The 67,526-nt window shown below is 40.2% G+C and overlaps 2 protein-coding genes across 13 annotated transcripts; one reads left to right on the top strand and one right to left on the bottom strand.

The window, feature by feature from the left end:
• Window positions 1-8,558: 8,558 nt before the first annotated feature.
• esm1 (endothelial cell-specific molecule 1) lies at window positions 8,559-10,413 on the bottom strand. Its single transcript, XM_044173832.1, has 3 exons — window positions 9,888-10,413; window positions 9,393-9,536; window positions 8,559-9,201 (listed from the first exon to the last, which is right to left on the bottom strand). Exons 1-3 carry the CDS (start codon window positions 10,192-10,194, stop codon window positions 9,107-9,109), a joined length of 546 nt encoding a protein of 181 aa, XP_044029767.1. The 5' UTR covers window positions 10,195-10,413; the 3' UTR covers window positions 8,559-9,106.
• Window positions 10,414-11,784: 1,371 nt separating this feature from the next.
• Window positions 11,785-56,180, top strand: LOC122865140 (probable E3 ubiquitin-protein ligase HERC1). Of its 12 annotated transcripts, none has more exons than XM_044173143.1 (80): window positions 11,851-11,956; window positions 15,056-16,058; window positions 17,027-17,122; window positions 17,229-17,411; window positions 17,933-18,145; window positions 18,459-18,557; window positions 18,704-18,800; window positions 18,920-19,063; window positions 19,340-19,467; window positions 19,901-20,045; window positions 20,211-20,382; window positions 20,670-20,804; window positions 21,073-21,238; window positions 21,502-21,627; window positions 22,394-22,618; window positions 22,839-22,991; window positions 23,182-23,314; window positions 23,761-23,964; window positions 24,116-24,337; window positions 24,816-24,989; window positions 25,256-25,370; window positions 25,583-25,700; window positions 26,013-26,214; window positions 26,395-26,695; window positions 26,797-26,842; window positions 26,918-26,963; window positions 27,257-27,510; window positions 27,806-28,003; window positions 28,215-28,335; window positions 28,463-28,703; window positions 28,829-28,995; window positions 29,175-29,327; window positions 29,440-29,537; window positions 29,707-29,802; window positions 30,882-31,049; window positions 31,218-31,457; window positions 31,555-31,638; window positions 32,076-32,301; window positions 33,599-33,893; window positions 34,236-35,023; window positions 35,819-36,029; window positions 36,181-36,227; window positions 37,735-37,818; window positions 38,698-38,884; window positions 38,995-39,122; window positions 39,416-39,642; window positions 39,869-40,128; window positions 40,303-40,355; window positions 40,458-40,655; window positions 41,232-41,397; window positions 41,487-41,736; window positions 42,218-42,446; window positions 42,567-42,841; window positions 43,131-43,258; window positions 43,699-43,826; window positions 44,758-44,985; window positions 45,861-45,988; window positions 46,191-46,390; window positions 46,610-46,724; window positions 46,918-47,049; window positions 47,230-47,328; window positions 47,941-48,114; window positions 48,204-48,488; window positions 48,605-48,670; window positions 48,848-48,973; window positions 49,062-49,200; window positions 49,446-49,627; window positions 50,129-50,284; window positions 50,388-50,510; window positions 50,702-50,804; window positions 51,374-51,543; window positions 51,673-51,811; window positions 51,916-52,085; window positions 52,268-52,437; window positions 52,672-52,837; window positions 52,951-53,027; window positions 53,146-53,398; window positions 53,523-53,675; window positions 54,948-55,253; window positions 55,350-56,180. In XM_044173143.1, exons 2-80 carry the CDS (start codon window positions 15,087-15,089, stop codon window positions 55,533-55,535), a joined length of 14,361 nt encoding a protein of 4,786 aa, XP_044029078.1. In that variant the 5' UTR covers window positions 11,851-11,956; window positions 15,056-15,086; the 3' UTR covers window positions 55,536-56,180. The 12 variants fall into 12 exon arrangements, with proteins under 12 accessions (XP_044029081.1, XP_044029078.1, XP_044029079.1 ...); XM_044173144.1 differs by having other exon boundaries at window positions 36,199-36,227; XM_044173145.1 differs by having other exon boundaries at window positions 36,202-36,227.
• The last annotated feature ends 11,346 nt before the right edge of the window (window positions 56,181-67,526 follow it).

Below are 67,526 nucleotides of genomic sequence, written 5' to 3' on the forward strand. Positions count from 1 at the left end.
CCTTCAGCATGTTTTATTATATTTGCAGGACGTGGAATGCAGAACATGAAACACTGTGACCTTGTGAAGTATGAAGTCGCCATCTGTAAACAAACTGGAGCTGCATCTACGTCCATGAGATACTCTGGGGGACCGTATCTAATAGGACATAACTCATAAGATTAAAATCGTGAATCTTCACAGAGGAAGCCTCTGGGAATTAAAATGTTCTCAATGGGACTGCTGTTCTCATGGCCTTGCAGTCAGAGGTTCCGGACAGTTGGTGACTTCTGGAAATATAATGAAAATCTTTGGATGGCTGCGACAGGCAGAAAAGAGGTGGACTTGGAATCACTAGAACTCGTTTACTTTGATTATAAGATTTTAGGGTTCTAATAAGTATTAATATGTAGTATTCACTTATTCAACCTTACTGCTCTGTACGGCTCTAAGTAAATATTTTATCATATATGTGATAAACAGATGTTGTGGAAATAAAGCAAGATGAAAATAGGAAGAAGTTACACACAATTGAAAACCTAAGGAATCAGATAAAAAATAAATAGGTTAAACACGGTTAAAAGCCAGATAATATAAGTGGCTCTTAATGTGTGAATGACCTCTGTTGGCAAGTGTCTGGTCATGGCAGCAGTTCCTTTTTGCATCATGATACAAAAAGAGCAGAGAGGGGTAATTGACTTCTTGATTTCCACTTTAGTTTTTTGTTGAACAGTTTGTTCAAATGTGTAAAAAATGGAAAGGGTTGTGCTCTTGATTCCAGACCGAAAAGTGTAATCAGCCAAGTAAAACATTCTCATCTTACAGAAAAAAAGGCTTTAATCAATATTTTTGACAATGTATCACATGACTACTTGTATGTAAATAAGAAGTCGCTCATAGTGACGAATACTTATCACCTGACTCTGTCTGCCCCTGCAGAGCTTTATAGCTTCTTTCAGCTCATTGTTTTGGTTTTCGGGCCTGCAACTTTACTGTTTTGGTTCACTAAAAGCTCTAAAAACCCACTGTACACTACCTGCTCAGCACCAAACAGCACAGATAGCAGCTAAAGAGACAGATATTTCCCTCAGGAGTTGGTAGAGAGCAAAACAGAGCTAAAAGATAAGTGAATATTGGACTTACAATCATCAGGTGGACACAAACACAACTCCAAATGAATGATAATGTTTCTCCGTATATGCTGGATGTGTAAATAGGCAACTTGCTAACAAGTTCACCATATCAACTTAAATTAGGTGATAATATGTCAACGTATTGTTTTCATCTTATTTCCGATGCCCAAAGTGGCCAAAATTAGTTACTGCAGGTTTAATATCCAAAAGGTGACTGTGAAAAAACTTTTTAGTCATAAGACCATCACCAGCACAACTCATAGTGGTGAAGACAACCTTAAGTTGGAGGCACTCTGGTGATCTAGGGGGCCCATCTCTCTCTTCCCTCATTTCCTGTCAGCTCTCTGCTGTCAACTTTCTAATCTCTAAAAGCATATAATGCAAAAAAAGAAATACAAAACATTGTAAAAGCTAATTTAAGCCAGTTTTAGGTAAGAAGAGAGAGGTCATCATCATCCATGAGTAAGATTGTTAATGGTAATGAGTCTGTGTGAGGGATTACGCACTGTTGTTGTTTAATACACAGGACTGCTTGTTTCATTTTGTCTCCTGATGGGTGCATCTACTTCTCTTGACTTGCTGACAGTTGTTTTGAACAAACACAAACACTCAGACCCAGGCTAAGACATGTCCACACTATGCTATGTGCACACATCTTTCTTTTATTTATTTATCTTGCCCTGGGGCACTTTTCCTTCCTCCTGTTGAATTGAAAAATCCAGTTTACCTTGACGTCCATAAAGCGAAAACATCTCTTAACCTCGACATATGCCAACACAATGGTACACGAATTATCTATAAACAGCTATAGTATATTGGCATAGTAATGATTCTATATTTTCAGTCCTTCAGTTGTTTTATTTTGCTTTTATTTATAGTCTATTCTTTAATACTGCAAGAGCTGGAATTTTCCAACAGGGATTGATGAAGTTGAGAGAAACAGTAGTGTAAGCTTTCCTCCACACCAAAGAGCATATCTATTTCTTTTTTTTAAATGCAATATTGCTCTCTGGTGGTGACTTCTAAAACTTTTGGATTAGGAACTTAAACAAGCTTGTTTATAGCAATTTCTCTTTATCTTTAAAGTTCTGCACACACATAAATACTCATAACTTTCATATTTTATTTAAGGAAATTATTTGTATTATGATGAATTGCACTGTGATAGTAGCTTTTAATTAACATTGTGTCAATGCTGTAAAATTCTTATCAGATTATTATAAAAAGACAGACATACACCCAAATTAAGACAATCAAAGTAAAATCTGATATTGCCGTATTTATCAGAGACAAACTGAATGGCAAATAAATGCAAAATAACTACATGATACAATACCATCAAGGAGCCACCAGAGGTCCATGTGTCACAGCAAAAAGGGCACTCAAAAATTATTTTGCACAATTTCAAAACCCTAGTCTGGACTAAATCACTGTATTACTAATTTCAAAGCTCCAAAAGGACATTTGTTTTATTATTACATGATGTATATATATAATTTATTTAGATTACAAGTGCTAAAAAAAAAACATCCTGAGAAGTGTTACACTTGTGCAACCTTAAAGTACATACCAAATATACAAATTGTATTACAAAGTAAAATTGAAAAACTTCAGTTGATACATATTTATACATTAAACACATTTACACAGTTACCTCAGCAGCTACATCCTAAATGCTATACTTGCCCTCTGAAGTTTCAAACCTACAAAACACGGACAATCACTGCCTCTGCCTCATACCTTCTTCCATAAAACTGCAGAGAATATGCAGATGTCGTCCAGTACTGTAGCATTTTGCTCATGATATACTGAACAAACACAACAATGCCCTACACTGTAATTTACTATAGTGAATTTATGTAGTGATGTAATGAGATTATTGCCTCATTGAGGAGTAAACTATATTGTCAAGTACTGACACTATACATTTTCTGGAAAAGTAAAGTATTTATGCTACTTCTGACGCAGAGAGAAGCAGATAAAAGGACAAAGTCACAGAGCGTATGATGTAATTTTTAAGCCAAACACAATGCTCTGACTAAACAATCATTTAACAGGAAACAAACTTCAAGTAGTACATGAAGAGACTATCTGACAGTTGGATTGATTTTTTGACTGGCTACTAAAACTGACATTATAACGCTCCATAATTCTGATGTGTGATAATAAACCCAGAAATGTTCCTCCTCACGTCACATCGACAAGGGAAAGACAATCCCTCCAGGGGTCAGAAATCTGTCAGGTCACTGAGGTCAAGGCTCCAGACGCTTGTTGTGCCAGTTTACTGCAAGATGTTTCTGAGAACTGTAAAAAGACAGAAAAAAGGCAGGGGAAAACCTGGATTAAAGGAGCCAAAGAATGAATTAATCAGACTAGGTCCCATTTTGAGTCAAGTGACATTCCAGCCTGTAAGTTAAAGTGCTTGTTACTTTCACAAGCCTCAGTTGAGACATCTGCTATCTGTGTAATCAATCTCATCACTTAATTTCCTTGTTCACAGTGTTTACGTGTTGTCTCCAATAAGCCTTGTCATTCTACAGCTACAATAAACAACCTGTTGAGGCAGGGCCAAACTATAAATACCAGAACATCTATTTGCAGTAAATCAGTGTTATTTACTACTCCGTTCACGCACTTTTGTTTCTGCAGAGGCGGCAGTGACGTGTTCAGGGAGTCAGATAAAGGGTATTTCTCACCAACGCTTTCCTGTTATTTTGCAGGGTCCTTTGTTTGGTTGCGAGGCCTCGGTCTGTCGGTTCTCAGGGGAATGAGAGGAACACTCCTGCCCTCGTACACAGGCTGCTCCCATACCTGTCTGTATTGCTGTGTGTGTGTGTATGTGTGTGTGTGTGTGTGTGCGTGTGTGTGTGTGTGTGTGTGTGTGTGTGTGTGTGTGTGTGTGCGTGTGTGTGTGTGTGTGCGTTTGTGTGTGTGTGTCACCTTGTCCTTGGACTGAGGAGATACATCCCTGCAGTGAATTCATGTCTGTTTCAGGGAACTTTATCCTTTATGCCTTTGACGGTTGTGTGATCATACAACACTGTGAAGACCAGGAAAGTAATTTCACTATACATTAATGCTCAGGTTTTAATTTAGAATTATTGTAATTAAACGATAAAGTGAGATGAACAAAACATTAATTCAAAGTTTGATGCTGCAGCCAGAAGGACAGATTTTGTAGTTTTAAAGCAAAAAAATGGACTGTCTAATTTGTAACATTTATATTTTTAATTCTTCTTTCATATATTTTTTACTAAAGGGATGACTTGAAATATAACAAGGATCATAGTTATAGAATAACACTTTGTCACTCATATTTATCTGATTTATAAGCACATTAAAGTTTCAAAATGTGGGACAGCTTGTTTGTTCATTGGTGTTTAGGTGTTGAGCTTTCATTTAAACAATAATTGAAAAGAGTGAATAGGAAGTTCAGTTGTGTGTCACTTGTAAATTACAAGCTTGTCTCTTGAAAAAAATCCTTGCTTTTAAATTCCTGTCCCGGGCAGACACAACAACAACAGGAAGAAGGGCCATTTTCACAGGTGTCAGGAAGCACAGGAAATAAACAGGCTAAATACTGGAAAACATTTTTTTACCAGTAAGAATCAGCGGAGAGGCTAATAACAGATATTTTTAGCTGGGACAGGATTATTTTGCAGTTTGGGCCAAAATGTTTGACATAATTTTGATCTCCATTAGATGTTTGGCACTTTACAGTTTTTCTCAGTCGCTTTGGTACATTTCTCGAATCAAACTCACAATTTGCAAAACAGTAAGTGCATTTCTCAAAACAATTTGTACAAATAGCAAAACACCATGGATAACCTGCAAAAGCCAATCTCTTACTCAAAATCCTTAGTTCATCTCTCAAAAGTAAATATCTGTGTCAATGAACATGTCAGTGACTGCTGCAATGCAGCGTGGAAAGAATCTTTTTGAGTGTCTTATCCAGCCTCTGCAGGCATCTGCTGTGATGTCGTCACATGCTGCATCCATGGCAGCCAGAAGGGTCATTTGTGTATGTGGCTGACGATCGTATACTTTCCATCTCCATGCTGAGAAAAATTCCTCAATGGGGTTAAGGAATGGAGAGTAGGGTGGGAGGAACTCCATCAGCATCCTGTCATGGGCAGCAAACCATTGCCTGATGATGTTGGAACGATGGAAACTGACATTGTCCCAAACGATCACATACTTTGGCAGGTCATCTCCAATCTGACCCCTCTCTTGTTCAGGGATGAGATCCCTGTAGAGAGTGTCTAAAAAGGTGACAAGACGCTCTGTATTGTATGGCCCAATAATGGGAATATGCGTTAGCACACCATTCTCAGAGATTGCACAACCCATGGTTATGATTCCGCCCCGTTGGCCTGGCACATCAACTGTAGCTCTGTGGCCGATGATATTTCGACGGAACAGTGTAGAGCTGCTTCATATTCATTTGGTGTCTTTTCAGCACCCTATCAATGGTTGAGATGCTGACTGTTGTTTTGAAAGATGTTGTTGTCCTGTATAATGGCACTTTTTATCTCCCTTAGTCTTATTGCATTGTTTTCTATTACCATGGTGCAAATGGCCTCCTCCTGTTCACGTGTGAAAAGGGGCCCTCTGCCACCCCTGTGAATTTGTCTTGCAGTGCTATGTGGGAAAAAAATTAGTAAGGAAAGTACAGTGTACAATGCCTATTGTTAGATTACATACCTATTCTGTCGACGAAAAGTCTGAATAATCGAGGACACAATTGTTCTTCCAACATTTGGCTGCACCCTTCGACCAGCCTCGGCCATTGTAAGCCCATGATTGAGAACGTGGTCTACGAGTGTGGCTCTAATCTCATCAGGAACGCGCATATGTCCTCGGCCTCTTCTGCCTCTTCCTCGGTTTTGCCTTCCAACTCCTCCACCACGCAGCCTCACTCCTCTTCTTCGTCTTCTCTCTGGCTGTTGACCCCGTCCAATTCCTTGTCCTTCCATTGTCAAACATTGTAACATTCTGTTGCTCCGGCTATACATATACCTGCTAGTTGATGCTTCATGAGAAGCACCTTTGTTAGAGAAAGTCAAGATTCACCTGGGAGCAATTTACCAATTCAGGACAGATTTAGAAAAAAGTCTAATGGAAATATAGAAAGTATAGAAATATGCTTGACATATTATGATAACTTGTTCAACCATTTTGCATGTAAAGACTTATGCTACGAGCTTGTGCCTAAATGTTGTGGGGGGTGAGACTATTCAACAGAGACCCAATATAATACATTTTGATCAACATGACATAAGCAACTGATAATGTAGGAAACAACAGAGAATTGTACATAATCATTTGCATGGATGTACCAAAGCATTTGCAACTTGTTCAAAGAAATCAGAAACTGCTTTTTTGATGTGCACAAGTGACACAATGATGTGAGAATTGAACAGGTAGTTTTGAGAATTTCAATTCTGATCTGAGATATGTACCAAAGCGACTGAGAAAAACTGTAATACTGCCTGGCGACGTATTAAAAGAGGACTTGAGAGAAAAGGCATCTTCCTCTAATCAAGAGTCACTTAACAAGTTTGATCGTGAATTACCTGAGGTTTCATTCTAACCTTTAAAAAGTAAAAATCACAAAGACAATGAATACTTAATTGAATTATTGCGGTCAGCACATTTACTGCATTTATCACAGACCAATATGTCTGTGAGCACATTTAATTTTTTAAATGTATACCAACTTTGTAGAGTCCATTCACAAAATGTATTGAAGTAGTTGAAAGACTTTTTTGAATGTTTTCCTCCAGGGTGGAAATGATATTATATGCATTTCTCAAGAAAGATCTTAAGCAATATCTCAAAAGTTAAATCTTTACTATTCATGACTTTTTTCCCATGTTAACTAATGTAAATCAATGCAATGGCTGTATTTTAGTACAGCTTTATAGGCAAAGCTAAGTAGAGGCTCTCCCGTCAGTGATAACGTCTTTTGTAAAGCCAGTAAACCCCGTCTTTGCTCTCCAGTTCTTCTTATGCTAGTAGTTGTCAAAGTATTTTTCCATGACTGAGAAATGTTTTCTGCATGGGAAAAAAGAATATTTTGCCATTTGTGGAAGTTGAGAGAGTAGGGCGTTGCACCACTTAAGAGTCAAGGATGCCTGAAAAATTCTCAGCACTATCAACAGTTTCTGCTTCTGAGTTTGGAGATGTCATTTCGCATCATCATGGGAAACAAGACTCTAGACTCAAGAATTCCTTCTATTCAGAAGACATACTTCCATCCTTCTTGCCATTTTTACGCTCTTCAGAGAAGATATTTCCACCTCCCATGAATAAATACCAGGCTTTTCCTCTAATGTCATCCTGAGAATATCAATGTCTCTTCCTCTTTTTTTTTCTTTTTTTTTTTTTTTACAGAAATCCTATTCAGAATTTAATTTGCCTCAGTTACTGGGTCCACCCGATTCCCAGATGTCAAATTCTTCTAGAAATATTGTATAAAGTCCACACACATATTCAAAGTTTACATGTCAGAGATCCTCTTCTGTCTTCAAGACTCTTATTTTGATTTGATTTGATTTATTGATCAACAAAACACACAAATCCCAGCGATGCCCCCAAGATGTTAAAAGACAGAACTTCACATTTGACTCAACAGCTGCCCCAGCCTTCACTTTTTCAATTCACTCACCTGGTGTATGAATTCACTTTTCCAGGACTGATGATATAAAATTATGAATTATATTATTTTGTGCATGCCACTGTAACAGAGATTTGAATCTCCTCTGTAGAGAGAGAATCTGTCTGACAGGCATCTCTGCAGCATTCACACAACTACGCCTTTACAGTAAAGGGGCTTGAGCAAAGTAAAGCATACGAAAGTGAAAAAGATTCTTATAAGATGAAAAATGATCTCTCGGCTTCAATTCCAGCGTTTTGTCTGCTCATCATCTGGATAATACTAAAGAAGGATGCACAGAGAAAAGAACAAAGAGATCCTTGAAGAATGCAAGGACACAACCTCAGATGGATGTAAGTCACTCACTTTTAACATGACAATAAACTGAAGTATACAGCCAAGACATGCTGAAATATATAAATGCATTTGACTTACTTTTTAATCTGCTATGCCCATGAAAACTCATATTCACTTTCCACTTTTTCCACAACTGCTCATATGGTCATTATTTGTCTTTCCCCCTAGGTGAGATGTACATGTCACAGTGTACTTAATTGAATGTCTACTGTGTATTCCACTTATTTGGATGCCATTAACATTTGCCTAAAATAAGACGGTGCCTAAAATATAAGTCTGCAATTGCCTAGTTTGTAATTTCTGATTACTACAGAACAAAAAAACTCAACTTTTTTTGACACTGTTTTTAGATCATGCTATTACTGTATCAAATGATGCATCACTAATTAAGTTAATAGATAAATTAGGCACAGAAAATCAAATGACAGCAGTCAGTGATAGCTTTGGTTTAATCATAAGAGCATTCTTTACATTGGCTGGTGTCATATACATGATATGTTCCATGTCCACTTTTAATATGTACAGTACAAATTAAATATCATGGAAAACTTGAAAATATTTAGTGGACTACAATGAATCAATGAAAAATATTGGTGTATTCAGTTTGAAAATCATTGGAAGGTCCTTTATTGTGACATTAACTCTCATTTTCTCAACAATAATGTATGAAGGCACACTAAATGAGAGCATCAGGTCTACACCTACAGCTACTGGGAACAGACCACAGGATAGTTTCAATTAATTTACTCTAGAAAAAGATAAAGAACAATTACAAGTAAGATAGAGAATTTTAAGAGAATAACATAAGAACTGCTTATTTCATTAGAAAAGATGATGGTAAGGCCCAAACAAACTAAATAAAACTTCCAAATGCTATAAAAAAGTTTTTCATTGTTTAACATAATAAAATATATCTTTCAGTTCATTTATAAGTTAATGCTACATTTACACTGAATAGATTCAGTCTTGTCAGCACTTGTCAGCGAGGGTTGAGCCGCTTTGCAGCGGTGGATCTATCTGTGTGTTGATCTGTGCTCTGGGCAGTACTGACTTCTCCTGAGCCCACCTCTCCCCCTGAAAAAAAGTAAAAGAACAACTCATACAGCTGTGCAATCTCACTCTTTTCAGAACTTTACTGAGATCTAGTCCATTTGGTAAGACATTTGACTGCTACTAGCCCACTGAGAATTTACTAATGATACAAACACTTTTTAAAAAAATCAGTATGAACATTCTGTATTTTAAGAAGTCTCACTATTGTTTACCTGCTTGTGGCTCAGTCTTGAGCTTGCTGGCGATTTTGGCAAAGAATTTGAGGGTGAGACAAGCTCCTGTCTCCCTGTCACAAATGCCACCTTTGCAGTTGCATGTCTTGCGGCACTCAACCCCGTAGGTTCCATACAGACAGTCTGTGAAGAAATAAAACATTATTTTAGAGTAGCAGGGACAAAGGTTAGTGTACCTGACTGAATCTGATATGGGCCCCCATTCTATAGTGTTACAGACTCATATTCACAGTCAACATAATAACAAAAAACTGCAAATGGATAGTTGCAGGAGGATTGATGTTTGAATGTTGAAGCAAGGATGCACAGGTCTGTACACGTGCCTCTTGTGATAATTCAATAAATAGAGCCTAAAAGACTGTAATAACATAATGGGATACTGCATTTGGTGCAGCAGGGCATCACATATTCAAAATGCAGCATACAGGCAGAAATAGCACACTAGACACATTAAAATGTTGAATGTGAATATACCTTTGCAGATCCCATATTCGTCTCCATAATCGTCTTCATCCTTGTAGAACTCGCAGAATAATCCCGGTCCGCATTTCACACCGTGCATCCCCGACACGGTGCGGTAGCAGTGCTCCCCTCTGCCGGCTGCACAGACCTGGCAACAGCCGCAGTCATCCAGGACAGTCCGTGTGCAGCGCTGCGCCCCGCCGCACCGCTCCGCGTTGCATCTGTCGGGGCAGTTCACCGCGTACTTGACATTGGCGCCCCACGCCTCAGCATCTTGCACTATAAGTGAAGACAACACTGTGATGAGGAGAAAAGACATCACTGGATGCAGCAGGGAGAGTCGGAGAGCTCGTGGAAGGCTGCTGTCTTTTTGGGATGAGCGGTCTCGGGGAAGAGGCAGAGAAGCGGACCGCCTCTGGGAGACTTGAGTGGAGTGACCTGTGGTTCATCAGGTTGTATGGTTATCAGCAATGAACAACTTTGTTTTGCACATGACTTGCTCTCGTCAATTTCCTCATTCCGGTGTTGTCGTCCTTTTTTTGCCAGTCAGCCCCCTTTGTAGAAATCCGGCTGGGAAGTGGGATTTACTCTGGACCGCCATCCAGGAATTGAAATTCGTGTGACCTGATGTCATAAGTTATCTTTGGTTTGTTTTTGTGTTAGTGAGTGACGGAACCCCCAAACCTCCCGATTACATCAGGTCTGTCGTGACTGACTCGGTTTTGAAGGATTACATGTTTTTAGTCGCAACATCCTACGACTGTAAATCATATTTAATACAATAGAAGATAAATCAATTTTCGCTCAGTTAAATAATCTTGTAGGCTTACATGAAAATGAATGAGGTAATTCTCTTGAATTAAGGTTGTCTGCGCTAAATATAAAGATTAAAAGTGAAAATGAAATGAATGTTTATTTAACATAACATCTAGCCTCTAGAGTCATATATAAAAAGAAGCAAAAAGAAGAAAAGAACATGTACATTGTCTTGAAAATAGGCCCTTTTATAACTTTAAACTAGTATTTTAACACATTAGTAGTTTTTACTGTAACAGTAAGAAGGAACTGACTAAAAATAAAACATGCCAAATGTAACACGTAACAGCAGTTTAAACCATTTGATTCAGGAGTGTTTTAAAGTTTCTAGTCTGTCTAGTAATTATGTTGATTTTGTTTTTCATATTTCTCCCTTTTTTAAATGTTGTAACTTTTTAAATGAGTAAAGTTGTTTTCGTTTATTTCTCTTTTCAATGAATTGATTGGTAATACAGTAAAAACATATAATGTTATTTGGGGATAAAAGAGACAAGTAATCATTAGATAACAAACATATAACTGAATTACAAATGTGAAGTCCTTTATTAGGGCACTTAATAGCCTATTGCAATTCCATAAAGTTGGGGACTCACAGGAATAATAAGAAAATGGTCTAAATCAAAGCAGAAGAGGCTGAGATATCCTGACTTTTAGTCCCTACTCAATGTCCAAAAACACTGGATCCTACATTTCCCATAATGCAACATCATCAAGGTTATTTTCTCAGACTTGACAAAGCTCCCTCAGAGCCACAGAGGACATTATGCATCTTTGCTCACCGGCTGAGTAGTAAACCTCATGGCAAGTAAACTATGTATAAAATAAGTGGATTGTCCTTTAATTAGCCTTTTATATATATATATATATATATATATATATATATATATATATATATATATATATATATATATATATATATATATATATATATAATTCATGAGGGTGAGGAATCAAATTCGTCTTTTAGGTCCGTCCCTGGTTTATCCACAGGCTTGGATTAGTGTAAAACATCTAACACATACTGGATTGTGTCAGGTAGGCGCCTAGCCTGGATGGGAAAACAGAAGAAAAATAAAAGATAGATTAATAAAAAACATGGTGATGATGATGATGATGATGATGATGGCAGTACACACGCCGATCCACAAGGTGGCGCCACTGGTTGCCATCTGTGTTTGAAAATCAAGCAGACGAAGAAGAAGAGGAAAGCGGAGAAGGTTGATAAGATATTCACGTCCAAGGGAGACCTCACTGGGACGGGACAGGTAACGCAAACCTTTTATCTGCAGAGGTTTTCAGTCAAGGTAACCTACATGTCTGCGGTTTATTTTATTTTCACAATACATAGCTTGACATATTGATACGACGTTAACGAGCCACGGGATTGTTTTGCCGAGAGCTGTCAGCCGACAAGCGGAGGGGCTTGGTCGGTTTTGACAGCCATGGACCAGACTAGCAACTGCACTGCAGCCAGCGTTAGCTCAGCTGTCACCGCAGATGCAGAATAATGTTACCGGTGTTTGTGAATTACACGGTGGAGACTGCGTTTCAAATTCACATATGTCGCTGTTTATGTCGGTGTAGCGAATAGCTCCAATGTAACAGTGAGCTAACTATCGGTAGAGATGAAAAACACATAACGTTAATGCTACAAAATGTTGACAGACGCTTCAAAGTAAGAAGTCAGATAGCAAGGCTGGATAATGTCGTTAAGTTAATTGTGAATTAAATAAATTATCCTGTCGGCTAACGTCATTAGCATGAATGCCCAACTCAATGCCAAACTTCTGACAATATGACATTATTAATGGGCTAACTTAACGGTATGTTTTAGCTCACTGCCTTTTCCCCAGCAGCTTAAGATGATTAAGTTGCTGTCAGATATTCTGTAGTTCATATTGTGGTGAATAAATACCCTTTGATTTCACCCTTCCAATACTGACATTAGCAAGTTTTTTTTTTCATCCATTGTCTAAATACTTAATGTGGTCAGGGTTGTCGTGGCAACAGAGCAGCCCAAACGTCCTTTGGCCCAGCAACTTCCTCCAGCTCCTTCTTTCAAGGGACTATATAACACCTCCAGGCGGTCTTGGGTCAGCTTTAGGGGTTTCCTCCCATCAAGACCCAGAGAGTCACCAAAGGCAGGCGGCCAAGGGGCATCCAGGGGCCAGATCCACCTTGACTGGCTTCAATCAAAGTGAAGCAGGATGGTAGAAGCCCTCCAAAATTGCTGAGCCTCTCACTGTCTTGTAGATTGAGGCCAGCTATTCTGCAGAAACATTTTACGATATATTCTCATTATTCGCATTAAAAAATAGAGCTCATGATCCCAGGCGAGGGCTAGAACTTGTGCTTTTCTCTGTCTTATACCATTGAAAATTTAATATTTTTGGGTTTTGGACTGTTGGTAGGACAAAACAAGTAATATGACAATGTCTAATTTTGCTCTGTGAAATATTTCATATAATATTTTCTTTTCATTTTATACAGAAATGATGAATCGATTAATAGAAAAACTAATTGACAAGATTAATCTATAAGGAAAATAAGCGATAGTTGCAGCCAAGCTTTAAATTTCATAATTTTTTTTTAAATTAAATTGTAAATTATTTCCATGGTCCAATGTGTTACTTCAGCTGATTCCACTAACCAGCCATCAGTATTATGACAACTTTTTGTAAAAAGAAGACTTAACATATGTGACATTCACATGCACATTAACATAGCTCTGTGTACTGTAAACTGTGACCCAGTTTCACAGTCACCTCTCCTTAATATCAGTGACATTTACTTTTCCTCTTATCAGACATGGTGCTGCATGCATTCAAAGTCAGTCACTGATCTTTCTTTTTGATGTATGCTATTGATTTAATCATTCGCCTCTAAGCCTACACATGAGTCTGTTTTATGGCAGGTTGCTGGGATATTTGAGAGAGAGATTTAAGACATTAAAGAGAGAGTCCAACTTAAGAGGTGTCCTGAATGTTTATGTCCCACTTTTCCAGATAGTTTATAATCAGTGATGGTTGCTCCTAACATTGCTGGTGGTTGCTTGCTGGTGGTTGTCTGACCGAAGAGTCCATTACTATATCAATGCTCGCTGTTATTGCTGTTATTTTTGGCCAGTGGAAACCATATAGCCCCACAGGCCTCGGGCAAGGCAAGAGAGATGAGGCAATGTAACTGTTGACTATGGTCAAAATGGCATGCTCATACTTTCACAGCCTCTAACTAGCATTCTCTCACTCATACGGTTCGTGTTTTTGTACAAGTTTTAATTATAGAAGGAGTATCAGCCATGACCCAAGATTATGGAGATTTTTTTTATACAACTCAACAGCTCATTTCACCAGTTAGTTTAGCCTACCCTCATCTTGGTGTGTTGCTTGACAGGAATGAAAAGTCACTTATCTTTGGGTCATTATAGCAGATAATAGAAATGCATGTGTAATGAAGGCATAGTTTTACATTAAGCCTTGATTCCTATAATTATGTCTTGTATTAGCCTAGTGGTTATCAAATCTACTATTTTATACAGTTTAAAATTGGTAAAGTGAATGTGCTTTAACTAATGGTAATCTCATGCAACTGATATTCCCATGAAACCCCCCACTAAGAGATGAATGCTGACTTCTGTATTGTCACTGTCATGTGGACAGAAGAAGAAAGCTGTTCCTGTGAATATGTACTACTCAACAGCAACAACAGACTTGCTCTTTTATTTGTTTAGAAAGCGGACAAAAAATTCAGACAGACAGACTGGGGATTAGGTGGAGCACCAGTGGTCTTTGCATGGGATTGTATTTCAAACCGTCAGGTGACCAACTTGGAGACGCTGACTGTATCAACTGCAGTTTGACTGAGAATATGAATGAATTAGCAGGGGGATCAGGTTATTATCACTCATGTGCCTAATCTTTCAAAGCAGGTTTCATTCTTTGACTGGCCATATGACGCCAATACTTTAAATGATTATAAACCGAATACATCTCTTTGTATTGTGTAGCATAACAGCTTGTGAGACAAAAGTCCCCTCATTAGTGTATGTGTGTTGGTTAGCTGTTATCATAGGGTGAGCTGACCTATTTCAGTAAAACCCACTGGGCCTATGCCACTAGCCTGGATGCACTGTATGTTGGAAAAGTGCCAACACTATGGAGAAACCTGACACCTGAATTTAGAAAAACGCATTAGAACATTGGCTTTCAGCAGCAAATGTTGCCTGCAAATTGATGACAGAAATAAAAAGATGAGCCATTTAATTGTGTTAATCAAGTGTGAGGGAATGATATGTGTAAATTTATAAATCTGCCAAATATACATGCCTCATTAGCTCTTTTCATCATATTCCCCTCTCTTTTCAGGTGTACATCAGAATATAGATAATGCTCAGACATGGTGCCTTGTCAGACCCATGTGTTGCTAAAGTGGCAAGAGCACTTCAATAGCTCCTGGGCAGCAGAAGACGGTGTACAGACGGCCAGAAGGCATGGAGCTGCTGTGCTCTACAATAAGCTCCTTCACAACAAGGAAGTGGTGACTCTGGCCCAACCTGTTCAAGAACTCGTCGGCCCACGGCTGCCAGACTTTGAGTGCGAGTCCAGTGCCTCAGCGGAGAAGGAAGAGTACCTGTCATCCCTGCTTCACAGCCAGAGATGGCTGGCTCGCCGCATGCTGACGCAAACCTCCTACACCTTGGGCCTCCACCACAGGCTGGTAGTTCTTCAACGGATCTACTACGCACTTCACAGCAAATACCATGACAAATTCCGCGTGCAGCTGCCCTCCCAGTCCACAGACAGTGGGACCGAATGTGGGCAACTTGAGCTGGCCTCAGAGCCCTGCCTGCCAGGGGGAGCATCCAAAGTCAAGTCGGGTACAGATGTTCTGATAGAGATGGGTGTGAGGACAGGTTTGAGTCTGCTCTTCTCGTTACTGCAGCAGAATTGGAGATACGCAGCCTCTGTGCATCCAGAATCGGTGCTTTGCAATGACGTGCTCGCCACAGCGTCCTCTGTGCTGGCTTCTCTGCCACCACTGTCTCTGGCTAATGAGAACAAGATCCCGTCAGTCGGGCTGGACTGCCTGGCACAGGTGGCTGACTTCCTGAAGAAGACATCAGTGAGCTGTGGGACTGGTGGGGCAGACCCGACTGGTCGAAGGCTAGCGCTGGAGCTGCTGCTTGGCCTGGCCATGCAGAGAGGCTCGCTAAAGTTTATGCTGGAGTGGGTGGAGGTAGCCTTGGCTGCTTCCATGTCCTCATCCACCTCTACACTGTCTTCCTCCTCCACACTGAGCTTCCAGCAGTCAGCTGGTGTGGGATTTGATGTAATCCATCAAACGCTTCTCCAAATGAGGCAATATTCGGTATGTTACGTGTTCTTCAAATTTGGACCTTTGTTTTTTGTCTGTTGATGCCCTCTAGTCTTTTCTGGTGTGTTTGGAGGAATCTTTCTTTTACTATATGTACAATTATCTCAATTCAGCCATAACTGGTATTATTAACACCACTGTTGTCTATGTTATAGATTGTTGGCAGCATTTATCGAGCTACCTGTTGACTAACTTAAACTGTTGTATGTTACTTTATTGTAAGTAACAAGTCATTTTGCATAAATGTATTTCCAATGGCAGCAGTGGTTAGTTCTTAGTTAGTTTATTGAATTATATGAGGTAACTTATATGTACATTTATGACCATACTGATAAATGAGGCCCATTGTCTGTAAAGCAGGAAAATGGCTCTTCACTGCCACATCCATCCCTGCTGCAGGCTGTCCTTTTTATTTGAACAGTCTCATTTGAAGCTCGGAGTGATGCATTAGTGTGCAGATAAGGATTAAGATTGAGTCAGTCTTCCTGCCCTCTCTAGATATGCGTATTGAGTCATCCTTTAGCAGGCTAATCAGCTTTGCAATATTTCTGGACAACTGTCAACCAGGCCTGGGTATTGCCAGCAACCTCATGATTGATTTTGCCTGTTAACCACATCCTACATATAATTTAGAGCTCTGTAATAGCTAAAGAAAGCCCTTCGGTATCACACAACTTTAAACACAATTAAGATCTGCATCTAAGGACTAGGATCTCAAATGTTTGCCTCTTTGTCTTTCTTGACTTCTCTTTCTGCCTGATCATGCTGTGACATATAACTGTTTTTGGGAAGAGAAGCTTTTGTTCTGATATATACTTCTGGTTTAGAAATGATGTGCACATAGAAATTACAAGTTAGGAATGTTATTTACTGATACATCCAACCCAACATAATATTTCCAGAGAGTGAGTCACAGGTTATCGTAAAAACAGAAGCTATGTTGAAGGCTTTGTTTTTTCCAGGGTTTCCGTGGGGACTCCGTCAATACTCAGGTGCTGAAGAAGGACGCAGATGGACTTTGTCGACTCTCTCAGGCAGCTCTCTGCCTGTTTGAGGAGGTAAGAGAGATTTTATTCACATACTCTTAATGTATATGCACTATTAAGAAGTGTTATACTTTTCAGTAACTGACTTTATGGACCTCACTCTCTTTCCTTTTGACAGATTTGTAACCTAGCATCCTACTGCCTGTGCTCCTGCAGCACTGATGCAGCTGCTCCTGGTACAGAGAGCGACACTGTCATGGTGTATGTGTGGGGCAGCAACAGCAGCCACCAGTTGGCAGAGGGAACTCTGGAGAAAATCCTGTTGCCAAAGCTGACTCAGGGCTTCAGTGATGCCCAAATGGTATGGCTACCCATAAGGATAAGACATTTTTCTGCTTTACAGATTTACTTACTTTTATACTTCATTCATTATCATTACTAGAGTTTACAGAATAGCCAATATTTTAAAAAAAACTATATATAAATAGAATTTATATATAAAAAAATTATTTTGAACTTTTTCAACAGTTTTTTTCATTTGCTAGAGGCTTCTTCTTTTTCTCCTCCTCTCATATCAAGTAAATCTCAGTCATACAAAGTCTGCTTAACTTTATCCTCATTTATATTTTGTAACTACTTATGATATTTCTTCATTCTTTTTTAGAACATACAGAGTTGTACTCATGTCCATCAAAGTCTGTTTTCACCTTAAAACACCTATATCAGAATCACTGCAATCTGTAGTATTGATTTCCATACACATTTGTGGGTGGTCTATTTTATGTCTATTTTTTAAATATGTTTTTAGAATAATATTATTCTGCCGCTTTACATCTCATCCTTTTAATGTCCTTACTTTTATCCACTTTGTCCTTCTTTTAGATTGAGGCAGGCCAGTACTGTACCTTCTCAGTATCTGCAGATGGTTCAGTGAAAGCATGTGGAAAAGGCAGCTATGGCCGTCTGGGCCTGGGGGACTCTAACAACCAGTCCATGCCCAAGAAACTTGTGCTGGAACCACATAGGAACATGAAGAAGGTGTCCTCCTCCAAGGGCTCTGATGGTCACACTTTGGCCATCACTGTAGAGGGAGAGGTAAGACGTTAAAACAACTACTCGTACATATTTCACAGGTTTGCAGACTATACTTTTGATAGTTTGTCCTACTCTTTTTGTCACATAATACATTTAGTTTTATTATGTTTCCCTAAATTTTTAAATAACTAGTTTACAGTAAATTGCTAATAGTGACAGTGTAAAATCAGTCAAACTACAGTAACAACAGCATGGCAGAGTCATGATTTACACTTCCACTTCCTCTGTAGGTGTTAGTGAGATTATAATTGACAGATCGAATTCTACACTTTCTTTATAATGAATTGTAAAATGTTCAAATTATTTCTTTCAGGTCTTCAGCTGGGGTGATGGAGAATATGGGAAACTGGGCCATGGCAACAGTGCTACACAAAAATACCCCAAAATCATACAAGGGCCGCTGTTCGGCAAAGTAAGCATGCAGAAAACACTGCTTGTTGGGGAAAAGATGGATGGGAAATTTAGTGTGGGAGTGGCCTTCTAGTTTTATTCATATGTATTTTTTTGAAAAGCCATGTGATTTAACATATTTTTTATATATCATGGTATCTCTGCCAGGTTATTGTTTGTGTGTCTGCTGGCTACAGACACAGTGCTGCTGTGACTAATGATGGAGAGCTTTATACCTGGGGAGAAGGCGACTTTGGCAGACTTGGTACACACCTTATTTCTCAAGTTGCTTATGCTTATTTGTCTCAACAATTTCAGTGTAATCTCTCCTCTTGTATGTCAGCAACAACCACTGTTTTCCTGTTTTTTTTTCCCCCTGAGCAGGTCATAGTGACAGTCAGAGTCGGAACATGCCCACACTAGTGAAGGACATCAGTGGTGTAGGGCAGGTGGCCTGTGGCAGCTCCCACACCATTGCTGTGGCGCAGGATGGACGCACTGTGTGGTCCTTTGGAGGAGGGGACAATGGTATGTTGACAGATGACATACAGTTTGATTTAAGCCATAATGCTGCATCTGTGTGAACTGGTGAAAATCAGAGTTTGAGTGGAAGGTTTTCATTTCTGTACAGAATACAATAATTAGCTTGAGCATAAAATCTGATGGCTTTCTTGAAAATAACACGCTATGTCATTTTGTTTACCAAAATGACAGTACCATAGTAGTGTCACTTGTGGTCTGTCTTAACAGAAATGTGTTGAGTGTGAACTAATGCTGGTACTTGTGCATGACTCACCCATGCAGGTAAACTAGGTCATGGAGACACCAATCGTGTGTATCGCCCCAAGGCCATAGAGGCCCTGCATGGATTCATCATCAGGAAAGTGTGTGCTGGCAGCCAGTCATCTCTGGCCCTTACCTCTGCAGGACAGGTGAGATGCAGCATTTTGGGTCAGACATGGATTTCCAATATCAGAATTGGCTAGTACCAAATACATTTTTTTTCTGGATTAACTTAAGATCAACGTTTGTACCTACAGCTCTTTGACAAAACACTTTACTTATATAAAGCTGATCTGCTGACAAAAGAGCATTGAAAATGTCCAAATGTTTAACCAACTTTAACCTAACCTTAGCTAAGCTAACTGAGCTCTTTCTACATTTTCTTTGTGGAAAGCTTTTTTTTTTTTTATTCACCTTCTCGTTCTTTATCAGCACTTGATATGTTTAGTCCAAAAATCTAGATTTATATTTGATTACATCCTAAATACAAGGGTGGAATACAAACACAAATAGAGAGATAAAGAAAGAATTAGATCATTTTGGCAATAATGTATACATTTGTGTTTATTCTTATTTATTTAGGTGTTTGCCTGGGGCTGTGGCTCGTGTTTAGGATGTGGCTCCTCTGAGACAACCTCTTTGAGACCCAGGTTCATAGAAGACCTGAGTATCACCAAGATCATTGATATTTCATGTGGCGACAGCCACTGTCTGGCTCTGTCCCATGGTAAGAGACCTTCAATAGTTAATAGTCAGATAAAAAACTTAATAACCTTGCTTTCACAATAGTTTTTAAATTTAGTGTAAGAATTATAATTTATAGGGGTGTTAATGGGAAATTAAAATTGTGAATGTGCTCTGACTGCAATGTACGCTGTTCTCCTTCCATCAGAGAATGAAGTGTATGCCTGGGGGAACAACACCATGGGCCAGTGTGGGCAAGGCCACACCTCGACACCAATTACCAAACCCAAGAAAGTACTTGGTCTAGAGGGGGTGTCCATCCAGCAAATCACAGCTGGCACTTCTCACAGCCTGGCTTGGACTGCAGTTCCAACCGACAGGTAAGGCCTCATCTTGTCTGAAACAAATTTAAGTGTTTATTTTCTTACATCTTCTTCTTCTTAATCTACAGTCCACTCAGTGAGCAAAGTCTCTAATGTCTGCTTTTTTGTATTGCACAAATAAATCAGAGTGGCATCTCTGTGTTGCAACATTTCAGTGTTCAGCATTGTTTTATACTGCAGAACTCTTCTTTTCTCATCCCCTGTGAAACCTGTGGTTCTATCTAACTGGATCTGACACATTTGTGCTGGCACAGCTTTTTTTAAGTGACTTGGTCTGTTTTCAGACAACTGGTGGCATGGCACAGGCCCTTTTGTGTCGACTTGGAAGAGAGTACATTCACCTACTTACGCAACTTCCTAGAAAGTTACTGTGATGGCATCGGGAATGACACACCCCCTGCCCCGTTCTTATCTAAAAGGTATGAAATTAGATTAACAGAGCACTCCCATCAGTTATGATTATATAACCTGTTACAGAAGATTGTATTTAATTATTTCTGAAACTTTATTCAGTATAGAATCACTTGCAAAATGTTATCGTGCTGTTGTGTTGAACTCTAATGAGTTGAATCTATGTTTTCATCCAATTGCATCACCACCAACAGGAGGACACATTTACTCCCACACATTCACTTTCCCTCCTATCCATTTAATTGACACTGCTAATGCTCTGCATGTGTTCCTCAGGGACCACCATCAGTTTCTTTTGCTGTGCATGAAACTGCTGTCCATCCACTTGTCCTTGGCCCATGCTGGGGGCACTGGTGCTATGGTTTTGGGGGCTCAGGGCAGGCCCCTCAGAAACCTGCTCTTCAGGCTCATAGATACCAACATGCCAGACTCCATACAACAGGTAAACTAACAGTCTGTTCCTTACTAGATTATTCATAATATGCTCATGCTGACATATGACCTGAGGAAGTGGAGGAATTGTTGGTGTTGGCTGCTGGTGTAAGAACCAAGATAATAAGTACTGTTTTGTGTCTAAATGAAAGTGTGAAATGGGTTGTTATAGCCTATCTATGCTATTTTTTTCATTTATAGCTTGCAGTAAATGATAACCCTTGATATCCATGTGTCTGTTCATATTGTTTTTACATTCCTGTCCATCCTCAGGCAGTTCTGAACACGCTGTCCATCGGTGCGTCCCTGCTGCTGCCTCCACTGAGGGAAAGAACAGAACTGCTCCTGTCCCTCCTTCCACAGGGCCCTCAGAGCTTGAATGTCCTCTCCAAGGGACAGGTATGTAGAGCTTTTTTGTGCCATGTGTTGTTATAGCTGTTTATTAGATAAGATAAGATACGCCTTTATTGATTCCTAGAGGGGAAATTTGGTTGTTGCAGCAATACAAGGACAGAAATAAGTACAGATAAATAGAGAAAGTAAAAAATAGCCCGAATGAAATGATTGGCTGGCCTACCTGCCTACCTGCATGTAATGTAATAAAACCGTATAACATTGACATAATATAGTACAGTATAGTATGGGATACAAGATATAATATAACGTGAAATGTAGTAATTTAGTATAACATAATATATAGTATAGTATATCCCAGCAATTTAACATACTATATCAAATATAATATAGTATTGTATGACTATAGTATAGTATAGACCAATTGTGTTTGTGCCTCAATATATTATCAGTCAGGAATGTGCCTTTCATAAAAGATGCTGGTGTAAACAAAGGACACACTTTAAAAAAAAGATTACATTTAAACTGCCATTAAAAAAAGGACGTGTATTCTGCCTTTGCTGCTTGGTTTTCTTCATTTTAACTATGACTCTGATCCAGATAGTCAGCTAGAAAATGAATGGATGGATGAAGCTAGCACCAACTTGGAGTGTTACTAGACAATATGTGTTGAATGCTGCTTGAATGTTTTGAAAATTTGTTGTTGTAAAAAAATTATTTCTTCTCCACAGAAATGTTTTTGGTAACCTCACATTAAAATGATCAAATACTAGACATTTCTCTCTTCTTCTTTCCTTTGTATCTTTCAAAGCGTCTGCAGTTAGACATGGTCCTCAGCAGCCTTCAGGATCAGAGCCATGTAGCTTCTCTACTAGGTTACAGCAATTTTGGGGAGGTGACAGCCCTGGGACCCCCTCTGACACCTGCCATGTCCGTCCGGCCACCCTCCTCATCCAGCTCTATTGAGGCCTATGACCCTCTGCACTTAGCAGAGGTGCTGCTCAGAACCTTGCTCCTCAGCATAGGCTTTTACACGGTATGGATCTCTGCGTTTGTGTGCAACTTTGTGTTTTATGTGTGTTGTATTGGGGTTTACAATTCAACTTTTGTGCAAATGTAGTGCATGGTTTTCTGTGTCAAAGTATTCACAAATGTTCCTATGTTTTCTGGATATTTTGGTGCACATTGTTACCATTGAATTAGAGTAATGTTCCTACTCCTCCACATGCTTTCTGTTTATGTCTGTGTTCATACAGGAGCGGGCATTTGGGGAATTGGAGAAAAACAGTGACAAGCAGCTATCAAGTGATAGCCAGGGACAGACTGACCCTCCCTCTCACTTCCACCAGCTGCTATCTGGACTTCACAAACACCTGCTCGCCCATTGCTACATCCATTCTAGCCCTGAGGTACACTACAGAATCAGCTAAACACAAAGAAAATGAGCAGTTTTACAGAAATAACTGAGCGGAACCACACATTTGTCCATTTTTCTGTGAAACTGTACACAATAGTCTTCTGCTGACAAGTCACATATATTTAAACCTAATATTTTAGTATAGTTGTATTTATGTTCACACTGATTCCGCTGTTCTGTAGGATGACAGCAGTGTAGCGCTGCTTCGTGAGCATCTTTACCTGCTGCTTCCCTGTGCTGCTGAGACACTCAGGAGATCCACCAAACTGTTGAAGGAGAGTTCCCTGGATAAACAAATAATCAAGAAGCTGCACAGTAAGAATAATGGCTGTTAACAAGTGTGTGTCATTATAACCTAGTTACTGTATTGCCCCATATATTTTTTGTGAGTTGTTTGAAAAGATATCGATGGCTCTTTTCATAAAACACAAGTAAAATCACTTCTCTGATAAGGTTTTCTTTTTCTGTTTTTATTATTTAATGACCAGAGGAAGGACAGTTTCAAACATGTATACAGCAAATATCTATTTATATGCTGTATGTATAAGGTAGGGTTTTGTATATCAAAGACAGCATCAGGTTGGGTTAATCAACACTAAGGTGTCAGTTGGTGTGATGACAAGCACATATACACATTCTACAAATATATTTTAAAATCCATGATTTAATCTTCTACTTCGCTTCTGTATCTGTTGTCTATGTATTCCTGTTATTTTTTTCAGTCACTCTAATCCCCCTCTCTCGTCTCACCCTTGTCCCAGTGGTGTTGTACAACTCTGTGGCTGGCAGCCTGCTGTGCCAGGTAATGTACTCCTTGCTGCTGCTGCCCCTGGGCACAGTTCAACCTCTCCTGAGCCATTTACTGGCCTTGTTGGAGAATCTCAATGATTTCAACAGGTTGCTGCCAGACACGGGCCTCCTGGAGGAACAAGAACTAGGGATGGAGGCACAGAAAACCTGTTTAGGTCAGTGGAATTTCGATCAAGCTGCTTGACTCCTAGATTTATCCTTGATTATTGTTGTCATTAGTGGTTACAGCACATTTCTACACTTAAGATTCATCTTACAGGAGAAAATAGAGACTAGTTTAACAATAACAAGGGATCTTCCTTACAGATAAGAGTGAAGAAAACACATGCCTTGGACAGCAGCAACAGGAGGAGGAATGCAAGTGGGTTTGGCTGTTGGACCTGGAACGGTCTGTAGCGTTGGCGGTTGGCCGTTGCCTTGGTGGTATGCTGCAAGGCCCGCCGCCCTCACTTCAGGAGAAAACGTCAGAGTTCTGGCTATCGAATGTCCTACTCAGAAACGGCCTGGAGATGGACTTTGAACAGCTGGGTAGGAATGTGCTAATGTCTTGGCAAATAGATACCAAATGAATGCAATGTTCATCCCCAGATTAATGTTGAACCAATGTGTCCACATTCTGTTTGGAACCACAAATAATAAAACCACATTGTTAGCTACATTATAGTACATGGAAGTACGGCAAATGTTTTTAAGCTAATGGGCAAAGAGGATGTTATGGAGACTACTAATGAGTAAGAAGGAATGTTTACAATGTTTTCTTTGGTTTTAATTGGTTAGGAAACATGGGGATAAAATGATGGGGATGACAAGCAACAAAGTTACCTAGCATACTTTACATGGTATACATCTTAGACCATGAGGCCACAGGAATGGCCTGAAGGGCATCTTATAGTTAAGATATAATTTTATTATGCAAATGACAAAATAAACTTTAATTTTCTAAATGTAGCGTGTAGTTTTCACTTTTCAACTTGTCCTATGTCACATGGGATGCTTTGTCCTGTAGACTCTATTATGGCATGGCTGACTGAGGTGGTACTGCTGGGCAGTAGTGATGCCAGGCTGGCAGAGCTCAGTCTCAATGAGGAAACCAGGACTTTGCTGGAACTGGCATTGGGAACTTCCAAAGCACTTGCAGGTGGCCTGTGGCGGAAAATGGAGGAGTATGCTCAAAGCAAAGGTACTTTGACTTGCACGTGTCTGTTTGTGGGTATGAGTGCATGTCTGTCTTTGAAAGTTTATAATGTAAGTATCCATGATAATGGACTAATTGCAGATTTTGAAAATATTTCTATTCAAAAGAGAAATCATGAATATTATGCAGCTGTATATATGTACTTGCTGTGATAATTTCTGCACAATAAATCATCTTTTTTTTTAGGTTGTTTGTTTTTCCTTTTTGTGACTTTGTTGTAATTGAGCTGTGTTGTTTTGCTGTGAGAGCAGAATGGGAGAGTGGGGGCTCTTCAGGCGACCATTTGCTACAGACTGTCTGTCGCTGCAGTCTTGCTGTTCTTCTGAAACACACTGGGCTGCAGACTGAGGCCTGTTTGCAGGACAGGTCAGGACCACAAATATAATATTTACAATAATATATTGAAATGCCTGTTCCTGTGCATTTTATTTTGAAACGCTAAATGGGCCACTTATATGTTGAGGTTTATGTGTTTAAAACATTTAAGCATTGTGTTTAAAGGATGGAATGATGTGAATTAATCATTATTGTGTAAGATCGATACTGCAATGCTAATTATCCACTCTACTTTGAGACAGATATGAGCCCTGTGAGATGTTGTTAGACGTCTATGAAACAGTTTATAAAATCAGAAGCACCCTGTTGGCCCATAAAAACTGTCCAAGGACGTCACAGGTGCAGACTGCTGCCAAACAGGTACCATTACTAAAATGACTCCACTTTATATCATAATCAAATATATGCAATGCAGTTATTTTTGACAAAGTTAAACGCTTATAGGACAAAACAGTGATTTATTAACAATATATAGCTTACTTTTTGTATTGTAAATATTACAGCAAAATTGTGCTTGGCTGCGTAAATATTAACAATTATTGCACCCTTTTATACTTTCTATTCAAAAGACATTTTTGTTTCATCATTTATTTTTCCACTCTATTAAAAAGGACTCCTACATACTCTGATGAAAAAACACAGGTGTATATTCATACATTTCTTGAATTGCAGACCACTCAGTCTCCCCAAAGTCCTGATGCAGACAGGCAAGAGCCAAGCACCTCAGTGGAGCAGGTGGGAAAGGATCAAGAGCAGCAGTCAAGAGGTCACTGTAGCCGGGAGGTGCAGGTGCCCCCACCTCCCACAGCAAACCACAACCAGGAAGAGGTTGCAGAGGAGGACACAATTGGCAACAGTCGTATGTACCTGTCAGGTTAGAAATGCATATCTCTATTTCTGACCTTCCTCCAGCAATGTTAAATGTTTTTTTGTATCTTAACACTTATAGGCAGACAGACCCAGACAGAAATACTCAAGACACACGCATACACACAGTCATCATCATCATCATCACAACACATCTGATCCTCAAGTGTCTTTCCTGTCTCTGCAGAAGTCCTAGAATCATTCATGGCAACCCGGGAGGCCATGCAAGTACAGCAAAACATGACGGTGTACGAATCCTTTGGCACTTCCGCTCTCCCCAGCAGCATGGAGAGCCCAGTCAGCCCAGAGAGGGAGCTGGATCCCAAGCAGCAGTGGGAGAAGCAGAGGGAATCTGAGGAAAGCTTGTCTTTCTCTGCTGCCTGCCATCTGGTGGTGTCCCGCTGTCTCTTCCTCCTGCTGGGGGTCAGGCCTGCTTGGGTGGAACCTAACGAAAGGGAGAATAGTCAGGCTATCAACACTGGAGCAAGGTAGAGTATGTGTTAGGCAGCATATGTTTGGTTTGTTTTAGTGCAGTTGTATTTTCTGTGAGCTGTTTCTGCATTAACTGTCCCCATCATCCCACTTTTAGGAAATCAACAACAGAATTCTTTACGTCTGTTGATGGCCGAAAACAGGTAAGTCTTGTATTGTGCCAAATTTGGCCCCACACCTCCTTATCAGTGCTAATGTACTGTCTTTGTCATATTTAGTCTGACCAATCCAAAAACTCCTTGGGATCTTCCAATAAAAAAATGGGTAAGTAGAATATTTTTACTCCAAAATATTTGTTAAATGAATGCATTTTTTTATGATAAGTCATACCCAACAGCCCTGTATTAAAGCAATAGTTTGCTTTTTTGCAGTTAGATGAGAAGATCAAAACCACTCTCATTTCTTCTTTTTTTTTTGTCAGCGAAAAAAATCACACCAACTATTTTTTCATACAGAGATTAACACCAAATAATTAACACTGTAAGAGGTGTTGAAAAGTATTATCAGAAAAGACGCAGACAATACTGGCCTTAATTCTTCTGGTCTATTGGTTTCAGGATTACCTCTGTGTTCTCTGGGCATCATGAAAGATGCTTGGGATCGCCTGCGGCAATGTATCAGCCCAACCACCACTATGTCCCACTATGGCAACAACACTTTGCCTATTCTTAACCAGGTGTTCCACTTTGTCTGTGGAAGCCTGATCCACTTGTCATCCTCCCCACCAACGCTGCCCGGTGGACAGACTTGTAGTCAGGCAGATCCGAAGGCCATTACTTTTGCTATACTGCAGCAGCAACAGAGGGCTGAGGTAATAAGATTTTTCTCTTTTTACATTTACAACTTTGTAACACCTGCAGCTATTTGTTTATTTGTTGGTTTCATCATGTTTGTGGTGTTTTTACATCTCATTAATGAAATGGTAGATGTAATCAGCCGCATAGGCCCAAGTATAGGTGAATAAAATTGAAAACCTGCAACAATTTTTTTTTTTTAAATGCAGTGCTAGAAATTATTTGGAATGTATTGGTGTTATAGGTGGTGTCATAGGTGAATGCATTTTAAAGGCTTAACTAACAACTAACTATTCCCTTTGTTGTGATCAGTTGCGTCTGGAGGCCTTGTGTCAGATGTCATCCTTCCTGTCTAAGATGGAGGAAAAGAGCAGTGGGTTCACCGTCTCCCCTCAGTTCCCTGCATTGTTGCAGTCCGTGCAGCTTCAGTTCCTCTCTGGATGCTTTGCTTTGGGAACACAAATCATCGGCTCTCACTCTGGAGCTAATTATGAGATGCAGCACTACATGGTACATCTCGTAATCATGCTATCACAGTGTTTGTTCAGATGTTTATGATTAGTAAAGATGGAAAGAAAGAATGAATGAATATTTATTTAGATTCAAGCCAGATGAAGAGATAAGAGGAGAGACACTGAATATTGTATTCACTTAATATGTTTCTTCTGTATTACCATCATGTTGTATCAGTTACTCTCCAATCCCTCTTATCTCAATCCAGTCTGGTACGCATTCAGCTTCTATGGATACGCAAAGAGAGCTACAATCTGCAGCCCATACCTTCTACCAGCAGGTGGTGCGTGTCCTCAAACAGAGGGTCCTGTTGGAAAGAGAACATCCAGGTTTGATCATTATTGTTTATCACATTATGTTTTCATTTGCACTGCCTTGTACTGCTCCCTTGTGGTTATTTTTTGCAGCAGTAATTTATTTTGCATGTTGTTGAGATTTTGTCTTCATCGTACCCAGGTTCCTGCCAGCACCTTCTCCTAGCCACAATGTTTGCACTGAATTTCTGCTACCAACCAGTGGACCTGGTGCTGGTCATCAAATGTGGCATCCTGGAAATCCTTTCAATGCTGACCAACAACAGCTGTGCACTGATGAACCAGGGCTGGTTTGCAGCCTCTACATCTGGATCCATGCTACTAAGTGGGGCTGTTAGACTAGCTTGCGCCCGCCTGCTTCAGATATTGACTGTGGCTGCGAGGTGAGAATGAAGAGACTGTAAACAGCTGCACCGAAGTGTGCATTACTTCTTCTATTTGATTGATTAAAAAATGAAAATACACTTTAGTGTTTACATTTGCATAACAAATTGCCCTGTGCTCTCAGCTCCTGTGAGGATTTGCTACCTATGGATGTATCCCATGCTCTAATGGAAGTGATGTGTGAGCAGCTCCAAAATATCCTGTATACTTTCCACCAACAGCAGACAGCAGAGAGAGGAACAGCTGAGAGAACAGATCTGGATTCCGGCAGCAAGAGCGCAAATCTACTTGGTGTTGCAAATTTAGCTATATTAAACTTAAATGAAATATTTTTTACAAAGTTCTGTAATGCAATGTAATTAAAGAGCACAATGAAATATATTTTTTAAGCTCAGATGTGGAATTTGTAAAGCCTTTTTATAGCCCTTCTGTTTTTCAGTATAGTTTTCCTTCTGTTTTTGTTGTTTTAGGAGTGGAAAGCAGCAAAGTGGTTGAATCTCAGCTTGCAGATTTCTTGGTGTTTCTGAGGCGTGTACTGTCATTAAGAGTAATGAAAAGACTTTCTACTTTTGTCAAATGGACTGATCCACTCATGGCCATTATTTCACACAAGTGCTCTTTAGGTAAGACACTTTAAAATAATAATTAAAAACAGCATTGTTATTGTTCACAGTGCAGAACAGTTTATTTCAGTTCCTTTTAATTCCCTGTTCACCTCCTCCATCCTCTTTTCAGGATCTCCATGCTTCCAGAACCTTCGAACTAAGCTTTTGGCCTTCCATGTTTTAGAAAGATTGTTACCTGCTTGTTCTGAACCTGTTCATATTCAACAGGTATGATGTAAAACATGTAAATGCAATATGCAAGTGAAATAGCTCAAGAAAACATGAATGTAATCAACATATAAATTACAGGTTGACCGTATTTGTGAGTTTGAAATTATGAATTTGATAATGAAGGCGTTATCCATGACATTTTTTCCTTTTCTCTGTTTTCTTGTAGATTGTTAAACAACTCTTTCAGCTCTTGTCTGTTTATATGTGGAAAGAACCACTAGCTGAGAGGAACCACGAGGAGACAGTTGAAAAAGACAAGAGGGTAATACAGCAGTATTACATGATTAATACTATGTACTTTAATGGCTTATGTACTTCTTACTATACTATTTCTTACTATATAATACTACTATATAAGTAGTATATTACTATGTAAAACAAATTGTCCTTGCAGTTCCAAGACATATCTTGCCTAATGATCTCTATACACATAAGTGTTGACTCACGTTTTTTCATGCAGTATCAGATTAACAAACTATTTATAGCTAACATTTTAAAGGTTTGAATTATCGCAACTCTCCTGCAAACCCTTCAACTTAAGTTGTGTGTTCTTATTTATTCATCAGTTCATATTTATTCTTCTTGATTTTCATTATAACATACCCTATTTAAATTGTATAAATGACTTGCTAGCCTAAGCTTTGTGTTCACTACATTAAAACACATCTCAGCATATTCACAATTCAATCAAAATGCTTCCAAATAATATCATAACCCTTTATAACAATATCAGAAAAGGTGTTTCCTAACAATAGAAAATAGTGAATGAATGCAGTAATCCAAGACTCAGAAGGCTGGAAGTAATGAACAGCAGGGCTACTTGATAGAACAGATGGGCCTGTTCTCCATAGTGGTGGTGGGATGAGAGGTGGGAGAAGACAGAAAAATAACAAAAAATTTAATTAGTGTCAAATTACAACGATCATGAATATAAAACGCAACCCTACAGTATAATATGACAATTACCATTGGAAAATATCATTTGCTAATCACTGATAATTTATTTCCAGTAGAATTGTCAGCCATTTAGTTAGTTCTAATTGTTTTCATACATCAACACTTTCCATTTTTGTGTGATTTAGCATTTTCAGGATCTTTACATTTTAGTGGCATTTGTAATTTGAATGAATTATGTGTCTGATTTTGTTGAGTGAAGCACTTAATGTCCTCTGTATTTTATAGTTGACTGCAGTGCAAGTGTTGTCAAGTCATATTGTTGTATCACTTCATGTTTATATTTTTTTCCACTGCTATTGCACATTGTAACATGTAATTTATTGATTTATCTAGTTGATGAACATTACTGGTAAACTGTGCTTTTTTTATAACTATGTTTTGCAGAATCCTGGCAGCTATGATGAATGTATTCCCATTGGAGATTTTTCCTTTGATCCACACAAGCTAATCTGCTGTTCTTTGGAGAGTGGGAACATCCTCTCCCATGGCTCAGGAGGGAAAGGCTACGGCCTGGCAACCACTGCTATCACATCTGGGTGTTTCATTTGGAAGGTAAGGAGTGGTATCCACATAAAGACACTCATACAGCTCCTGAACTAATGAGGGACTACACCGTCTCATCTTAATCTTTCTTCATTGTTTATTGTCCAGATTTTACCACTGCAATGTGCTGAGAGAACATGTTTAATAACCTGATATATACCAAACTTCTGTCCTCAGTTCTACATTACCAAAGAGAACAGAGGCAATGAGGGCACATGTATTGGTGTTTCACGCTGGCCAATCAGAGATCACAACCACCATACCACCACTGACATGTGGCTGTATCGTGCCTATAGTGGCAACCTGTACCATGGAGGGGAACTGGTCCGCACACTTCCTTCCTTTACCCAGGGTGACACAATCACCTGCATCCTGGACATGGAGGCTCACACCATATCATTTGCTAAGAATGACAAGGTCTGACCAAAAACTCACTGTCAGTATTCAAGAGTTTTACCTTTAGTGATTGTCATGTTTTTTTTGCAATCTTTACGTGTTTGTGTTTTTCTGCTAGGAGCCGAAGTTGGCATTTGAAGGTGTGGTTGCCTCTGAACTGTACCCTTGTGTGTTGTTCTACAGTAGTAATCCTGGAGAGAAGGTACTGTACATAATATAGGCACTCCATAGGGCAAGTGGCACTCTTATCCCCCATCTTTGAATCCTGTGTAAGCATTAGTGTGTTTTTGCTACCAGACATTTTGATAATTGACCATCTGCGGCCATATTTAATAAAAATACAATTTTAGAACTAGAACATCCCCATGAATTACATTAATAGTAGGACCCGGGAACTCCACCCATCCACCTTAAGTTAAAGTCAAGGAGAATAGATAGCTAGCTACCCATACAGTGAAATGACTACAGAGTCAATGTGAGGAAACATTAACAATAGCACTATCTTTTGCTTTACTAATGTGTAAAGGAAATGAAGATGGGTTTTCTTGGCTATTCCAGGAAATTTTCTGAAATTTCACATACAGTACTTTTATTTCAAGAACATTTTGTAGCAAAATTGTACCTCTATATTTTTCACAGGTGGCACTGCGTGACCTCCAGATGCGAGGCATGCCCAGTAATCTACTTCCTGGGGACCCTCTATGCAGCCCTCACACCACGGTGCTGCTGGAGTCAACAGTGCAGCTCCTCCGTAGGCTCCATCAGTGTGACCAGTGGGCCTCGCACATCAACCACTACATCCATACTCACCTGGAGCTCATTGGTCCCCTGCTGAAAGAGGATGACTTAGGAAGCTTCAATTCAGGTCAGACACAGCTTCAACAGTGGTCACTTATAGGCACGTTTAGCCTGCTCTTTTGTAAAAAGACCTTGCTTTAGTTTAATTTTATAATTCTTTGCTTGAACAGGAAAACTTAACATCTTCATCTATCATCAAGTAAGGTTAAAAAATAGACTCTTATCAATGATCAGTGATGTCACTTATTAGCTAGAAGATTGTGTTTGCAGTTGCTGCCATGTATCCAGACAAGCTCTGACCTGCACTTACCAACAATATTTTACACACAACAATCATTCTTGAACATGCACCTCTGCATTAGAAGAAAAACTAGAACATTTTTACTATTATTATTATTTTGGGGGCCCTTTAATGCATTTATTAGATAGCAATAGTGGAGAGATGACAGGAAAAGAGGGAGAGAGATGCAACAAATGTCCCCGGCCAGATTTGAACCAAGGAAGTTGCGGCTCATGCTTCTTAACCCCTAAGCCAAGGGGGCACCTCTGCATTAGAAAGCTTTGTTCTCAATTTGCACCCTTGTTGTGCAGATGTACTTGTCCGAGGAGAAAGCAGATACCTAACCTGCTAAGTAGACTGCATTCGTGTTCTGAGACTGCTGAGGCTAAGTTAAGTCTTGCTGGCTGTCCTGGCAGTTTGCACCTTGATGCTTTGGCTTACTCAGTTGTGCTGCCTCCCTCATTGTTTGCCCAAATCTCCGATGCTCTGTTTATGCAGGCTGACACTAAGAACCTACCAAACTAATATGCAACTGTATTATTACTAATGTACTGATGCACAGCAATTAGTATTCCTAAATCCTGAAACAAGCTGCCTTACCAGGCTAATGTAACACTACCCCTGACAGGCCTCTCTCTAATAGTACGTATATATTCCTCATCTTCTGTATGTAAAACCGTTTTTACCAGCCTCTCCATCATAATAGATTCAGTACCCTCCCTGAGGTACACAGTTTAATTTTCTCTTTGACCAAATTAGGTTTCATGTTATCTTTCAATTATGTGAAACTAAAATTAAGTTAGCAATGGAATCTTTTAACAATTCCCTGTCAATTACAATCCAGCTACAGTGGACGAAGGACTGAACAGCTGGTGTAAAGAACAGATGAATGAAAACCAGCTGGAAACTGTGTTTGATTTAGTCAGTCTGTGGCTTGAGCCTCTGTCACTGACTGTTAGAGTATCCAGTATTTGAAAAGCAATATTGAAGGCAATGGATGAAGTTTATGAAATGTATTATCCTTATAAAGCATATTTTCTACATGGCTATTACTTATTACTCTTTGTTGTACATTCTCCTACAGGCCTCAGTCCCACACACTTTAAGAAGGAAGAGAATGAAAGAGAGAGAGACACTGCTGGTGACGACACAGGGGAATTGTTGGCACATCGTCGATCCCTGTCAGAAGCCAAACTAGCTGCTCTTTGCACTGAAGTGTGGCCGGTACTGGCCCTGATCGGAGGAGTGGACAATGGTCTCCGGGCTGGAGGTCTGTGCCTGCACAAGCCCAGTGGGCGCAGGGCCATTCTGCTGGGAGTCCTGAAAGAAGGAAGCTCCCTGGCCAAGCTTCAGTGGGAGGAGGCAGACCTCTCTGTCAGGTATTACAAATATATATTCATATGCCCATGTATTTATGATGTCTTTGCATATGTTTCTTAAATGATTTTCATTAACGTCCATTAAACAATTCTTATATTTTTCTTGTCTTGGTCCTTTCAGCATGTTTATTACTCTGTATATTTCTTTTCTGTCAGTGTTTAGTTTTCCTCCTCTGTAATTTGTCTTAACATTTTACTTTATTTTCATCATTTACCCCCCTGACCTTACTTTCTTCTTGCTTCTTCCTCTTCATTCTTAAATCCATTAATCCCTGTTGAATCCGTCCTGGTGTCACTCCATGCTGTATCTGTGGGTTCTTCCCAACCTTCCCAATAACTAAGCTCCATGAATTCTTGGTCACCCAGCGACATGCCGATCATCTCATTGGAGCCCTGTGACATATCCTGCTGCGATGTCACCCCGCTCGGAGGCCTCAAACCGACGGTGTTGTTAGATCTGATTTATTTGATGGGGCTGCTGGAGGAGCAGGGATGGCTGGGGGCTCATCCAGCCCACAAAGGGAAATACTCAGAGGAGAACATGAAAGAGAATAAGATGCAGTGCTGTCTGGATGAAGACATGTCCGATGACATTAGATGGCTGACAGAAGATGAGAGGAAAAAATTTAAGGAGCAGAAGGTTGAGACAGACCCCTTCCCATCACCGTCCTCAACTAAAGATGCTGCAAATATCACTGACCATCAGGAGTTGACCTGTCTACCTCAACCTCCCCAAGCATCCCAAACCACCAAAGTGGATGCCTTTGCCCTTGAACTGAGAGCAGTTAGAGTCTCATACCTTCTCGTTGGAGCTTTGAAATCCCTGACTGTCATTTTCAGTAGTGAGAAGCTATCAGATTTGCTCCTAGTGCCTAAACATGACCCTCCCAACTCCTCAATGAGTCCCCTTTCCAGCCCAAACCCTGACCAGGCCAAAGCCAGCAGCAAACCGTGGGATGAGAGTGCTGAGCTGAGATCAGTGCTACAGTATGTAGTGCAGAGCATGGTGAAGTGGGCAGTCAGGCCCTGTCCCATCAAACAGAGTGTGTCTCTTGCCGACCTGGAAAGGGCTCAGGTCATGATCTACAAAGGAGCCATTAGCAGACTGCAGGAGGACAAAGAACACAAAGGTATCTAGTTTTATGGATTAGATTGAAGATATTTTGGTAGTTATTTTAGTTAGGTTACGTTGTTGCAGAGCTGTAGACTTGAAACTTGGACTTTTGTCAGGCTTAATTCACAATGATGAGGAGTTTTGACCTTTTAATAAATAAATAAATAAATAAGATAATGACATGGAGGCCTTGCATAGCCAAACACCATGAATATTTAATTATTTGGCCTTTGCATTGAAAGGACTTGGTTGGTTTTAGGGCTGCAACTATTGATTGTTTTCATTATTGATTATTCTGCCGATTTATTTTCTCTCGATTAATCATTTGGTCTACAAAGATCAGAATGAAAAATGCCCATCACATTTTCTCTGAGCCTAAGATTTCAACTGTTTTATTTTGTCTGAGCAACAGTAGAAAACTAGATAATCGGTTTACAATAATGTTAAGACAAGTAAAAGCATCAAATCCTCACATTGAAGAACAATCAACTGTCAAATTAGCCAATTCATATTCTGTCGATCGACTAATTGTTGGTATGTAAAAAACACTATTAACACAGCTTTAAAAGGAAAATGTTGAAATACGACGTGTTTATAAATAACATTCAGACCTGAAATACTTCTTGACTTGCAGTTTGCTTATGAAGCAGCAGACTTGTAACCTGACTTAGATTTGTCCTCAAGAACTAGGGAGTTGGACTAACAGACTTAAAAACAGCTGTTTTGTTGTAGTCAGGGTCAAAATAAAAAATATTGTATAATAATAAGTATTGGGTGTGATCTAACCTTCCTCTCTACCTTGTCCTTGCAGAATCTGGCCACCACTTGTCTCAGACCATTTCCAAGTCTTCCAGCTCTGTGTCCTTGTACAGCGCGGGTTCAGAAGGCACTGCCATCTTTGGCCAATCAAACAGAGCCTCTGCCTCTTCCTCTAATACTGACTTGGCATCTTCTCTGCCAACAAACCTGCAGGCAGATGGCTTTGATAATTTCAACCCTTTCTTTCCCATCAGCCTCCTCCAGTGAGTATAGAATGGGTTAACCATAAATGTTAGTTGAGTAATTCATACTAAATGCTTAGTCCAGCACGTTCTCAGAAACATGTTGAATGGACACAAACACAATAACTAGAGTTATCGTCAATTCTCAAGTTGTGATTTGTGATTACTACAGAACTGTATCTTTTGGCAGCAGCAGCTTTTCTGAGGTCCAGGGAATGGGTGAGTTAGGATGTATATGAAAAAAAGAGAGTGAGGATTCTGCCTGCACTGTCTTTAATCTAGGCTGCAACTCTGCCTGCTTGTTCTTCTCCTAACCCAGCCAGCTGACCATAGTGTCAGTGTTATTTCTGCTTTCAAGAAGCAAACAAACAACCAGCTTCAGTGCTTTATAATCAAACAGGAAATGAAAGCCCTTCAGGGAGGAGAGTTTTGACAAGAATAGTAGCAAGCTCTTTGCCAAATATTTTGTATAAAGCCCATATTGTACCACCTCCTTTGAATGTGAGTTGATACTACAACAATAAATACCAGGCTTGAGCAAATAATTCAAATAATTGACATATAAGGATACATGCTTGGTTAATTGTGATTTTTAGGCATCTCCAAGTGTAAAATCAGGTTGTTTCTTCAGATACTTGATATTTCAAATGTTTGATCAGGACTGAAAACTGGCAGTGTTACACCACTTGCACTTTGTTATTACTATATATACTGTATCTTCACTCCCTCTAGGCACATGGTCTTAACTCGATTTCCTACGCTTACCGGCCTGGTTAGCACTCCCCCCGTGCTGCACCCTTGCTTCAACCTGGCCAGCTCTGCTTCTTGTGATGCCTTCACAGAGCAGCAGACTAGCTTCATGGAACCAGGTCCCTGCAGCACACAGGCCAGAAGTAGCCTGGGTAAGAACAAGTGCAGAGACATGAATGGGGGAAAAGCTGTCGGACTTCGGTACATAGCAGTAGAAAAACTGTCTACTTTAAATGTTTGTCCTTATTTAAGATAAGTTATAGATGGCATACTGTGTTAAAGAGAATAGCTTTGCTGATCATTCCAGCCCTGCTGGTCAGTTCAATTTTTAACAAACTTTTTCCCCATGCTGGCTTCATATTCAAACATACTACTAATGTAATTTAAAAATGAAGTCATGGTAATAGGAGTAAAGCAGATTTATGATTACTCAGTGGGAACTATGTGTCTTTTGCATGGTCTTATATGTTCAGCTATTTGTCACAACTGATCTACTGCTCAAAACAGCATGTGTTTTGCTCTGCTGTTGGACAGAGATGATATTTAAACTATCGAATGCATGCATGACAGTTTGTGCACTCACATGCTTGAATGGCACCATTTTTTTCATCATCAGTTATGTTGGTATTATTTTTGAACAGTTCTGGGAGGTGAATTAGACTTAAGGTCATTGCTCTGACTGCATATTTTAGGATACATTAGGATTAACAGGATAGGTAATTAATAGGTTTAATCATTCATTGGGGATATAAAAGCTAAACTGAATAGGTTCTCTTGAGATGGAGTAGTTTTTCGTAGTCTGTAAACTAATAAAGTGGAGCAAAAACTGAGGAGGGAAAAATAAAACAAAATGTGAAAATAATTTCAATTTGACAAATTTCACTAGTCTACACGTATGAAAATTTCAAAATGGAGCTGTGGGCTTGTTTTAGTTTTCTGTTTTTTGTGTACTTTTCCTTTTCTCCTCAACCACCAGAACGGACACAAATGTTTGTCACCAGTCGGTTGCTAGAAATGGGATTCTCTATGAGACATATCTACTGGGCCATGGAGGCAGCAGGTACTGCTTTGTGTGGAGTGTGTCTGATATCACTAAAATTTTTTCTTCATGTGCTTTCTGTTTTAAACATCTGTCATTCACCGTGTGCTGCAGCCTTTTTGTAGTATTTGAAATACTGAACAGTATGGACAGTATGAAGTTTCTGAATTAAAAAATGCATTGTTTGTCTTAGCATCGTGTTAAGCCTTACTCTAATAATCTTCTAATATTCTTCTGTTAACTTATGCTGGAACTCAACTGAGGCTTCCCAGGTGTATAAATGTTTTTGTTTTAAAGCAAAAATAACAAGCAACTAAATTACAAGTGTCATATATTTTATATGTATTATTATTAGTAGGGTAATCAAAGAGCGCATGTTGTTTTTGCTGTTCTGCCTCAAAACAATCTGTACCTCAGAGACTGTACCTCCTGGAGCAATGTAATTTGTTGGATAGTTTTGCACACAGAATATATCGGCTTCTAAGACTACGATTTCACCACACGGTAAAAGTGAACAAATGATTCTTTGCTCATGCATGGCACAGATCATATATGTGTTATTGACAAGTATACAAGGGAAAGTATATGGATACACATTTACACATTGCACCAATATACAGTACATTCTAATGTTTTCAGCACCACCTTTTTCGATCACATAAACTCCCCGGATTATTAAACTTTTAGGTATTCCCTCACTTACTATTTCACAATTTCGTACACTAACCCTCGTCACACACTCTGTATCGTCAGAGCAGATGTGCCAGTCTGAACTCAGGCAGCACACAGAAGCATGATCATCTGGTGGTGGTGTCCGACATGAATTAGCAGTGCAACACTCCATGATCCATCTTTTCTTTTTGAACTCTGACAGTTCAACTTCCCTGTGGTCCCTCCCAGATGTAGCAGGTGACCTGGACTCTCAAACCATTGAGGTGTTGGCCAGCTGGATGCTAGAGCACCCCCTGACTGAGGAGCCGCAGGCAGCTGAGTCATCTAGACCGGAAGGTGCTCCTGACACCCCGTCGCCAGATGGGCCAGAGACGGTACAATGTCCTGAGCGCCCCACCAGTCAACACAATGAAAGGTCAGGGATTTGAAGAACATACATTTTTCAGTTGGTACTGGCATTGTGGTACTATCATTGTTATAGATACAACCAATAGAATGATGGACTGTATGTTATTTTGTTTATAGTCTGTTGCCAGGGCTCGACTGGATAGAAAGGGAGAACTTCTTGGATGTCCACCTCACTAGGAACAGACCTCCTCCAGCACGCCGGCGACGCTCAGGCCCGAGTCAGAGGACCTCCTTCCGAAGGGCAGGTCAGAGTCACAGCATTGAACCTGAAATAAAATGTGCTGATTAAAGCTGTGTTAGATCATGTGTTGGTTTAACAGCAAACATTGTAAAAAAAAAAAAAAAAAAAAAAAAAAAAAGAAAAAAAAAAAACACAAATGTCTACATGCTGGTTTTAAGCTTCCATTACCCGACTGAAATATTGTGATCAACCTGTGCTGTGACTCATAATAACAAGACAGACTTCCATGAAATCATTTTGTTGCTGATTAAAAACTAAATTCACACATTTACTATACGTCTGCATTTTCATTTGAAGCGAACATCATCTTTTCAGACTTGCCGTCACCCAACCCCCTCCCGCAGCTGTACCAACAACACACATCGGTCAGTGATTGGCCAGAACAGGTGGAGTTTCATCCGTACTCTGTTGAGGAGGAGTCAGAGTTGGGCTACATGGATGACCCATACCATGAAGAAACTTATGAGGACCTGCTCACCCCTTCATTCTTCAGCTTGGAGAGAGATACGCTCCAGATAGTGGAGGTGACACACACACACACACACAGTGTCATCACCAAGGCTGCATGACATGGACAAAACAAAAATACAACTTTAAATATACATGTCATAATTTGAAATACAAAACAACAAAGAGTTCACTGTGTTGCTTGTGGGCCTCAGAATGTCTTTGTTATGTAAGCCTGTTCTCTCTGTTTTCTCATCGTCCTTACTAGAAATATCATGATCCATCTATTTACCCTTATTTTAGGCCGGAGAGGAACACAGTCAGATGGTGAAGTGTGAGCTGTGCAACACCCTTACCCTGCAATTTAACAATCACATAAAGCGGCGTCACCCAGGTTGCGGTCAGAGTGCCGCACGTAAGGGTTACGACAGCACTGGGTCCTACGTGGATGTCTGGTTCAAAGGGGAGTGTGGCTCCAATTTCCCCTTCTACCTCCTCTGCAGCTCCTGCAGGGAAAAGTATCTGGCTGCAAACCTGAGCGATCCGAGTTCTAAATATGAAAGGTATGGTAGATAATACAGGAAGTGATGGATGCATACAACACACTACACATACCAACCAATAATGGTGCCTCTAGACTGTTTCTTGTTCCCATACTTTCATAAAAATGTATACGATATGAATTTTTTTTGTTGGTTATATAGCTTGTTATTTATCATTGCTGTCCTCTGCTTCAGGATTAAAGGTCTGACATCTGATTTGATTGGCCAATTGGATAGCACTTCTGATGGTAGGGAAGGCCACTCTAAAATGGGGTACAGAAGCGTGATTTAATCTTTAAAATGATTTTATAATAAATGTTATAATATGAATGGTGCTTTTGTTTGTTCAGATGATTGGGAAATAAACCACCAAGAAGAGTGTGACACAGACAAGCTGACAGGACTGGAGGACTTTGGGCTTTTGCTGAGACCACTGGGGCTGACTGAAAAGAAGCTGGTGCCAGACCCCATTGCCTTCACTGAGCCAGATCCCCTCGGAGCCCTGGTTTACAGCTCAGCTGACCCTACGAGAACAGTAGCTCCCAATGGTATTATATTTAGTTTTTTTTAATTTATTTTTTTAGCTAGTTTTGGTATAGAAAGACCAAAGTCCTGTCATTTGCTAATGCATTCTAGACACTTTATCTGCACACCTCTAAATATTAAATTGCTGGCCATATACAGATCATTAGGTCAAAATTACTCAGTAGCTTACTGTCCTCTCGTTCATGTTGCAGTGAATGTTTCTGTAACTTTATCTCTGATGAAAGATTTAGCCCACTTGTAACACACACCCACATTCCCTCTGTGCTTGTTGGCTGCAGGAGAATCCATAACAGCCAATTTTACTGCAGCATAGTGACTCATCACTCATTTATCATAGCTGGCATCTGCAGCACACATACAGTACACCCAGTTGTCCCCAGTTGATCCAGTATTTTGACTTTTTTGCATGCTAACACCAGATAGATAAGCATGTCATGGTTTTCATGTACTGTCTCTGGTTTTTGGCATTATCCGGCATTATTTGGCTTTAAAAATGTGAGTTTAACAAGATGTATCAGGGATTTGTCCAATGATTTACCATAATAGAATGCCTTTTGATATGTGTTTTTCCTCACCAGGGAATGCCCTTGTTGAGCAGAAGACCTCTCTGAGCCTTGGACAGCAGGCAGTATCACTGAGGGACTCTCATGATAGACTAAAAGCTTTAAGAAGAGTCACCTCCACAGCCCAGATTCTGCTAGCTTACAGCATGGTGATGAGAGCACTATCTCAGACTGCCTCCAGGTACATTTGTCCACAATAAAGCCTTGTTGATATATTTTTTTCACCAATTCATTGTGCTTTCAAGAGTCATCTTTTGTCTCCTTCTCCAGTGCATCAGTGTGTAGCCAGTCTAACGGACTAGAGTCCTTGGGTCTGGCAGATATTCGTATCCTGGTTCGTTTAATGACTCTAGCAGCAGGGGGCAGGGCTCACACCTGTGTGGACAGACAGCCAGGTGTGAACGGACTGGCGACAGAGCGCAACAACTCCACCTGCCTCAGCTTCCTTTCTTCAGCCATCGGCAGTGTGGTGTCGCACAGCCCTACTGCTTACAGACAGCTAGTGGAGATATGCACTCAGGTCAGTTTTCTTCGGTCAATCCACTAATTATAAATACTGTATATGCTAATTACGAGGGCTGGGCGATGTGATCTGAAATCTACATCACAATAACTATTTCACTATATCATTTCTATATCACAAAGTGTCACATTTGTCTTTGACAACAATAAAGGTAATTTTTAATATATCAGTAAATGACGCTTCCTTTTTTGTACTGGCTTATTTTTACATATTTGTCTGAATTAATAATAGTGTGATCAGTTTAATTGTGGACTTCTGGACTGGACTTTAGGCTAATATTTGGATGAAAATCTGGTCAGTAAAAGATTCACAATCTTAGTAATTAATAAATTTGGTTTATTGTCCAGCCCTACTAATTATAAATAATGATACTTTTAAACATGTTATTATCCTGCCTTTAAAGGATTATTGACGTAACAGCTAGCAAGTGGATGGAATTTCTAAAATTTTAATATTGTTTTAATATTACTGCATGTAGGACCTAATGGCAGCAGCTACAGGGGTGAACATCGGGGCCATCAATGACCCGCAGCAGAGAGGTTGTCTGAATTCCAGTCTAACAGCTGCAGCCCAAGGAGCCCAACAACAGAAGGACTACAATGAGCAGATGCCCCCTACATTCCTGGTCACACAAAGTCTGGTGTCCCTGCTCACTGAAAAGGGTGTTCACTGTTACAGCCCAGATAGAGCTGAACATGAGGCTAATGGTGAGAGAAAGTAGTTTACTTAAATAGTTGTTATGTGTAATTATTTATTATAGCGTTTAAAATCTTGTGATTTTGTTGTTCATGGTAGCGCTGCTCTTCATATGTGTCTGTTTGACCTAGATGCAGGAAACCAAGGGGTCTCTTCGTCCTTGCCTCCTTCCCCTTTACCCCACCCGAGTGTCAGAGTGGATCCCCTGGAACTGGCTAATGCGTTGGCAGCATGTGTCCTGTCTGCCAGGCTGACCAGTAAACACCGCCAGTGGGCAGCACAGCAGCTGGTCCAAGCTTTGGCTGCCACGGGAAGGGATGGTCCTAATCGGCCCCAAACATACAGTGACCTGGCTGGCGATTTGCGCAAATGTCCTCTCAAGAGGCTGGAAGGGCATTACAACAAGGTGAGGGACTCACAATGTTTACCCTTTTTGCTGTAACCTTAACGACCAAACAGTTTTTCCTTTGTTCTCACAACAGGATGAGATGTTTTTTGGTTTGTTTTTCAGAAAGAAATCAGCTTAGAAACTAATAAAGCCAGGTCCATCTATTACTGTATCCACGTAAACAATGTGGATGTTCATTTCTACTCCAAAACAAACGATCCAACAATTGTGGGAATATTCAAGTCTCCTTGGACCTGGGTATAACTTGGCCACTTGCAATTTCATATATTATTTCTGTTCTGTTCAGGTGACCAGCTGTTCCTGGAACAGTGAGCAGAGTTTGCTGGCTACATGCTCTCAGGACAAGGTGGTGCAACTATGGAGCATCAACCAAAGCACTGTGGAGTTACAGACCACCTTCTCCTGCATTGCCAGGTTATGTCTGCTTGTTTCAGTAGTGTTTTGTCCAGTGAGGGTTTTTCTGTGTCTGTGCTGATTTTAAAAGAATATCCATTCATATTTATACCAGTGAATTGAAGGTAACTTTCAAATAACATGGACCAACATTTATGTGTGAAGTGCTTGAACTTGCTGTTGTTGTTGCTGATTGTTTGGCATCATGCCTGCTGTGCTGTAGCTTGTAATAATTGTTTTGAAATGTAAGTTGAAATATTTATAGATGATCTGACCATTGGCTAGTGGGTATGATGCAAGGTTAGTGACTAACTGCTAAAACTTTAATTTTATCCAGATGTAATATCTGCGAATATCCGATTTAGAAAGACTTATATAGCAACATTTCTGAATGCTATGCTATCAAAGAAATGGGGTTACTTATAGTTGTAAACTTTTCCTTCCTCTGACTCTCTCTGCAGTAAGACGGACAGATCAAGCAGTGAGAGGGCCGGTAGATGTCACCACATGTCTCCTGTGTACTGGAGTACAGGGGGAAACTTTTTGGCTGCCCCAGAGAACAAACACATCAACATCATGAACATCAGGGGTAAGTCTGGCTTTTTTTCTCTTTACTAGTCTGGCATATTTTTAATTTCATCACTACTATGGGGGGAAAACAATTGCTCTAGTTTATTCTCTCTTATTCTCAGCAATGTAACAAAACAAAATGTTGTAGGGGGATTGTCCATGCTCGTGTGTATAATGAACAGTTTTTGGTTGCTGTAACTTGAAATGTTGCTGTTTAACCGAGCTTCAGTAACATCACCTTGTCCAAAGTGAGCTTAACTACTTTGGCTTTGTTTGGCCTAGCAGCAGTGGCGACACACTGAAAGCAAAGTTTGGCCTTAAAGACATGTTTTAAGACTGGAGGTTTCACGTTTCCACATCACACTTATGTGATGGGGTGGCTGTGGCTTAGAGGTAGAGCAGGTCGTCCACTAATCGGAAGATTGGCGGTTCCATCCCCAGCTTCCCCCAGCCCGCACGTTGAAGTGTCCTTGGGCAAGATACTGAACCCCAAATTGCTCCCGAAGGCTGTGCCATCGGTATGTGAGTGTGTGTGTGTGAATGAGCATTAGTTTCTTTCTGATGAGAAATTGGCACCTTTCATAGCAGCCTCTGCCATTAGTGTATGAATGTGTGTGTGAATGCTGACATGTAGTGTAAAGCGCTTTGAGTGGTCAGAAGACTAGAAAGGCGCTATATAAATGCAGTGCATTTACTTATATAAGTTTCATATTGGACCATGACTGGCAAAATCCTGCTGGTATGTACATGCATTAAAACTAGATTTAAGATGAGCACAGAGAAACATTCATTCTTCAGCAGATGAACGTTAAAAGTATCCAAACATCCAAGTGAAGTAACAATAAGCAAAACACATTTTTTTTAGTGGAGGGTGCCTTTTAAAGAGTTGTAAGATTCCTAATAATTAGAACAGTAGTTTCTACAATATGAATTTTTCTGTTCCTTTACAGGTTCTCACTGTCATGTGGAGGCTCAGGTGTCTCGGGTCACAGCCCTCTGCTGGGCTCAGGCCTTCAGCTTGTGGGTTCTTGACCAGCCAGCGGCCTGTAAGAACAGACCTGCTGAGAGCCTGTTGGTGGGACGGCTGGATGGCTCCCTCTGCTGGCTGCAGGTCGCAATGCAAGAGATAGACTTGCATGTAAAGAGCACCGAACTCACCCATTGCCACAGGAAAGAGGGTGAGGAGACTGCTACACACACTGTTACTGTTTAAAACCACCTAACAGAATTGAATATTTCTCATGACACATACTACCAGATATTATTATGGGCTTTTATTGTAATCGCAGAGGGAGGCATTACATTAAGACAGTGACACACAAAGAAGATTTCAAATTGAATAGAACCGTATTCTTAATTATTTACCTTATTATATTTAATGTTTTCACTGTGAATGGTCGATGTTTTAGTCGATTACAGACTAAAAAAGATGGACATTGGGAATGGACATTTCTGGGATCATATAATTTTTGAGGTTTAGTACACTTCTTGAGGAATTGACATTTTGGGAAATATGCTTATTCGCTTTTTTGCAGAGATTTAGATGAGAAGATCGATACCACTCTGTTGTCTGTGCAGTAAATATAAAGCTACAGCCAGCAGGTGATTAGCTTAGCTTAGTATACAGTCTGGAAGCCGGAGGAAACAGCTAGCCTGACTCTGTCAAATTCACCTACCAGCACATCTAAAACTCCCTAAATAACACGTTATATCTTGTTTGTTTAATCCGTACACAAACAGAAATGTTAAAACATCAAGTTGCAGTTTTACAGGAAGTTACATGCTGGAACTATTTCTTGGCCAGAATCAATGACTACCTGGAGTTTTTTTTAGGTTTGGACAGAGCCAGGCTAGCTGTTTCCCTCTGCTTTCAGTCTGTCTCTTTTCAGTACGCTACTGTAAACTGCCTGCTTGCTGTAGCTTCATATTTAGTGTACAGACATCAGAGTGGTATCGCTCTTCTCATCTAACTTTCAGCAAGAAAGCGAACAATTGTATTTTTCAAAATGTCGAACTATTCGTTTACAAGATCTTCTCCTCTGATCTCTCCTAGCTCCCCAGTGTGTTGCCTGGCACACTGAAGACAAGCCTTTTGCAGTGGGATATCCCAATGGAAAGATCCTTTTGGCCACAACTGAGACCTATGAGAATGAGCAGTCAGTAGTGCTGTCTGTCTTCCAGGTTTGTTTACAAAATGCACTCCACACTCATTGTATGCTTATGAGCACAACAAAAAAGATAAACAACTGTATGTACTTCACACCCAAGTCAGTCTACATATGTGACTTTGTTGTCTTCATGTTGTGACATAGAATTTACATAAAATAATTTTCCACTATTTTCTTTTATTGACCACGCCACTCTCCCTCCCTTCACTCTCCAGGATAGTGTGAGTTCTCTAAAATGGGACCCCACAGGACACTTGCTGCTCTGTTTGGGGAGATCGGAGGTAGTGAAGATCCTGGGGCGCTCTGGGTGCACCTGGGTGACCCTCCACTCCCTCATTCACACCAGCACCGTTAACATCGCCGAATGGTGCCCACTCGCTGGCAGAGCACCGGATCCCAGGCTCATGATGGCTGTGTGAGTTTACATAACTAATTATTTTTTCTTTCTCGGTTAAATAATTTCTGCCTCTTTCTTAACATTACCCTTAACCTAACAACAAAAACCTTAACAATGCTACTATACAAAGAAAGAGAAGGATTATTGCTGTAATCTGATATACCAACTTTAATTTCAAGTTCCTTTGTTCATATGTTTGTCATAGATTCTCATTTAATACTCTCCATTTTTCTATAGAGGTTGTCAGAATGGCTCTGTGCATGTCTGGACACTGCCACAGGGGGGTACCGTTGTATCTTTGCCAAACTTATTGAACAGCCCCCCAAGCCAGGATAAAAGCACTGATGTCAAGGTCAGTTTGGGTTTGCTATTGGAGCTTATTTTTACAGCCCTGGTTCTACTATCTTGACATTTTGGTATAATTAAATCTTATCAGGATTTTATATGTCAGTTATTCATTTAGTTTGATCTTGACTAGCGGTGTTTGCGATAGTCACCTTTTGATTTTAGCTCATGTAATAATCCAGTTCTGTTTCTTTTTACAGCAGGAGAGTGCAAAGTGTGTGTTTGTACTTCATGGCCACATTACGGCAGTCAAGTCCCTTTCATTTTGCTCCAGTGGACTGGCTCTGGTCTCTGGCGGGATAGGGGGACTGCTCAACATCTGGTCCTTACAGGTCAGAAAGCAACATTCACTGTTGCTGCCACTTCTTGACCTGAAGTCAGTACAAGGATCACTTACTTAACAAGCAACATTACCAGACAATTAAACTATTATTGTATATTGTACTAATATAAATCTGTCAGAAGTCTCATTTCAGAGTTTTAATCCTCTTGCTTCTCTGTGCATCTTACAGGATGGTTCAGTCTCACAGACCGTTACAGGTCTGGGTTCAGTCGTCAGTACTGCCTGGATACCAAACTTGGGTGTAGCTGCCTGCTTTGGGAGGTCGAAGGTAATTTGGATTGCTCATAACTTCAATTTCTATCAAACATTAAAGGAATAGTTTGACATTTTGGGAAATACATTTGTGTGTTTACTTGCTGAGGGTGAGCGGAGAAGATTTATACAGCTGTCATATCTGTACGTTCAATATGAACCTACAGCCATGAGACCGCCATCTTAGCTTAGCACAAATACTTGAAGCAGGGGGAAACAGTTAGCCACAACTTAGCATTTTTACACATCAGGGTTTGTACATACTAAACAAACTAGATATAATGTGCTAATATGTGAGCTTTAGAGGTTTTTTTTTTACCTTTGGAGAGAGCCAGGCTAGCTGTTTTTCCCCAGTTTCCAGTTTTTATGCTAAGCTAAGCTAGCTGTCTCCTGGTTTTAACTTAATATTTGGCATACAGACATGAGTGGTATCGATCCTCAATTTAACTTTTGACAAGAAAGCAAATAAGCGTATTTTCCAAAATGTTGAACTACTTCTTTAGGCCAGAATATCACAGTGCTTTTCTTCATATTATTCTATACTAATGTTTATTTATATATTACTTATCAGTTTATTATCTTGCTTTTGTTACTTTACAGTTCTGTTCTGTCATTGTTTCTTTCCCAGGACGTTTTGTTGATTTACTGCACCCCTGACTGGATCAGTCAAAATCACGTGCTAGCTTCCTGTCGTATGGTCCTCAGAAGCCAGAACATCCTGGGTCTAAATCGGGCGCCTTGTTTGGCTGTCTTCCTGGAGAGGCTGCCTTTGCTGTTGCAGGAGCAGTACAGCTATGAGCGGGTCATTACTGAAACTTTTCAGTAAAAGTTTTTGTGTTGTTTTGTGAGCCTCAGCTAAGACCTGATTTTGAATTTCTTCTTTTAATGCAGAGCCATGTGGCAGCCGGTGACCAGCTAGTCCACAGTGCCTTCCTGCAGAGCCTGGCCTCCTTGACTGTTGGTTTGTCCTTAGAGAAACACCTGTGCCGTTACCCACACCCCCTACACCACACCAGTCCTGATGCCCACTCCTGCCCATCAGAGTGGAGCTGGCTCGCCACTTTCGCCACTACTGTCCGCAGTGCTGAGGCCATTGCCAGCGGTACTGCTTTCCCAGAATCCTTCATTGTTTCAGAGTTTCAGGAGGTGGATGACACTGAAATCACCAAGGCACTGGTGAGTGGTGAAAATCCTCTTTGTGCTATTGTTTGTGTAGGAAATGGTTGGATATATTTCAGGAATCTGAATTTCCTTAATGTAAGTATCTATTGAGACATTTCTATGTCTTCTAGGACAATAGTAAGTGGAGCTTCAGGATGGATGAACAGCTGATGTCATGGGCTACCACCAGACCAGAGGTAACGGCTTAGCCACCTTGAAACAGTACACAGTACACCCTTTAGAAACAATTTGTAAGCTACATAAAGATTAGTTCCCTTTAATTTACCTTATGTATGCACAGTTGGATAGTATTTTCTTTTAGTTGAAGTGTTATAATAAATTGTAATTTCTTTTTCACCTACTGTGTTTCTTAGGACTGGCAACAAGGGGGGAAGAGTGAGGTTTACTTGTGGGGGAACGGACGTTACGGACAGTTGGCAGGAATGGGAACCAACCTCATGATGCCTACTCTTGCACCCTCTCTGTTACAGACACAACAGGTATCAATGTTTTCACTCAGGACACAGACTGTCCTTGACGGCTACTGTTTTTTCATGTTCCTTTGTGGGTGTTTTCATTGTTATTCAGGTTGTGTGTGGACAGAACTGTACCTTCCTGGTCCAGTCCAATGGGACAGTACTGGCTGTAGGAGAAGGACAATATGGCAGACTGGGCCAGGGGAATTCTGATGATCTCTATGTCCCCACTATTATCTCTGCTTTTCAAGGTACAGTATTCATCCAAGCCAAGGCCTAAGAACCCAAGTCTGAGCTGTTCTGCTTTTGGATGTTGTGACAAATTTTCACTGTTGTCTCAAACAATGTTTTTATCCACAACAGAAAGGAACAAAAATAACTATTTTTGTTGCAGTATTACATTTTAATGTGGTAGCTACTGGGCTTAATTTGTCATTATTTTCTCCTCACTTATTTTTATAAGTTGAGCTTCACTGACTCTTTGATCTGTGTGCAGGGTATGTGGTGACTCAACTGGTGACATCCTGTGGATCTGATGGACACTCCATGGCCCTGACTGAGACTGGGGAGGTGTTCAGTTGGGGAGATGGAGATTTCGGAAAACTTGGCCATGGCAACAGTGAAAGGCAGAGGAGACCCAAACAGATAGAGGCCTTACAAGGAGAAGATGTCATTCAGGTAGAGATAAATCTGCCCTGAACTCCTGTGGGACAGCTTTGTGCTTTTATGCTGTATTGCTGGAAGTGTTAAGAAAGTTAGTAATAATATAGTTAACTGGCATTGGACAGGCAATAGTACTGCTTCACACATGAACCTTCATTCCTTTGACATATTTCTATAGGAAGGCTGCTTGATTACAGTGGCAACTCGCTTTTGCTTTTGCTTTTCTTGATTTAGCTTGGAAAATACAGTGCATCAATATGTTCAATATTCAGTGATGGAGCAAATGTATTTTAGTCTAACTTTTTTGTTGTTTGTATGGTTAGTTCAGAAAAGTTTAGCTTCTTCCAGGTTATCAGGTAACAGGTAACCGTGTGTCCTTAAACAATTGGCTTCTATATTGGTCAGAATGAAGAGAAGTCTTGCATTTGTTATTGAATTGAAGTTATAGACATAGATAAAACAAATTTAACTCTATATTTTTTTAAACTTTTATATGGCTTTTCTTTCTCTTCCCAGCTTGCCTGTGGTTTCCGGCACTCAGCTGTGGTAACAGCAGATGGGAAACTGTTCACCTTCGGCAGTGGTGAATCTGGTCGTCTGGGTCAAAGGTCAACATCCAACAAAATGCTGCCTGAGAGGGTGGCTGCCCTAGAGGGATATCATGTGGGACAGGTAAAAAATGGACTGTGTTTGTTTTAATTATTAAACTCAGATTATGATTATGAAAAATGATTAAAATATAACTAAACAAAGCTAACTTGGTTATCTTTCTCAGGTGTCATGTGGTCTCAACCACACACTAGTGCTATCCCTTGATGGCATGGTTGTGTGGGCATTTGGAGAGGGGGATTATGGCAAATTGGGAACAGGTTCCTCTACAGCGAAATACTACCCTCAGGTAAGTTAACAGTGCTTATTGTGCTTATCTAGTGATTTATAAATAATCAAAAGACAGACACATTTATGTCACATTTAGGTCATTTGTTATGTACGTGGTTGCTTCCCTTTTTTTATTAAAAAAAATTATTTTAATTGAGGGCTTTTATATAGTATAGATGAAATAATATTGTTGGCTGTTCATATTTTCAGAAAGTGGATCAGCTTTGCAACAAGGGAATTAAGAAGATCAGTTGTGGAACTCAGTTCTCTGTGGCGTTGGCCTGTGATGGACATGTTTACACATTTGGACAAGGTACATTTTATTGTGAAAAAGGCTGCATTATTAGTTAAAATACTGTTGCTACATTGTGTCTCCATTTACTTTTTTAAACACCTACAGTGTCTCTTATTTATGTCATAACTATGCTGCAAAAACCTAACTTTTAAGTGTAAATGATTTGATTGAAAATTCTTAAATTGACCCTTCAACATAAACACAAACACATGAAGAATGAATCTAATTTGTACATATATCTAAAAAGTGTAAAATAGTTTGTATTAATTGTATTGGCGTCCATTGCTGTCTGCCACGGTGTCTTTTTATGAAGCTACCACTTAGTCACCTATTTGTTTACTGGGTCTTTTAGACGATGCCATTTATGGGTCATGAGATTAAAAATTTCTGAACTGTATGTTTATGCTAGTTACCTAGGATGTTGTTTTTGACAAAAAAGTGTTAATGCTTAACACAGTGGGAAAGTTCTCTTTAGAATGTTTTTAAATCAATTCACCAACTTACTTGGCACAATTTTGTTGGTTTATTTTTTGAGCAGACTTGTATATGCCAATTTGTTACTTGGCTTCCTTCTGATCATCCTTCAGAGCGCCTGATCGGCCTGCCGGACTCCATGTTGAAGAATAAATCCTGCCCCCAGGTGGTGCCGTCTCTGGAGGGGCTGTTCATAGAAGACATTGCTGTGGGCTGTGAACATGTGCTCGCCCTGTCCTCCACTGGAGACGTCTATGCCTGGGGCTGCAACAGCGAGGGACAGGTAACCAACATCATATTATAAATCATATCTTTTATAAAATGATACACTTTGACAATATGAAGTTTGCTTTCATTGCACATCAGAAGCACTCTAAAGACTGTATTGTTGTCATTTATATGTGTGTTCCAGCTTGGCCTTGGACACTCCAACCCAGTGAAGGAGCCCACCCTCATAACAGCCCTCCAGGGGAAGAATATCAGACAGATCTCCGCTGGCCGCTGCCACAGTTCAGCATGGACCACCCCCTCTACCTCGACAAAAAACTCAGGTACACACACAGTACAGTACATGTACACATGCAAACACTCTTTGCAGCTGTGATCCATGAAAGAGAATACACTTGGGACTCCCATTTGTTGTCTTCATCTCCAGGTAGCCCTGGAAATTTCCAGCTAGGCCTTCCCCAGTCAGTCCCTCCCCAGTACAACACTCTGAAAGACTGCAGCCCTGATGTCCTCAGCATGCGCCTCAGAGTACTCTACAACTTTTCTGATCTCATGTACAAGTCCTGGAAGCTGCTCAACCTGGATGCCAAGAATCCAGTAATCTTTGATCCCCATTTTCTGCCCTTTTTAATATGTTAAATGTTGGGGGAAAATAATTGAACTGCCAATAATCATGCACCTGCTGCTTGTTAGTCTTCTCTCAGCATCACTATCATTTGTACATTTTAATGCCTCATTCACTTCCTCCTATTTTATTCCCTGTCCTTCCCTCAATCCAGGTTTCCACTTCACGCTACAGTTCAGGGACGACTGCCATCATCCGGGGTGAGCTCAGAGGCCTTCTGTCACCCAAGGTCAACACTCTGCCTCTAGTGCGCTCCATTGGTAGAACAATGACCCAGGGCAAAACATATGGGCCACAGATCACAGTGAAACGGATTTCCACGAGGTAAGGATGGCCATGATATTTAGTCCATTGGCAGAATCCGTATGTCTTCAGGGGTCAGCTGGTGAAAAAATAGGCGGTGACTAAAATAACTATTTCAGGACTTGTGTCTGGCACCTTGGTTGTTTTAGTTGCATGTTTTTTTACATTGTCTTTTGAATGCAATTTTCTGTCTGTTTTATGTGTTAGTATGTCATCAAAACACTGATTGATGTCCACTCTCTTACACTCCCACAGAGGGCGTTCGAGCAAGCCCATCTTTGTGCAGATTGCGAAGCAAGTGGTGAGCCTGAATCCTCTGGAGCTGCGGCTTCCATCACGAGCCTGGAAGGTCAAGCTTGTCGGAGAGGGAGCCGACGATGCCGGAGGAGTGTTTGATGACACCATCACAGAGATGTGCCAGGTAGGATGGAAACCACACCGAGAAGGTCTAAGAGCAACGGAGATAGCTAATAATGCAGCCTGGAATAGTCTCTGCTTTTTGTAAATTGACAAATTACAATGTGTTTTCACCAGGAGTTGCAGTCTGGTGTGGTGGATCTTCTGATTCATACCCCCAACAGCTTTGCAGATGTGGGCAGCAACACTGACAGGTGCACATTTTGTAGTCATCTTTTGATTGTCACCAACCGAAACAATACCCTAGTATAGCAGAACATCAAATTTTGAAGAATGATCTTGACCTCTGGCATTGGCTGTGTACCCTCACAGGTTCCTGTTGAACCCAGCGGCACTCTCAGAGGATCACATGGTCCAGTTTCGCTTCCTGGGAATCCTCATGGCTGTGGCTATCCGTACCAAGAAACCTCTGGACTTGCATCTGGCTCCTTGGGTGTGGAAACAGCTCTGCTCGATGCCATTGGGAGGGCCTGACCTGGAGGAGGTAGACCTGCTCACCTACCGCACCCTCCAAGGCATCCTTCACCTGGAAAACAGTGGAATCACAGAGGATAATTTTCATGTGGTGAGATACAATGCAAATTGTCTTATTGCAGAGTTCATTAATGACAGTAGATCTTCAACTTTCTAAGCTGAAAGATGTTTTCTATACTAACTCTTTTTCACTCCTGCCATATCTCCCTCTGAAGATGATCCCACTGGATTCGTTTATGGCCCACAGTGCAGATGGAAGGCTGGTACCTGTTGTTCCTGGAGGTCAAAACATCTCCCTGACCTTTGCCAACCGGACTGAATATGTGGAGAGAGCTCTGGACTACAGGCTGCATGAAATGGATTCACAGGTTTAACTGTTGGAGAATGATTTGGGTGTATTTAGCAGACCTGTTAAGCTGTAACCATGCAAACTGATACATATTTGGATATCAGGGAATACTGATACACCAAAGTAATAAGTCTATTTCATGTGTCACTTTGACCCCCATTGTGCAGTCTTCAGTAGCTCATATTGTCTATCATTACACAAGCTATGACAGAGTCTGGAGGAGGGAACATCATACTCCCTATCAGCAAACTGAACACAGTCAAAAAGTCATTCCCAAACCAATGGGATGAAGCTACATTATGCTAAATGTTGTTTCTGCGCTCAAGGTCAACAACAGCAGTCATAAAAACTGACTGGCAACAAACCTATTGATGCATGCTCCCTTGCATAGGCATCTACAGTTTGTTTACCTATAAAATGCTGTGATACTGATTTTATCAGAAAAAACTAAATTAATCAAATGATTGATTGAAATGATTACTAAAAGAGACTCAAAGTAGCAGTAAAAGGGAATAGTGTTTGACAAATAACTGTTGTGGGCAGCTTTCACTGTTATTTCACTGTTTATCCTTTGAAAACCGTTCCTAATGAAAGATGTTGACAATGAGGCCTGTGTATCCAGAGTAACTGGGACATTTTCTCATTTACTTTGAGCTCCACAAATAAAGTTCTAGTCACCGCCTTTATATTGGTATGGATGTAGAAACTAGAGCTGAAACAATTAGTCATTGAATCCATTAGTCAATCTAAAGAAAATCAATCAGCAATAATTTTGATAATCAATTAACTGTTAAAGTCATTTTTAAAGCAAAAATTCACTGGTTCCAGCCTGTCAAACATGAATAGGCTAAGAATAATAAATTGGACTCTGGGAAAATATAATGGGCATGTTTTACTGTTTTCTGACATTATAACAATTCATTGAGAAATCAACAGAAATAGTCGTTAGTTGCTGCCCTAGTAGAAACCTTAACAAGCATTTTAAACCCTCTGCAAGTAAACACGCCCTTTTAAGGCATTAAGATGAGACTTTAAAGTGGCTGGTTTAAAAAAATAAATAAAAAATTAAAGTAATTTCTTCTAACTAAATTCACCAAACAGACAATTTTATTGTACAATAAAAACTTTGGTGTGGATTTCTCTCTACTGAAACTGTGCATCCATTTTAAACACCCAGTCTGCCCACCAGTTTCCATTAGTGCTCACTAGACAGCCTGTTTGTTGTACTGTTGTTGTTCCCTTTATCTCATCCTCAGAAGTATCAAAGCTGACATTGTTCTGTTGTGTCCAGGTGGCATCAGTCAGAGAGGGCATGTCCGCCATCATCCCTGTGCCCCTCCTCTCCCTGCTGACAGCACAGCAGCTGGAGCAGCTGGTCTGTGGCCTGCCAGAGGTCTCTGTTGAGATGCTGAAGAAGCTGGTGCGTTACCGTGACATCACCGAGAGCCACCAGCTCATTGGCTGGTTTTGGCAGAGCTTGGAGGAGTTCACCAATGAGGAGCGAGTGCTTTTCCTACGTTTCGTCTCTGGCCGATCCAGGTTGCCTTCCAACCCAGCTGATATCACACAGAAGTTCCAAATCATCAAGGTTGATAGGGTGAGGTCATCGCTAACAAAGTAACAAGCCTGTTCACAAGAACAAACGCATATTAACAGTACAAACAAACTTTTTTTCCCTTATCATTTCCTTCAGCCCGTCAACGGCCTCCCTACTGCTCAGACCTGCTTCTTTCTGTTTCGCCTGCCCCCGTACACAAGCCAGGCCATCCTCGCTGAGCGTCTGCGTTACTCCATCCACAACTGCCCCTCCATCGACATGGACAACTACATGCTGACCCACAACACCGAGCCAGCAGACAGCTCCGACGCAGAGGACTGAAGCAGCTACCTGTGGTCAACAGTGTGATGAATGTATCTTCTCCCATGCCATGCACATTATGCACTGAACACACATTTTTATTCGCCAAACCTGTATGGTAGTGTACTGTTTATATGTTGGTTGATTTAAAGATATGTGTAGCTTTGGTTTTACAACTGTGCAAGGTGTTGTAATTATTGCAGTGCTTACTCTGAATCAAAACTACAGGGATACAGAATAAGATTTTTAAAAATATAGGTGAATAAGCCACAATAAAAGAGTTAATGTGCCTGTTTGTTTGAAAATATGTAATAATTTAATGACCTGTCCTACAAAGGCAGTATTATTGTAAAATAAAGTGTTTAAATAAGGACTTTTAGTGAATTGTATTTGAAATCTCTGCATCCAAAAGTGAAAAAGATCAGGGTGTACATCACAAGAAGTACATACATTCAGATTATGAATTAAGTGAATATTCTGTCGAGAAAGTGAATGTAAAAGCTTGCTTGTATTAGCAGTGGATGGGATATTGCATACATGGGCAACTGCATATTGTGCATAGACCAACTGAAAACAGGAAGTGTAAATAGAGTATAAATATGCAGAGGCTAAAGAGTGGATTGTTTGAGGCTATCAGAATAAAATTTGTTGGATGATAGTAAGAAATGATGATAGTAAGTCTGACCTTTATTCTCATATTTCCAACCAGAATAAGTGATCATCTGTAATACTGTATGTTGTGGGTTAGTTTCTCATACTGTATGCGCCTACAGTAGTTCATTTAGTAGGTCAAATATACTGTAGCTCATTCATTTCAGATTGAGATAAATACAATTGTGTATGATGTAAACAAAATGAGTACATATAGTAGATCCTGATGTATGGCCTGAGATAAATTCCATTAGGACCAGTGTGTTTTATCAATTATCAGTTAGGATGCTCTGATCAACACTGACAAAGACTTAAGGACAGTCAAACAGAATTGGAGCACAACATTGTCCACCACCTCATACTACAGATAGATCTTTTTAAACTCTGAAGAAGTGTTGTCTATGTTTGGAACAGAAATCTAATTGGAAAACATAATTTATGATGTTGTAGTCAGTCAACCTTCTCTAAATCTTGTGCCCAAAATTAGGGTACTTCAGAATTATCGGGAATGAAAGGGTCCATTACGTGAATTTTTGAAGATGATGCAGTCACTAACTTATGAGAGAACAAAGGGCAAACGTATTGCTATGTGGGCTGAAAATTAATCAGAAGTACCTAAAGAAACATTCAGGTGGCTGATCTTATTGAAATAAGAATAATATATGTATATATGCTCTTTTGTTCAGGACATGCTAGAGAATATTGCATGTTGCAGTAATCATTGCATTATTATAATTATGTGTAGTGAAACATACTGGATATTTCCTGGGGTTATATATAGTCCAGATATCAATGACACATCAAACTGTTTTGCTGTCTTTGCCTGATTATCTATGTATCTATCTATGTAACAGTCTTTACAACAAGACGGAGAGTCCATAGCCATGCTAGCAGCTTAAACACAGCGGTGCTTTGAGCTAAATGCTAATGTCAGCATGCTCACAATGATAATGCTAGCATGTTGATGTTTAGCAGATATTTTTAACATCACCAAAGTCAGTAGACTACATCGCCTGGGACCCATGAATGTCTGTTCATAATTTGGTGCCAATCCATTGAGTAGATGTTGAGATATTTCACTGAATAAATGAAAACTTTGACCTGCAGGTGGCACTAGAGGAAAAATCAGGGGATCACCAGTTCACCAAGTTAGTTGGATTTATCCTCTGGGGGACCATGAATGTCTGTACACAATGTCTGGACCAAAGTGGTGGGCCGACCAACAGACTGACATTGCCATCTTTAAAGCTCAGATTCGATTGACAGAGGCCTGGCAACATACAGTAAGCAAACAACCACACAACTCATCACGTTTGGATTTAAATATTGCTAAATCCTGATTGGTGCATGGAGGTAGCCTACATGACATTAAGTTTTTCCAGATGAGCCCCATCGACTTCAAACCAGTGAGAAGAGCACAGAGAAAAACACAAATACATAGATCTCTCTCTAAACTGCTAAGAAAACCAGCATTCATATTAAAAAAGCTGACAGAGAAAATAGCTTTTTGGAGCTTTTAAGCCTTGTTATTTCATTTACATTTACCAATAGCGTCCACATGAAAGGCAAATAACACACAAAGCAACAACTTCAACTATTACAAAAAGAGATCTTAATTCAATTCCCCTGAGTCTAATGTTGTCCTGAGTCAGCACAGCTGGCGAGTCTGCAATTTGTCTGTGTTAGTGAGAGGTACGTCTGCTGTGACCTTATTACCCATCTGTTTCCCTGTGTGCGGTGTGGCCAGTAAGGCAGAATTCGACCTGCAGTCAGCAGCCCTGCAGCTGAGAGAGGGAGAATTTTTCATGAGAGCCCTCGCTAGGTATAAATATAACATCCATCTATCAACTTAACAAGTACACACATTCGGAAAGGCCAAGGCGGAAAAAAAAATGATGTCAAAAAATATTTGGTACAGCTGAATTCTACTGCCTGGAGCCAACCGGTTCCTACTACTGTGATGCAGTTGTGAATTCAGGTATATTATATTAAGTCCTACTGCAAATGCATGTAGACACAGAGGTCATTTAGGGAGACTGAGGACATTACCAGACAGTAAGTTGTAATGTAGATCCACCCACACAAATACAACCACAAACAAAAATATCCTGCCTGGAATTACACCCTGGAACAATACAATTTTTAAAAAGCTGATTAGACCTCTTTGCCAAAAAGGGATTATCTGGACCTGAAAGGAACTTTGAACTCTCTGCAAGATGGGCAAGGCAGATGGCAATCTGCAAGATTCAATGTGCAAAAGCACTGACATAGATAGGAAACCTCTTATAAACTCAGTAGCACTCTAATAATCATATAAGCCAAGGCCTTAAAATTCAAATATTATAAAGACAGATATAATATTCCTGCAGCTGCAAAACCTTTGCTACATAGTTATTAGGAGTGGCGGATAAATATTGTTGTAAGACTAGCTTCAGTTTTCATTGTCACAGTGTAAACAGACCTGGTTATGAATATGTAATACTTCCTAATCCCACAGGAGGGCAGTCTGGTTGTTGCACTTTGATGTACCACTGCACAAAGCAAGTTCAAGAGAGCATTGAGAATAAACAGAGATCAGCACGCACACACACACACACACACACACACACACACACACACACACACACACACACACACACACACACACACACACACAGAGAGAGAGAGAGAGAGAGAGAGAGAGAGAGAGAGAGAGAGAGAGAGAGAGAGAGAGAGAGAGAGAGATCATGTATAGCTGATGATGCACATCACTGTCACCTAATCTCGGTCACACTGTTTCTCCCAATCAGCTCATTTGATCTGTACAAATGGATGACAACACACTGGATGGCAAACAGCATGTGGTCAAATTACTCCAATAACACACCTTTTAAAACCTGAGTAACACTAACGTATGCATCTCTTTGGATGTAGACGTTCTAGTTAAAGCTAACAAGTGCAGCTGGCATTAGTTTGCATCATGGAACTATTTGAAAAGCAAGGACTGCTCGCGTGTCACCACTGCAACTAGGCCACCTATGTTTGTTTTAACCCAGGTGCAATTCACAAAAAAATGTCTTTGCTTAGTTTCAGAGAGGCACATGGGTATCGTCTAATTTGTCCAACTTTTTTCATCCATTAAAAGTCACAGAAAGCTGGCTTTGTGAAGCCAAGACTGCAGAACTTTTGGAAGCTACAGCCAGAGATGGTTAGCTTAGCTTAGCATAAAGATTGGAAACAGGGGGAAACAGCTAGTGTGGCTCTGTCCAAAGGTATGACAGTCCGTCTACCAGCACAGCTAAAGATCAGTAATTAACACGTTATATCTAACTTGTGAAATCTGTATAATCACCGAATAGAATTGCTTTATATGGGTTTATGTCCCGTACTATTTCTTGGCTGGGAGCAGTGACTTCCTGGAGACTACAAGAGGGAACATAGCCCCATGTAAAAATTCTAATTGCCATTTTGTCACTTTGGTTTTGTACGGATTAAACAAAATGAGATATAATGTGTTGATTAGTGAGCTTTAGAGGTGCTGGTGGGCCTTTGTCTTTTCCTTTGGACAGATCCAGGCTAGCTGTTCCCTCTGCTTTCAGTCCTTATGCTAAGCTAAGCTAACAGACTGCTGGCTGTAGCTTCATATAACAGACAAAATATCAGAGTGGTATCGATCTTGTCTTCTGACTCTTGGCAAAAAGGCGAATTATTATTATTTCCCAAAATGTTGAAATATTCCTTTAAATGATGTCAGCAGGGGCCCTGCTAGAAATTCTTGTACTCCTACAACAGCTCACTCAGGGCCCATCAACAGTAAACGTTAATAATTCCTGGCATGTTCCAGGGCCCCTGTCCAGCTGAATAATATAGTATGCATTGGGCTTCTTCAATGCATGTAACTGTGGTTTAATCAACTCAGTATTTGTTCAGTGTGTCAGCTACTTCAATCTCACACAAAAATGTCAAACACAGTTTGTACAAGAGCTATTGTACAATAAATACAGTGCACAAACTTAATCCAGCCCACGTGTAATGTTTTTTATTTCTTTAAAAGTAATTGCACTCTACATATTATGGAATGGCTTAACAGTTTAAACATAAACCTAATGTTTTATGGTCTTTCTGCATTTAGGTGCTTGTAATATGTGCGATAATCAAAATCACATTTTTTTTTGCAATGAACAGCTACCCCTCTTTCTCCTGTGTTTTAGTCATATTATGAGCAGATTCATTGCAATAACAGTAGAATATCACCATGTTGACGGTTATCCTCATCTATTCCATAAACATCTAAAGTCTGTTTGCCATTAAAAATATCCCCAGGCGTAAAGAAAAAACAGAGTTGAGCTTGCTTCACTGAGCTTGCCATTATCTTTTAGATGTACAGATAAAATTTAAATATCACCAAATAAAGTGCAAAGTCATTCGAATAATGTATCTCTCCCCCTCCTCTCCCTACACACACACACACGCACACACACACACATACACACACACACACACACACACACACACACAGTCTGTTGCTCTCCTAAACTGTATTAATGTGGAAACTAAAAGGGAATACAAATAGAAGATTATGAAGTGCTGGTACACTCATGAATAGAATTCAAGGTAAAACAAGAACAACAAAAAAATGGCAATTTAGGAGAGATTTAAAAGGTAACAGTGATGTGATTTTGCTAACCTGAGCTCCACAGTTTGACGAATTCAGTCCCCTGTATAGTGCAGACTGGGGAAAGACCAGGACTGGACTAAAAGGACTGACAATATACTTACAGTTTCTTATCAGCTATGTTTGCAAAACACTTGAGATTTTATTTTTATTTGTAGTACAATATTTTTTCATGCCTCCGGAGAATGAAGCAGGTCTCTCCATCCTGAATTTTTAATTAGTCAAAGGAGGGTGTGACCTACATAGTCTCACTGAGGCAACACAGGAATGTGACTGGTCACCTGATCCCCCACCACCTCCTCCTCCCCCCCGCTCCCCTCCAAAATCAGAGGAGCTCATTTTATCTACACAGTGAATGGATGAGGGTTGCTGTGAAAACAAGGGCACTTGGGCGCGGGTCAATGAATTGCTGAGGTAATGCGGTGATGTGATGTGTACCTGGGCTGCTAAGAGCTTGTTTAAGTATCCTGGCTGGCACCCTCTCTTCTCTTGTTACAGGACAGGACAGGCAGTGTGTGACCCATGTACCTCGGAGACACTTAAGACTCTGGTACGGTTTCAGTCGGTGATGTGATATGGACGTGCTTGCTTGCCTGCCTGCCACTGACATCCAGGCTGTTGTGATATGTGCCAGACAGACGACAGGAAGCAGTTGAGGACATGGTGAAAGGCTTTACCTCTGATTTTTAGCTTGCTAAATGTAAATTCTTGGAAGTACATATCACAGAAGTATCAGCCTGCACAGCTTATGAGAAAACCTATACAGAATAGTTTGACATTTTGGGAAATACACTTAGTTTTCTTGGCAAGAGTTAGATGATCGCTACAACTCACATATCTATCCGTTAAATATGAAGCTATAGCCAGCAGCCGGTTAGCTTAGTTAAGCACAAAGAATGGAAGCAGGAAGCAGCAAATAAGACTAAAGGTGTTTTCACATACTGTAGAAAGCAAAGCTCCACATCCTTGCAACCTCACATCATTCGTGTGAATTTGACAGCTGAACCGTTTGTGTTTATTTGCCCCAAACAGACAATAAACCAACTGTACAGACGTTAGCTGTAAGCTAGCTAGCAACAGATGCACCAACCGTATCTGTGCCTGTGTGTTTGTGTTCAACTCAGCTTCCTCTTTCTGTCACTTCCCTCCAGTCTCTACTTTTTCTCTGCACATTTATGTAGCAGATTCATAAAGCCCCATGATATGTGTGAATTTGGGCTAGCTGTTTCCCCCTGCTTCCAGTGTTTATTCTAGGCAAAGCTAATCGGCTGCTGGCCGCTGCATCGTATAGTAGTATATTTAGCCTACAGATACAAGAGTGGTCTCGATTTTGTCATCAAAATTTCAGCAAGAAAGTGAACATTTTGAGGACTTATTTTTCCTCTCACAACCAAACTTGTTTAAAATGCAGATATTTTTTTACATATTAGGCCTACTTATAAAGCATTGTTTGAACCACAGTTACATTATTAACATTTAACTACTTATGAGCTAATTTGCAGCCTGAGACCCTCAGATGGGACCTTTCTGGTAGTTAAAAGGAATATGATGAAGGATAAGTGACCCTGTTTTTGAACAACCTACAAGAAAGACAACTGCCATGTTTTAGTTGAGTCACATCTCAAAACCAATTTGTGGATTGGGTTTCTTGGAAATTTGGCTGCTGCTTTTTCTATTTTCCCTATGACTTATTGTTTTATTAATTTGTGAAATTTTATGTACTACTATGTTGTTGTTTTTTCTTGTTTAATTGGTTTACAAAATTACATGTTACTTTAGATGTTTTCAATCTCTTGGGGAACTCTTTGTAAACTCTTTTTAGAAAAGCCCTGTAGAAATAATCTAAAATGTATTACTGTTTTATTATTGTAATATGACTGAGCAGGTGTTGCTATCATAATAGCAACCTCTTACCGTGCGTTCAGAATGGTTCCGGCGAGAGCGTCAAAGTGACCGGAAGTCATTAATTTTCTATGTGTGCTGTGAGCAGCGGTGCGGCACATCTTGGACCGTGTGGGCGTCGAGGGAAGGTGATGTCCGGGCAACTTTATGGTAATGAGCTATGACGCGGTTCGGCGGCAACAAATCAGGAAGTCCTGAGCTTGTATTTTGTTAGCAAGCCTTCAAACGAACTTTGCCTCCCATTTCATCTACGTCAGAGCGTCCGCAAATCTTTCTACAGCGTTGTTGGCAGAGCAGCCAGAGCAAATTTTGAAACTCTCGACGGCAGCGGTCTCAACGCACGGTTACCAACTTACTCTTCAGTTGTAGTGCCCCTCGAATGGCCTGTGGACTGAAAAGCTGAGGTGTGTCATGGGACTTAAGGGGGATTTAAGTGGCACTGGGGGGGAACTTGGTGAGACTGCTCTGATTAATAATGCAACAGTGTCTGAAGGGGCAACACAATCTCCTCATACAACGGGACCTTTTCTAGAATGAATCAAAACTCTTATATTTGGTTCACCTGTTTAATTTATTGGAATAGAATTAGAAGTTTTAAATTGTTTGCTACAATTACAGACATTGAAGGTCCCATGGTGACACTCTGACATTTCCTCTAGCACCACCAGCAGGTCAAAGTTTTTTACTTATTCAGTGAAATATCTCAACATCTACTACATGGTTTGGCACAAAATTTTGTACAGACCTTCATGGTTTTATCAGCGCGTTCGTTTATTTGCAAAAGAAAAAATTTGTCAGCGCGTTCGTTTATTTGCAAAAGAAAAGTCTGGTGAGAAGCTATTCCTTAATTTGGCATTTATTAAAGAATTGGAGGATCAAAAGCATCTTGTACAAGGATCTTTTCTATTCAGAAAACCACAGTCAGCAAGCTGTTAATCTGTAGCCATCATCCTAAAAAAGAATGCTATTCTTAACATTACACAGAGTTTTAAATGAAAATGTACAACTATCTGATAGGTTTCTACAGAGGTGGGGAGGAGCTGTGGTTTAGACTTTGCTCTCCCTTCGGTGGTGCACAGGCTGGTCCCAGCCTCTTGGCACACGATTCCACCCTTCGTGTGGAGACAGCGCCCAAGTGGAGGAATCCTACACTTCCTCTGTTTGTAAGTTGCTAAAGTCTCTGCTTTGTTCCCCAAAACTGATACTTTTCCTCTCATGGTCATTACAATACATACAGTCCTCAGTACATGATGTTCTTTCTGATATCCCTGTTTCTTTGTATAAATGTAAGCCTGTTTGCAACAGCTAATCAACTTTTCCCTGCAGTCAGCAGTCTGCAGGACAACACTTTAAATTGTTAAGCCTCATGCCCTGTGTGTGTGTGTGTGTATATGTGTAAAAAAGTTTTAACATGGTATTAATATAATAGGCAAGCAACCTTCATTAAAAATTTTAATTCTCACAGTTTCCAGACAATGTATCCTAATGAGTTTGGTGATCCCTGGACATTTCCTCTAGCACCACAAGCAGGTTGACATTTTTGATTTTATTGAAATATCTCAACAACTATTTGATGGATTGGCCTGGAATTTGGTACCGACGTTCACCCACAGGATGAATTATAAAAACTTCTCTGACCTTTCATCTAGCGGCATCATTTGGTCTAAATTTCAATATGTTCAATTGGTTTATGGTGTATGACTAAATACCTACAAAACTAATGACATTCCTACAGCCTCAGTGCATCTTTGTGTTTAGTGCTAATTAGCAAATGTTAGCATACAACACCCTAAACTAATATCAGAAACTTGTAAACATTGTAGCCTACCTGCTAAACATCAACATTTTAGCATAGTCACTGTGAGCATGTTAGCATGCTGATGTTAGCATTTAGCTTAAAGCACACTCTGTAAGAACAGTCTCACAGAGGCGCTAGCATGGCTATAGATTGTTAGTCTTATTACTCAGCATTGGCCGTCGCAATATTTACCAACCAACCACAGCTAACTACAGTAAGTCTATGAGAAACATTTACATAATCTATCTAAAAAAATCACTTCACCTGACAGACAGCATTGCTATTGTCATGTCCAGTATTTTTCCAGTATTTTCTCAAATAAACTCGATTGCATCATCGCTTACATTGCAGCATCTACAGTACATTGTATCTATATCATTTCCCATCAACATTACAAGCTACCCATCCATTTCTCAAGCTATTTGTCTAAGCCAGAGTCGTGGGGGACATCCTCAAAAAACACAACCTGCTCCTCTCAGTGTGATTGAGCAGTAGTCTGATATCCTTACCCCTGTCACAAAAGTGAGGCCCGCCAATTAGCATCAGTCTTTCTCACCATTTTATAATAAATGTCAATGAAATCCTGCATGCAACTAACACAAAATATCCACTGAGGCTATGTGTATCCTCTTTCATTTAAATCCAAATTAAGATATGTCACCTCTGCTAAATGTGTATGGAGCTGGAGCTATATGTGGCTAATATCTCTGGCTTACAAACGTTGCACAGCAGAGTGTCCATCCATCCTTTGGCTTACAGACAGTTCATCACCAATGTACCTCCTGTGGCTGGCAATGGCCATCAGCTCAGCTTCATACAACCAAAGCTGGCCAGCTGCACCCAGAGGTTGGAAGCCAATACTAAACAAAGGAGCTTTCATTTTCAATGAGCTATTACGCAACAACATCTGGGCAAGGGACCTTGTGAGACCGGCCCATCTTTTTTATAATTCTGTGGTGATTACATCAACACCAGCTAGCCCCCCATGAGATCAAAACACGAAGGGCATTCCTATTTGCTCTGTTGATTCAGAGCCAGAAACAGGAATTTCTTTCAGACCCCCACCCCCCCTTTTTTTTATTTGCGAATGATGTTGATATCAGGAATCATTTTGTATTCTCAGTAATCATGAACATCTGGTGTACGCCATCTGGCTGTGTTGTCTGATGGGCTTGACCATGATTATTAGTCAAAAAAGAGACATATACATGTACAAGCTGGTTTAGGCTGAGCTATGTCTGCAAGATTAGTGATGTACGAATATTTCCAAGCACAGGAGGTGGGGTGTTATATGAATGAATGCTTTTTGTACATGTGTTTGGTGGTTTGGGCATTTAAAAAAAAAGAACTCAGGTTTGTTTGGCAGCAGAAATAAATAAGGCAACACTTTGATGTGTCTCAGAATATTATCTGGTGTTGGCTTTAAGACCCTCAGAGATATATTTTCTGGGATAACACAAGCCCATATATCTCCACCACAGCCGCTTACAAATACAACTCTATATTCACATTCTGTAGGGTCGGGACAGAGAGATGATGACACAGGAGAAAGGGAAGGGCACGATGTGTTGGTGAGGGACCCAGTTAAGCTCCCTGTGAGCTTAAAATACCTAACGAAGTAGGGCTGTATCATACAGTATAAACCTGACATCTGGGATAATGCACATAGAGCATAGACCCACAAACAGTACGCTACACACTAACATGAATGCATTCACACAAATACTTATACACTCAACTGTCAAATATCCTACACCAGCTGCCAAGCTGTGTCTGCAGGGTAATCATGTACCAAAACAGCTGTGTATCAACCTTTCTCATCATTTATATTGCTACAATCAACACCACTCATTTCTCCCTCAGGTTTATTACCTCAAAGACACCTTCCCTCTTCTGTCTCTATGAGCACACTACATCCATGATTTTTACACACTGAGGCTCATAAACAAACATAATTTTTTGCTTTATCATGTGTGCAGAGCACTTTCAAGATGCAAGTGAAACCGTAAGTATGATGGGAAAAGAGGGACAATCAAAAGGAGTGAAAAGTCTAAAGAAAATAACAAATGAAAGAATTACCACAGAATATAACATGACAAAAAATGTATCACAACAGTGAACCCCTTGCATGAAATGAATATCTCTGGCTTTGACGGGGAGGAGGCAGTAGAGTACTGCAATGCAGTCTGTGGATGTGCAAACATACAGTACCTGTACAGTATGTGAGAGAAACAGACATACAGTATACTGCATGAATACAGCCTGCCTCTGCGATGTGTACACACCTCAGCATCTCAACAAAGACCTACAGTACATGCATGCAGTAAAAAAACAGTTTACTGCAATTAATTTCCAATACCAATTCAAATAGCTTTTAATGTAACCAGAATATACTTTGATGTTAGTAGCAGTGATGGTCTGAGTATTAGAATATTCTCACTGCTCACAGTCTATGAGGGCTGGCCTGAATATGCATTGTTTGTAAAATATATTCCGCTAATGGTTTAATGAAAAGCTGAAAAGGGTGAAAAATATTTGTGTCATGCACACGAGATGCTCGGCTCTTCAGTGAGTAGTGGTGCAGAATGTACAAGTGGCTGCTTCATTGGGGCATTAACCTGAAGAGCAAGAAAGAGCAGTAATGGTCAAGAGGGCTTGAGATGGACTGCAAATTCACAGTTACTATAATTAAGTTAATACAATACCAACCAAACAGCATTACTGCGCATGTGTTTGTGCGTGCATAGAGCAGGAATGTGCTTGAAAACATGTATGAGAATGTGGTTGGAGCAAGGTACTGTAGGTACAATAAATGCGATGCCAACTCTGCATCAGTACTTAAGTTTTTTAGAGACTGAACATTTCTCTACGTTTCAAATGCTGCACCAGTGTTTACTCTGGTTTTGGAGAAAATAGACCAAATGCAGACTGCACTGTAGGTAGTTCAGGGGGCTGGGATATATCAAGGGTACAAACCTTGGCTGATTAAATTAGGTTATTTTGCAAG

Source organism: Siniperca chuatsi, linkage group LG18, assembly GCF_020085105.1.
Source record: "Siniperca chuatsi isolate FFG_IHB_CAS linkage group LG18, ASM2008510v1, whole genome shotgun sequence".
In the NCBI taxonomy this organism is placed as follows: Eukaryota; Metazoa; Chordata; class Actinopteri; order Centrarchiformes; family Sinipercidae; genus Siniperca; species Siniperca chuatsi.

Bases quoted from the DNA above. Each gene is read 5' to 3' on its own strand.
- LOC122865140 (XM_044173134.1), top strand. From the start codon at position 15,087: ATGGTGCCTTGTCAGACCCATGTGTTGCTAAAGTGGCAAGAGCACTTC. The intron at 25,371-25,582 runs GTCAGGACCACA...ACTTTGAGACAG, and splicing joins GAGGCCTGTTTGCAGGACAG to ATATGAGCCCTGTGAGATGT. The intron at 53,028-53,145 runs GTGCACATTTTG...GTACCCTCACAG, and splicing joins GTGGGCAGCAACACTGACAG to GTTCCTGTTGAACCCAGCGG.
- esm1 (XM_044173832.1), bottom strand. From the start codon at position 10,194: ATGTCTTTTCTCCTCATCACAGTGTTGTCTTCACTTATAGTGCAAGAT. The intron at 9,537-9,887 runs GTATATTCACAT...ATTTCTTCACAG, and splicing joins CGAATATGGGATCTGCAAAG to ACTGTCTGTATGGAACCTAC. The intron at 9,202-9,392 runs GTAAACAATAGT...ACTTTTTTTCAG, and splicing joins CAAGACTGAGCCACAAGCAG to GGGGAGAGGTGGGCTCAGGA.